We start from the raw sequence: 52,964 nt of genomic DNA, 5'->3' as shown, positions 1-52,964 counted from the left end.
AAAGCCACAAATCTACTCAGGTTGGGCTGCTGTTTCTGAACAGCCCAATATCATGAGCGCCAAGCACAGCGCGCGTTTTCACCGGTGGGGTGGCCACCAAAAAGCAAAAGATGGATCGGTATGACAGGAAATATTATCTGCACAAAGGTCGCAGGAAAAGAACCACGTAAACGCACCCAGCAGCAGTGACGCACTCAGGATACCCCTTCAGAACGTTCACCGTTAGAGCGCTGGGGATTTCTGAGCAAGCACGTACTGGAAACATAAAATGTGCCTATCACTCGCTATGGGCAAGGTCTCAAATAGAAGGGCTGCATATACGGCCAGTCGTGGTTATGGTTCTGAGATTCCGGTCATTGTTTCGTCTCGGTTTAGTTGTGCTGATGTTTTTAGGCTCTAGTTATAAGGTCCCCTTTATGTCTAATGCTACAATGGAGCTTGGTCCACCACCCCCAGACCCTTCTACCCTCCAGCCTTTACCCCCCACCTACGCCGATATACTTTTCCACTACCGTCAGTCCCGCCGCTACTACCCACCACCTCACCCCTCCCTTCCCACCGCGGACGCTCGAATCTGGTGGCGCCTACAGACCAACACTTTCTATAACCACCAACATCTACACCACATATCTCCAACCACCTACTCCCTAAACTGCACACACTGTAACTCCCCATTGACAACACTCCACTTGGTGTGGCAGTGCCCTACTATCCCTTCACCCCCCACCCACCCAACCTACGAGCAGTGGGAGTGCCTGCTGCGCAGCGGCCAGCTCAAGGACCAGGCTGCACTGGTCGAACGGGTTAGGTCAGCGGCCGTGGCACGTGGGCTACCGGACTAGGATAGCCGCCCTTGCCCGTCTTCTTTTAACACCCTTTTTACCCTCACCCAATTTTCAGAAATAAGTGTTTACTCTCTCTCTCTCTCTCTCTCTTTCTAGTTATAAGGCCTTGCAAGCTAGCCGCGCATCCACCCTTGGCGCTATGCTCTAAATTAGTGATATACTGATTCAACGTTAGGCCGAGACGTCTTGTGGACGGGAGTAGACGCTCTACGCAGGGTCTGTTCTGTCCCGCACTAAATTCTGCATACTATCAAGACTGGTTCAGGGTGAACATAACCATGCTGTGTGGTGCAGCTGAAGTGACACACACGCACACGATTGACTACTTCCTGGGGAGAGTATCAGCATAATCTTCTTATAAGATCAAATGTTATCAGAATTGTAATATTATCGGCATTCAAGTGTGTTTTTTGTATTTGGCCTGTCATTTTTTCTATGTAGCCATCCTCATCTGTCGGCATCGGTGTAACCATTTGGGATACCATCTGAGTGCTTCCTACGACGCGGCGTTAATTCGTCGTTTAAACCAAACAGGGTAGGGAGAATTGAGAGGTAGGTGCGAAGGAATGCATCAATCGAAATGGGAAGGGAGGAGGGCCGTGGTTCTTCAACACAAATATCTGGCGATGGTAACAACGCCATCCTGCTGATAATGTTTCCAACACAAATATCTGGCGATGGTAACAACGCCAAACTGCTGATAATGATAATAGAATCAAATCTATAGCTGTAAGTGAAGCTCCTGCCTGATTACTTTTCTCACCCAGGTACCACTCAGCAAAGCAGCAAGACGGTACCTGAAATGTAAATTGAATCTCCTGAGAAGATTTTGAGAGTTTCCAATTCGGGCGGGTGGACCCCACCACGCCCTTCAACCTTGACAAATATCAGCCAAAATCGAATGTTCAAATCGGATCGACCGCCACTCCAAGCACGCTGTCTGGCACAGCAAGCCTCTAAGGTTCCGCCAGCCTCACAGCCATCCCTCCTCACATATCCAGAACTCACCCAGTATTAAAGACTACAAGCAAACACTCGCAAGCTTGCACTCATACTGAGCACAAGTAAATAAATTACCTTAAGGTAAGTTTGTACACCTTGTAAGAAAGCATGTATCCGAAATGGTACTTGCCTGAGTGTATATACTGTAGTCATTAGGCACACACACACACATCATTTGGCCTCCCGGCAACGTTGTATGTGCTGCGGGGCATACAGTTGACCCGTTTTGATCTAGAAAATGAAACATTCCCGGTAACCCGGACTACCGTTGCGCGTCCGACACATGGGTGCCTGGAATAAGTCCCACCCAGACATTTTAAACTTCACAACTGTTCTCTTTCGTTCTCTCTCTCCCTCTCATTTGCTACAACGACACATATTTCAGGGAAGCTTGCACTTACGTGCGAGAGTTCAATGGTTAAGCTCTTAAAGGCGAGCATTGCCGCTCACATAGTTAAAGGGACACTGAAGTGAATTTGTCAAGCTCCCGTTTTTGCTTGCACTGTGTAGACTGGCTCAAATTAACACACTATTCATCGTTTATCCGGTTGACAAATCGGTAATTATTTTACAAAGCGCGAAAGAAGAAAAACTACTATGCGCGGTTTGCGGCGGCCGCACCAACTAAAGGCTGTGACGTCAGGAAGGGGGGGGGGCACCGTGATTGGACGATGCCCAAGGTTAGCAATCAAAAGTTTCGGTTTCGGTTTCGGTTCTGTAAAACAACATGCTTGACATCTGATGGCGTTGTTGGATGGGCATTCTCGATTTCTCAATTATCGCCGTACCGCGCTTCTGCCATGTTGTCGGCTGTCAAATGTCTAAGATAAACCTCCCAGGGCGGCTTGTAATCGTAGAAATCACTAGACGAGGCCTACGCAGTGGATGAACGCCCTCCGCGTCACCGCAGACTCTCAAATGCCACGTGCTTTTCCCGCATATTCGGAGCTTGCCTCACTCATGTCTGTTCGTAAAAAGCTAGTTCGCACCAGGCCAAGGGTGTGCTGATTCAGGCCTGGGCCCACTGCCCGCAAGCAGTCGGTGCTTGTGGCAACAGCACGCCAACGAGAACTCGCTAGCGCGTCATTGTCAGTATGCGCGCGTTCTGCGATCTCGCTCGTGTCAGCAGTGAACGTTACGGCCCAAAAATGGTGAACTCAGTTCAGAAAACATCGGCCGCATACGAAAAAATCAACTTACAAAAAAAAAATACATGTACCCTCGGGGATTAGAACTTGCGACTTTCCAAACAAATCCCAGCGCCTCAGACCGCTAGGCCACGAGCCGGCGCTGGCCGGTCTGGATATATAAGGTTTATAATGTATGACCAGTTTACACTTTTATTTATTTTAAGCATTTTAAGCACTTTATGTGACTATTTGTTGTATATCACTCCTGCAGTAAGTGTCCCCCAAACTTCCACAATATCTCACGTCTAGCAATTGTATTTCTTTGACTGAAAAGCGTTCGCAGATGTGCGGTCGTGCTGCTGACCGCTGTGCTTGTTTACCCAGCGCAAAAAGTGCTTCCTGCTCCCTAGTTTTGCGCTGTACGGTAAAAGTTTCAGGTGATTTTATTTTCTTAGTACCTATATTGACTTCGCTGACTCTTCTCCCGCCTTCAATTGGCCTTAGATTTTCCTACTAGCGTAAAGTCAGCCAAGCGTCGCATGCGCACTTGTGCAGCGCTTGTGTGGAGCGACCCGGACTCTGAGTTTGACACAGTGTACAAACTAACAAAGTAAGGAAAGGCACATTCTTTCATTCACAAAGGTGTTGTGGCTTAGTTTAAATTGAGCGAGCGAATAGCGACGACCCGTCGGCGGCCGGCGGACGAAACGCTGGGCCGACTGACTCGATCGGTAGGTCGGCTGGTCGGCAAACCGTGCAGTAGCGCAGCCATTTTCCAGCTCATCTCCTGCTGACGTCACACGAAAACGCCACAGAAAATGGGAGAGCGTAAAGAGAGGAGGACAGCATTTTCGAATTGATTTTTCTACTAAATAAATTCGCGTAAACGCGGCCAGAGTGGTCGAAACAATGCCTACGGACTCCGAACTACAATTTGCGCTAGTAATCCCGCAATGTTTACAAATCACTTCAGTGTCCCTTTAAGTTTCAGTATCATTGTTTATTTGCCTAGCTGTGGAGCTAGTAATAATCGTCACATGCATCGAAGATGTCGCAGTCTTCGTGGCGAGTGGTAAATGAAAAGTAATAGACCTTCTGCGAAATGGCTTGGTGATCTAGCAACATTGATGTAAACAAGACCGTCCGCCATATTGGTACGGGCGACGATCGAAAAGTTTCGTATTATTTACTGTGGAATTGAAGGTGACTGTAACGCGGTATGGCCCAAACTAGACGGCGTTTTCCGGGTCCCGACCAGGGATTATGGACGAAAGACTTGCCTGCGCTGCCGACTGTGTCTGAGGACTCGTACCACTCGGGGTGCCTCGCCAAAGACCCATCCGAGCGGCAGCGGAGCAGGGCATACCGCCTAGCCACCGAGGCCTATTGCTCGCCTTCATCGGTGTGGACAAACACCTGCGACTCGCAGTAAGTAAATCCTTGTTTGTTTTTCCATTGACACGAGTTAACCGGTATGAGCATTTGTATAGCACTGTGTTCACCGTTGTTTACCATGCAAATGCGTCGCGGGGACCCTGTTGCAGTAACCCTGAAAGAGGAAAGCAACAATCGCCAGACCGTGCCGCTAGTGGGTGGATTAGTTATTTTCAAATGCTGTACATCGAATTTACTGGATGATTTTTGGTAAAGATATTTACGGAAAGGTTTCGGCCGTTTTCCGTGACGGTCTCCGTCCGCGCGTTTCCCGCAAAGCATTCGCGCTTTGCGGCGAAGTCAACTGCAAAATGTATCTACGCTTTGAATTTTCTTTTTTTGTGTGTTTTCATTATTTATTGCGCATGTTCTGCCGCAAAAATCTGTTTGTGTTTCTGGCTTCTTGGCAGTGGGGTGGTTGTGTATGTTTCTAAAGCGCATGTTTTCAGTGTGCCCGAACAGATAATACAGTAAAACCTCGTTAGCTCGGTCTCACTGAACTAAAATATTTTTTTAAATTCGATGGGTCAGCGGTATAGCCCGAATATTTACCTGTTTATCTCGAAAGGTTTTAGAAGTGAGTTCCACATAATCGTAATATTGCTTCGTTAAGTTATGATGAACGCGATTATGCGGGTACTGGTATCAACCCACAGTGAGGTTTGTAAATGTTAAACTTCCTTTTCTTGAAAATACATTAACAAAGCATGCAGCGATACTTGCACGCACGAACTTGAAAGACAATTTTGACATCATTGCTGTTTGAGGTGCAAATTATTGCCCTTGCAACAGTGGTAAACAAGACACAAAACCTGGTCATTTTGAGTCTGTTCCTTGCGGCCAGTTTTCTGCTCTGTCCCTTTACCCATAAACTGTAGCGGACTAGTCCTATTCTTCCCCGAGTGCTCGTTGCTGTTACTCGGTCTGTTCTTGCAGGTTAGGCCTCATCCATGTGCTCAGCAGCTGCTTTCACTCCCAGAAGAAAAGTGGCCGGCCCAATGTTGTGTGCCTCACGTTTGAGACTGAGAGTGGGCTGATTGTGGAGGCAGCATGCGAGTGCCCGGCGGGCTGCAGTGGAGCACCTACAGTGGTACAATGGTGCAATGGAGCACCTACAGTGGTGCACCTACTCGTCCTCTTGCAAGCCCAAGGTTTTAAAGAGGTGCCACCGGTGTTTGCGTGCACTGAGCTGCCACAACAGTGGGGACGTCCGAAACAGCAGGGCTCAAGCCAGCGAGTGTCCAGGACATTTACTGGAGAAGCCCGCGAGAAAATGGCCCCTCCCTTCCCTTTCCAAAGCGTCTGTTCGATGCACGTCGAGTGCAGGATCAATGCCAGCAGCAACAAAGTGCTGTGGAGGCACTTGGTAGAAAACTTGCTAGCCATGACAATGGGTTCTTTTTTTCCTCAGTTTTGCTGGCCTCACTCCAACATCGACAGAAACAAGGACTAGCATGGCACCTGAAGGGTCACCTATAAGCTACCAGGAAGCATTCAAGCCACATGGCTTCGAAACACTGCTGTCTGAGACAATAATTCCTGGTCGCGGAGTTACATATGCTGCTCCTGACTTGGAACTTTTTGGCAATGCTGTGGCGCACACGTGTCCGGATGGGTTGGCTGCTGACCAGCAGCAAATTGTGGTGGTATGGTATTACAGATCTGTATCTTTTCTTGAACTGCATGATTTAGGCTTTCGCCAGCAGAAAAAATTCGCGAGTTGCCTTCTGCTCTAAAACTGCATTGAGGAGGAACACTGGAGTCGTGTTAGTGGAAAGCGCGAACTATCAACAGGGGTAGAAGAAACGAAGAAGACAATGACACAAACCACTTTGCGTAGTAGTTTTTCTTTTATCTCTTGTCTCTGTTAATAGGTAGTGCTTTCCACAACCATGATGAGATAGCAACCCGCCCAAGCAGCCACTATTGCAACAGTGGAGTAATACAGAAGTCAACACTTCCGCCCCCCGCCCACTATATTTTTTCTTCACTAGGGGTGCGTCTTCTAGGGTCTAATGGGAGTACTACAATGTTTTTTTGGTCATAATACTCTTAGGAAGTTTTCTTTGGGGACACAGGCTACCATGAAGAGTGCCTCCAAAGATCAGAGAGCACCCAAAGGCTACCGTTCGTTTGTTTCTGTATGCAGTCGAGGGGCAGAACCTGTCAACCGCACCCGCTTTCGGTGGCATTTTCTCCACAGAAGCACGTTAGTACTTACGCTCTATATATTGCTAGAAAATGGACCCGGCAAAAAGTTCTTATAATTCAAGACCGACGAGGTATCCTTACCAGGGAGAACACATTCTCAAAACTATCGGCTAATATCGGGGTTTGATTATAAGAAACAGCTCAAAAGTGCGGAAGATTTTAGGGTGTGCCAGGTTTCGTGATTGTTTAAATTCTTGCGTGAACCTTGACCACTGTGCTTCTCGTAGCCTTGCCTAGATGCGGCTCCTGAACCTTGAGAATCTATTTTGTAGTACGGCCATGGAAGCTTTGGAGCTGTTCCGTTCCAAGGAAAATTCACAGCGAACACATGACATTCACAGCGAACTCAGCCACCTGTTCAGAATGAGCTGCATAGAGAAAGCAGGAAAGACGTTTCTATGCTATGCGAAAAGGAAACTCTGCACAGCTGTGCAGTTATGTTTTCATGCTTTCTTGGACAGTGCTTCTTCAATGCCTTCCTTCATCCCCAACTTGAGGTGTAGTGTGGTGTCGTGCTTTTGCAAAGCAGCGTCAGACTTCGAACACACTTCTTCCATGGTACGTCACAATGCGGTTGTGTCTTCATGGCCACTCCACCTGTTAGCTGTGGTTCAGCAGGTTGTTGGGAAAGAAATATGTTGACCGGCCTGCAGCGAAGATGCAGTGGCATCGTGTATTCCCACACTTCAGGTATAGGGCCATGATTTTAAGCTACTATTAGTGTGGTCCTTAGGTACAAGAAGAGAGCGGAGTGGGTCAGGGAACAAAGACGTGTTAAGGACATATTAGTAGAGATTAAGAAGAAGAAAGGGACGTGGGCAGGGCATGTAATGCGAAGGCAAGATAACCGCTGGTCATTGAGGGTTACAGAGTGGATCCCTAGAGAAGGCAAACGTTGCAGGGTGCGGCAGAAAGTTAGATGGGCAGATGAGATTAAGAAGTTTACGGGGATAAATTGATCACAGTTGGCACAGGACCGAGGTAATTGGAGAATAATGGGAGAGGCCTTTGCCCTGCAGTGGGTGTAGATAGGCTGATGATGATGGGTGTGGTCCTCACTATTGTAAATTACTATCGGTCAAGTTTTTGCTAGTTATATGGCTTTTTAAATGTTAAGGTAATCCCTCACACTGCCTTTATTGGGCAGGGATAATATGCTTGGGTTTCATGTATTTTTCATATCTACGAACAAAAACTCCGAATGATTTATGTCCCCTAGAAACGCGAGGCATTCTATAATGCAGGACACTGGAAAGCAAATCCTGTATGCGATTACTACATGGTCATCACAACAGTGTCCCCCATTCAAACCATTGATTTGGATCTCAAGCTTATGCGTCTCATTGCTTGGATAGCTTCTTGAGTGGGTTAGTCAGTAGTGGGCAGCATAGGCAAGATCCATAAAGTCGAAATGAAAGAGTGTGCAAGTGCGCATCTTTTTTAAGGATGTCTGCACACAGGCTTCTAAAGAAATAAAAGGGTTCCTTTTTCATAAATTCCGTGGCATCTTGTGCTGAAACGCTTTGCTGGTGATCCACTTTCACAACGTGAAATGGGTTAAGCAGGGAACGTGGTGCTTTTTTACAGTCTGTGCATAATATAAAAGAGTGGCAGGTTGAAGCAGTACGTTTTAGTGATGTTGTTTTTCCTTTTTATAGGACCTCGGTCTCACTGCAGATGAAGCAAGGGAGCTGGAGGCAAACACAAGACAGCAGTCCAAGAGTCAGGCATGGAATGCTGCTCGAAAGCACCATCTGACGTCATCAACCTTCGGTGCCATTTTGCAGAGACAACACTGGATGGAAAAAGGTTTAAGGAATCTTTTGGATCCCAAGTACCTCTCGCGTGTTTGGCCTGTGCAGCATGGCATAAGAACGAGTCGTGTGCAGCGGACCGTTACCTAGCTGTAATGCACAGTATGTCACACCATGTTTCCTTGAGGCACTGTGGACTTGTGAACCCAAGCTGCCCATGGTTTGGAGCGAGCCCTGATAGACTAGTCTTTGACCCCGAGGAGGGTGTTGTAAAAGAAGTAGATATTCCTCTCTCATGGCCCATAATCATCATCAGGAGTTCACAGGAATAAAGGAATCATCAGGAGGGGTCTTGGCGGCTCGTCCCTTTGTCTACATATTTTTGGTGCCGTTAAACCCGGGACAAGGGACCTCGAGAGGTGAGCCACACTTAGCGGATTTTGCTTCTGTTCGGCCGCCCTCTCACCTCTCTTGAGCCAGAATGAGGCCGCAGATGGCAGACGCGATTCGAGGAACATCGGAGCAGCCTAAGAAGAAGATGGAACAAGCCGAGCTTTAGGAGATATCTGCACGATGCAAGGCATGATGATCCTATGCGGGGCCGATACTGACGCAGAGACGATGCCGACTAGTGCCCTCTGAGCCCGGTCGCCAGCCCTTACGGAATTTGCGACGCGCGACCGGACTATGGAGCGCATCGTCCGTCAAGGTATCACGTCCATCATCGGCAAGATTGAAGACCTCCTTCCAATCGAAAGACCATCAATAAGTGAGTTGAAGGAACTTCTTCTTAGTTTGGTTGAACATCGCGACAAACTGAAAGTGATTAACCGAGAAGTTCAAGACACCGTGGACATCGAGGAATTAGAGGCTGAGGTTGAGGAGGCGCTAAAGTTCGAAGAATTAGTTTGTATGGCATAGAGAAGGGCTGACTTTAAGATGTTCGACGCACAGAGAGCCCGACAAAACCTAATTGCTTCCTACAGAGGTCGAACCTACAAATTACTGAAGGACGTCCGACAAAATACGGAAGAATACTTTAGAAAGAGCGATACTTCGGACATGAATCAGAGTACTGGAGCAGTGAATTGCAAGGCCCAAGTTACGACAAAAAATTCCCCCGCATTTCCCCGAGGGGGAGAATGTGAAAGTGCGAATGCACGGTTGTCGGCCCGCTTGCGGCGCTTGCGCTCGGCCCCCGCAGCCCACCGCCTCGCCGCCTTCTCTTCCATCTCTTCCATCGGGTTTGTAGTATCACGTGTACACCACGCAGTTATCAAGCCGCTATAACGCCGCTGAGTCGCCAACGCACGCCGCTGACGACGTAGTTTGAATGCGTTAAAGATATAAGGCGCGCCACTAACACTGATATCCCCGTCGCGTCCGTGGCTTGGTCGGCAGAGCGTCGCGCTGCGGCCGCAAAGTCCTCGGATCGAAACCTGGCGCCGGATGCTGTTTCTTTTTTAAATATAGAGGAGCACTGCGGACGCCGCCGCCGCCGCCGCCGCCGGCGGTGGATGGTTTGGGGTCGCTTATAAAGTGCATTCGCCCTTAAAACAAACGTGAATTGGCAAGGTGCTGCAACACTGATAACCGCCCATTTCGTGGCTAATGGAGGAGAGACTAAATCCAATGAGGTTACCGCTGGCAATAAGGTATCAGATCAAGGGGCACTGATTTCTTCCACGGTTGGACAAGCGCAAGCGAATGACACAAGCAACGACTGGACCATAGACAACCTGCTGTCACATTCAACACCCAACGAGCATTATAGTCTTCCAGCACCTCAAGTGACCACAAAAGAAATGTGCAAGAGTAGAGACCACAAGGTGATTTCGAACAATTCGCCGGTCGAAGACGGAAAGAAATGTTTATGGCGCGACCTTCATTGTCCTCCAGATTTAACATGTATGGTTCCGAAGAAAAAGGTGCGGAAGTCTAGCAAAGCAAAAACTGCCAAGAGGAAACGTGCGAAGATGGAGGAGCAGGAAGCTGCTTTAAATCGCAACTCAACCCCACTGCGAAAGTATGGGCGCCTCAAGCTAAAGGTTGCGAATGGGAAGAATACCCGTGGGCACCGGCAGTTTTTAGAGAAAACGCGTAGAGTGCGCCGCATGTCAGGGCACAGGGCTGAATTAGCCCCCGGGACTTCAACTCGCATAATCTCCTGGACAGGGAAGCCTTCTTCGAATATTTCCCACATGTACCCGGGTGCCACTACGAAAAATCGTATGAGGCGGAAACAGCAAGCTGCCAAGAAGGACAAAAGTTCAGCTAGTCTCCTCACAAGACTGCCTCTAGTGGCCGCAGGTGCTCGGATCGTGGGTCCACCAACGCCAAGACATCGGTACCACCGGTGTAGATGGAAGGCGCGAGGTGTCGGACTCTTTTGGCTTATAAGGACTTAAAAGGAATTCTCCATGAACTAAACAAGTTTCGGCTGCAGACTCCGCTGATTCATTGTCGCGCGGGGGGAGGATGTTGTAAAAGAAGTAGATCTGCGTCTCTCGTGGCCCATAATCATCATCAGGAGTTCACAGGAATAAAGGAATCATCAGGAGGGGTCTCGGCGGCTCGTCCCTTTGTCTACAGAGGGCACATACGGTGTGGTTGAAATTAGGTGCCCCTATAAGTTGAAGGACAGTGACCTCAGCACTGCAGCTGAGGAAACATTTTCTTTAACACTGGAAGATGGCATTCCTCACCTCAAGAGAGATAACGTGTACTACTTCCAGGTTCTGGGACAGATGGTTCTCACTGGGTGCCACTGGGCAGACTTTGTTGTTTGCACAGAGAAGTTGGTGGCAGTGGAGCGAATTCGCTTGGGCCAAGAGGAATGGGCCAGGGTTAAGGAAAGACTGGACACATTTTTTTGCTGTGGCTCTTCAATACTTCACAAGTAGGGACATTAAGCTGTACGCCATGCACAGGGTGTGAGCTGCAACATGCGTAGCAAAAGTTTTGCTTTGGCAGCTCACCATGTTTTCCTACTGTATTATCATTGTTTCGGTTCTCTTCTACATTGCAGAGTGCTAAGTTGTACTTTATAATATATTCCTTGAAGTGTGTTATTTGAACAGCATATTCAAGTAAAAAATGCTGTAGAAAAACATGGGTGTAATGTAAATACCTGTTGCGCTAGTTACTTCCAGCTTGTGCAATTAGTTTTTTATTAACTAACCAGAGAACGGAGCTTCCGGTGTAGATGCACCGCGTGCCAGCTGCATGCACCCATACAACTTTGAGTGTTGCTCTGCTAAGGCAACAAAATATTCTTTTCAACTAGCAGGTTTGTTCATTTGCTTCAATAACGTTAGGGCATCATACTTTATGTGTTTAAGCACAATCTGATCTGGAGATGACAGGAAAGGAAGCTTGCTGCTCATATATGTTCACCCTTCAACGTAATTTCAGCGGTACTCAGATTGTGCAACTTGCAACTGCTTCACAGCTGAGGGATTGTCTAGAGCAGCTTCACACCAAGGCACATGCATATTTAAGAAAGCAAACGTTAGGATTTTGCCTGTCTTACCCGACACGCAACAAGGCTGCTGCTGAGGAAGTTTATGCAACAGATCTTTTCTTTATTGCATGAGGTCTTTTGTTGTACCCCCAATTACACATTTTTTGCCTTTGTAAACCTTTGCCTTGTTTTTTTATCTCGCCAGGAAGGGCTTACCTTGAATTGAAATATTCAGTTTGCTTTGTGTACAAGAAATTTTGTGTTCTTCCATAGTATCTCGTAGGTTGGTGCTTTTGTAAGTTGTTTAACCGCGATTTTACAGCACGATAATGCCTACTGAAACAACTATGCTCTTTACTTTGAGATTCTGGCATATGTAAAGCTACTCAGACATTAGTGTACGTGTGAAAATTTGAAGAGATTTGTTGAAGTGTGTGCGTTGCAGATGTAACTGGTGATTTTATTTGCTTGTGGCAACACGATTTAGATTCGCAAGTCTGCGTGCTTTTGTCCTCAGCTATGCAGTATGACAGCTGGGTGCCGATTTCGCCAATGTAATCTTGCCATTTTTGTTTGAATGTATTGAATGCACACATTTTTCTTGAATGCCTGTTCACGTGCCTTTAGAGAAGTGTTTTTATTGAGATGTCTTAAGACAAGTACAGATAACTAGCGAGGTGTATCTCGATACTCACTGGAGATAAATGGCGTGCAGATACCCTAAGTTCGTAATCACCAATTTCTAGGTATTACAATTGACCGTTCGTTGTCCTGGGCTCCCCATATCAGGCGGCTGAAGGAGCGACCCCTTTCGTTCGTTCACGTTTTGCGGATGATCACAGGAAGCACCTGGGCTGTTCAGTGTCAGCACTCTTGCGACTCTACAAAGCGGTTTTCGTAGGCCTCTTGCGATGTAGCCTTCCAGCTGTACGTGCTGTGTCCAGGACGAACTTGAAGGTTCTGGAAGGCTGGCAAGCTTGAGCACTGCGAACATGTCTGCGCCCTCCAAAATGGACCTTCACGATAGGAACCTTATGTGAGGCAAAGTGCTTTTCTGCGACCACTCTCCGTTCACAAGTATAGCTCCGTACTGGCCTTAGACATGTTCCTCGATGCTTTGCTCATCCACTGGCTGCCGCTTCTGCAACTCGCGGGGTGCACGTCCTGCCGTCTAATTACCTCCGACCCAAGCTGCCTGCCACTCCACCGTGGTTGTACGCGGCATGGGTTGTGTGCACCACTGTACCTGGTATAGGCAAAAAGTCGTCTATGCCCATATCTGCCTTGACATATTATGTCCCGGAGCATATCCAATCCCGTTATCCAGATAACATCCAAGTGTACACGGATGGATCCGTGACTTCGGCCTCTTCGGGAATCGACGTATGGATTCCGTCAGCGGGATGGTCCATTAAAGAAACGCACAGCCACAGAACATCCTCCACTGCCACTGAGCTAGCAGCTGTCAGAGCAGCTCTTCTTTACATAAGCGGAAGTCCTGCTCGGCGGTGGGTAATCCTTTCCGATTACCAGCCAACCTTGCAACTACTAAATAAACCGCCTGATTGTCGCAATCAACTTGTCTGCGATATGAATGAAATATTTTTAAGTGTCGTGCGCGAAGGACGTGAAAGTTTCCTTCAGTGGATACCAGGTCATTCTGGTATAACGGGCAACAAGATCTCCGATGCGGTCGCCAGAGAAGCCCACGACCTCAACTTCACCGTTGGAACCTCGTTTTCCAACGAGGACAGCAAAGCAGCTGCAACGGACCTATGATGGCAACTCCAGCTGCCGGCTTGGCAGGATCCTCTGAGAAGTTATGCGCCTCTTCATGCTATAGACCCGCAGTGCGATTTCCGGCATCCACGGGGTGTGCCAAAGCGCACTGAAGGCGTGCTACACCGGCTGCGACTTAACGTTGCATACACCCGAAGCTTCTTGTTTACGTTGGGCTGGGTGGAGTGGTCATTGTGTACAGTGCGCTCTACTACCGACAACATCAGGCACATTTTAAGCCACTGCCCGCGATCGACCAGTACGCGGGCAGCAGCATCGAAGGCACTTGTGCGACTCCGATGCGGAGGTCCTCTAGAACTCTCACACTTCCTTGGACCCTGGCGAAATCGTGATGAGGCAGTGCTGGGTACAAAAACTCTTTACTTTTCTTGCGGAAACAAGGGTAGAAGAGGTCCTGTGAACACTCTGAACAGATACATCTTATATATGTGCACATCTTTCCTCCCCCTTCTTTCTCTTTTCTTTTTCACTCTCTATTTTCCCCTGTGATCTCACTGTATTCACCCTCATCTGGAGTGGCAAGCACTGCCGCTTCTGGGGCTGATCTCTTGAGCTCTCATTAAAGGTTTTCTCTATCGCTCTCAATATATCCCTGATCAAAAAGAAACCAGGCCTTTTGCATGGGTGGTGAGGTCCCTGAGTCCTACCAATGAAAATAGATTATTATTTGTTTCCGAGCTCCTTTTCATTTTCCTGTCGATGGCTAACAGTCGCACTCCCAGCTTTACGGGAGCTTGAGCTTCGAGTGAAACACAGTCGCATACAGATTCATTTGTTTTATTCTGCACTATGAAAAGGCGGTTAATTACGGCCTTTCGTAGTGTGTCCCATATATGACAGATTCTCGTGTGTCATGATTATGTCCTCTTCATTAGCGGTGATTATTTTCGGAAAGGCCATGTACAAGGCGCCGAGTGTTCTTTGTCGCTGATTGAGGGTGTTTCTGATACGTTATTATAGTTTCAGGTTACCTGCTCCTTTCATCTTGCAGCGTTCTGTATTTTTTCACCAGAAGGGACCTCCCTGAACATATCCCCGCCATGCTTGCTTGAGTAACAAGGTCGTGTCTGAGTTGTTCGCTAGGTACACTTACTGAAGTGATCAACCTAGTTTGTACATTACAACTTAAAGAGGGCAGGATCGAAGACGGGCTCAAAATGCGCTTTGCAGTGGTCGGGGTGATGTTCGGTACTTAATGTGTACCTGCCAGTGTCAAAGCATTCGGCGTGGTCCCGTACCGTGCCCATCGTCTATGGTAAGATTGAATTTCTAGTGGACACTCAAGACACTGAGTCAGAAATTTATGTCTCGGGACTCTATAGATGTGCACGTGAATTCCGTCCAATGTAACGGAACGTTCTTTTTATTTCTTACATAAAAAATGGTTGCATAGTTTTCAGCACATTTACGTGAATGTTTTGTGGCTGCAGCGTCGTAGCCACCTAGAAGGTGTTTTTTGCACAGGACCTCGCGCACCCGTTCGTTCTCCAACTTCGCCGGATCGGGGAGAGTTCGACGGTTGCTGTCAGCAGCGCGGAAAAGCGTGCCTTTCTGGGCGGCCGCATCCGCCTGACGCGAGACGGATACATTCGACGAGTCCCGAGCACGCTGGCGTACCCTCCCCGTGGCGGCCCGTCATATTCCCGCCACAGTTCACAACGTCGCTCCTTGAACGCGCGCAGTTCCGGCTAAATACAGAGCACACATGGCCGTCTATGGTAATGTTGGAGCGAAAATGTGCCTCGATAGCCCTACTACACGCTCCGTCGTTCGTTGAACCAACGAGCGATCTGAAGCGAAAATGTAATATTTCCCTTTAAGGCTCACCAACACGTCCCCAACTTGTTGCTTGTTCTGAGATTAGCAGAAATACAAATAGGGACGCAGCGTACAGAGTATCTTGATCAAGAAATGATCCCAGCAAGGCAACTGGCTTCATTATCTCTCAGGATGATTTTTTTGCAAAATAACCCCTAACCTTCTCTTTTTTTTGTGTAAAATAGCCCGCAAATTTTATTTTACTTTTGGATGCCACAAATGAACGAAGACCGCAAATTTTTTATTTTTGCCGCCACAATGTCCCTTTCGCCTATCCAATTTTAAATCGAAGCTTTACTGCTTCCGTCCAGTGATTTCGGAGAGGATGCGCAAGGTAACCTTTTCACCGCAGACGAACCCCCGGCGACACACCACTAGAAGCACATCGAGTGATTCGCCGGGCGCACTGTCGGCGCTGCGCACAAGGCCACGTTTTCCGTCGTTCTGCGCAGCACGAGAGCGGCGGTCGCCGTCGCCGCTGCGCCGGCAGCCGACCACCCCCGCAGCCTCTCATGGATGCGGCGCTGAGTCGTTTCGGGCAACGTGACTCGTCTCGTTTCCGCTGAACAGGAAGGATGCATTCGTTATAAATGAACGCCGCGTTCACCCGGCCTCCTTCTGTGAGCGTTGCACGGAACCGGACGGCTTTGAGACGTGGTCGGCAATAAATGTAAACCAAAGGTTACCCAAGCGAAACCAGGACTCAACCAGGCTAGGCCAAGCTTTTTCTTTGCATATCCAAGGTTAGCGGGGCTAAGCCGCGGCCATTTTTTTATTTTCAACTCATTTATTGTAGAGCTGCAGTGTTCTTATGTGCAAGCGCTTTGTAAATTGATTGTCAAGATAAGCATTTAAAGGGATCCTGCGACACTTTCGATAAGCACTTTCACTCTTTCCGTCGCGTCTGGCACCCCTGCTAAAGCTCTAGTTAACGCCAGCACGGAGCGGCACTGCGTGATTTGCTGGTGGCACCGGATACGCCTTCGATTTCCGCTGCGTTTTTGTGACTTTTTTCTTAAAAATTGCTATCGAAAGATATTCATTACTGCAACTGAAGAAAAACCGGTGAACAGCCGCTATATGGCCTTAGTGACGTAATGCAAGCTGTCGAACAACGTAAAGACCGAGAAAGAGAGAGAAATCTTTTGAGCGAGTTAACAAGTTATCTGGTGGGAATAGAGCCGTAATTTTTGGGTGAGCTAGGTACCTTGCGAACCCGTAATCTAAGTAGTGGTTGTGTAGGGTGACTACGTTCTGCAAGCATTTAGGATTTCAAAAAAAGTTGAAAAAGGTGTGGCCAGGTTCCTTTAAACCACATAAAAAACGAACCACACTGTCATTCCACAGATGATATTCGTGGCAGAAATGTCTTTGCTAAGAAATTAGCATATTTCAACAATAAAACGTGGCAAGTATGCTGACCTTGACCTTTGCCCAAAATACGTGTATAATTTGGAAACGGTGAATGTTAATAATGTTTGCAGCATGTGAAAGACAATAATTGGAGGAAAAACAGTTACACAATATTCCTACACTGAAAATGCGACGTTCAAAGCAAAGTAGAAATACACGTTGATTGATGACGCGAAAGAGATTCGTGAAGCACAGAAAAATACCTAGTACTTTTCCTATATTATAATTATAAATTTATGCAGTTCTTTGAGGCAATGCTAACATTTTGGATTTGGTTTTCACCGTAATGAACGCCCGGAATAATTGATCACTTACTGGGGAAATGGTGATCCGGGTTTTACTTCTAGAGCGCAGAAATCCCGCTTTTTTTCTGCAATCACGTGCAGGAAGGGTTATTCAGAAGCAGGAATGTTTCAACACCGAATTACATAATCCCAGAAGCGCAATTCTGGAACCGGCGATTTCATTTTTTCACTAATGTCTACACCACGCTAAGAGATCACTGGTGAGGCCTCAGTTTTGCTGCTCAGCTTCTTTTGAACAAAATGACAGATGTAATGCACCAGGAGAACAGGTTTTATTCACTATGCCAACCTTGTGCAATCAAAAAGCTTTTAGAATGCAGATGAAGTGCAAACAAAGGTGGAATTATTCCACCATGTTGTTTTGAATACCGAAGTTTTTGTGGGGTCGCTTGTAATCGTCAGCATTTTTGCACCGGATTCTGGGACAGCAGCGGGGGTAGGGGCCTTTGTGTCTGACAATTCTGCAACCCCGACCTGCTTCGACAGTCCAACACCTGCGGATAAAAATGAGTTATGTTGAAGCGTTCACCACAAATTCCCTCGCTAAGAACATTTGAAATGTATTGAAAGCGAGCGCTGATAGTAGCAAGATCTGTATTCCATTTTTGGCTTAAAAACAAGCATTTTAAATGCAGTAGTTCGCATGGAGATGTAGTAATATTATTTTTTTGCCATTCTATTAATAAATAGAAGTACAACGAGCTTTGGGACAGCCTAAAGGACTCGATGATGGCACATGAATAAACAGTATAAAGTAAAGGCAGAAGAGGAAGCATAAAATGCAGAATGTGGACACTTGATACAGCGGAGATATTAAGAATTTTTTTAAAAATGCACTTCATCATAAAGGTCAATGTGAGCTGAGCATTCGCTTAACACGGAAAACATGTAAAGCGACAAAAATTATTTACGGTGACAACATGCGATGACAATTGGAAAATAAACGGTAGGCTACCAGTGGGTTTATAGACTTAATGTGATTTCAAAACGGTGGATCTTTGCGCAGGCGGATGATGTCAGGGCCCTATTATGCGGGAGACGTCCTTCATCCAGAATGCATGTGTGCTGACTGCCTGTTCTGGCTTTCTGGTCAGCGGCTCTACCCACAACTCATATGAAGGGACTGGGATGAGAGTGGCAATTTTCTGGCGCTGCTTGAAGAAATGTTACACGGTTTCAGGAGGGGGACACGGTTTTTAAACAGCGTCTTATTGAGTGGAATGCATAGTATGCAACAGAGTGTTATGGGGATATGAAGTACAAATAGGGGAATAGCGCAAACTCAGACAAAACACAAGAAGAAGAAGGTGACAAACACGACCGCTGTGTTTTGTCTGAGTTTGCGCTGTTCCCCTATTTGTAATCATGCACCAACTCGCCCAAGCCTTAACCCTTGCAAGATATGAAGTAGTTTCTGGGCAGGTGAAGCTGACTGAATCGTCTGGGGAGAGGTGTGAATCTGGCGGTGAGAAGCTACGGCGTTCAATTCAGTTGTGAGCGTGTATTTGTTTATTTCTGTTGCCATGCGGCGTTGAAAAAATGTGGCGTTGGTTGGTCCCTGTCCCTTTGAGAAACAGCTGGTGTAAATGTTTGCAACAAGCGGTATGAGCCGCTTTGATCCCATAGGAGACTCGTGGCATACAGACCAAGTGATACCTATGTCGCGTAGGTCTCTATACTTTGGTCGAACATAAAAAGGATAGCTCTACATATTCTGTTCTTGCGATGGCTGCGACAGGCTGCTTTTGGTCAAATATTGTTCGCCGTAGGCCGTGGTGGCTGATATAGCTATATTAGTGCCGAAGCATTCTAAGCTTACCTCTGGGGGTTTGACTGGAATATATTTCAAACCTTTAGGAATTTTTTAGAAAAATCACAGACCAAACTGACACAATGTCAAAATGTTAGATGGTCGTCGTGCAGTAATTCATCTATTGAAATTTTTTCAAGCAGAAAAAATGCATGTACTGGAATAAACATTTGGTGCCAAATGGTTTACATACACTAGGAAATGTTCAAAGCCAAGAAGGTGGCCGTGCGGCCAACCATAAGTTTATTTAGACGGAATGAAGCAGTAAAGTTGTCTTTTGTGAACAGCTCAGGATTCGAAAAAAATGACAAAACAATAACAAGACAAATGAATCATTTTGAATTGCAGTTCTTTATGGGACAGGGCCGCGTTGCTCTACTCCAAAGGTAGGCAACCTGCGGCCTTCGAGGCTGTATGCGGGGCCACAGGCAAGGCGTCAGAGCCCCCACCTTGTAACTTCCTATCTGAAGGCCGGCGCGGCAGTTTTGAATCGAAATGGGGTTAGGCAGGAAAAAAGAAAGGTCCCTTCAAGTTAGTATTGCCTCCTTTTCAGACTCGGCCAGATAACGTCTTCAGTTCGTTTATTGCACAGGTCGATAAAAGGGCAATAAACATGAAACATCGAATTTCCAACGCAAAAAATAAGAAAGGTTTCTGCGGCCCGGCCTCGCCCTCTCGGCTTCATGCAACTCAACCCACTCCCTGAAAACGTTTCGGACCCCTGGTCTACTCCATGAAAAATTTTCCGTGGGTTAAACGGAAGTGCAGTGGGTGTGCTGGTTTTAAGTTAAACTGCAGGTCGTGTGTGTAAAGTGTCTCACACGGCAACAATTTTCTGAAACCAGGTCGATTATAAAAAAGGAGTGCAGAAATTACGGGTGTCTATCAACGTAGAATCAATAATATGTCCAACCAGCTTACTGCAATGCGCGCGACAGAAACTCGGAGCAAATCACCGAGGTTTTCTTATTTCATTGACAAATGGGAACGTTTTACCAATTCCCAGTCGCTGGGCAGCTGTCCCGACTCTATAGATTGCTTGAATAGAAACTAGAGATTTTTTCTGTGTGCACAAATAATATTGGCAATGTTTTGTAACATTTTGGCCCAAAGGCATACAGAGTGGCTTCGGGGTGGTTAACTCAAGAACCTCCTAGTCTCATGCGAATGCGAACCCTGTGTCTTAGTTGAGCAGGTCACATAAATATTGTCCTACACAAAGCTCACAAACAAATGCCTTTCTATAAGCTTCCAGGGGTATTCTAGGGGAAAGGCATTTGTGTGTGAGATAGGTGTACCTTTCAGGCTCAGGTAATAAAAAAGAAGACAACGCTAGCTCCAAGATTAATTTCTGATTTCCGAATAGGTCTCCAATGCCGTGCTCTTTCTTACCTCCAGAATAATTTGTAAATTCATTAATGCACTTCCAATGTGTTGCATTTTTTTCTTCGTTCATTAAAACCAAACGTATTAGAGAACCTTTTTGGGCAAGCTGTTGACTAAAAATTACGACGTGTACTCACCCAGTAATTTCCAGTGTATGGCCATCAGCATCGCAGCTCCACATTTCGCAAGGGTAAGTTAGATGCAGCTCGGAGGCGTCTGGTATCCTTGTGTGGTTGTACACGCACATTCCTTCAGTGACAAAAATATACATAAATATTTTTCAACCTCCGTATGCAATATGATAAGGACGTGCTCCTTGTGTGCACATTCGAACGCAAGTGTTAGAGGAGGGACTAGTTCTACAGTAAAGGATGCCGCTGTATTATAACTTGTCATTTTCATTGGAGGAAAAAGATTCGAATTCCTAATGAGTGTTCTATAGTAGGTTTTTATTTGTGTTGAATTACAGCCCCTCCATAATATATCAACATAGGGTTAAGAAGGGAGCCCACGCTCTATTGTAAGCACCGTAGGCCCGTTCCCTTTCCAGCGTCCTAGGCGCACCAGCTGAACACTGAAAGGACGTTTCTTAAGCTCCAGGTCTTTTTTTCAGGCTCTGTTCAATTTTAAATGTTGTTTCTGTACTGCCTGTTGAGATATTGTTCGTTTAATGCGAACATTTTTCGAAATTATGGCACTAGCAGGCTTAACAAAAATTACAAATTGAATTTGACAAAGTCGCTGTGGCTAGCATATTTTTTTAGATGTAGAATATTTTTTCTGCAAAAAAATTCAAGAGACATTTTTAATTGTGCAGGTAAGGCTAATAATCAACCACTTGCTGAAGAGCAAATGGAGGGGGGAGGGTCAACGTAAAGTAGGTTTAAATTGCAAAAGGTCAGCATATTGTTACGAAGGAAATGTTACTACGAAATATATTACGACGGATAGTGTATCCTGCTCCTCGGAATGATTTCAACAAAGGCCAATTGTTAAAAGGCAGCAACAAGCGCATAAGGCAATCAAAAGCTACAAAGTAATTCATGCTAAAATGTTTGCAAAAAAGAAGCTGAAAATAAACTGGTTATAAATAAACGAGATATGCGTTTTCGTTTATCATTACGAAGATAAACTATATGCATTTTTACGTGGTACAATTCACTTTCGTATAACATGTGGCCAATTGTGCTTATAATTGCAGGACTGCAAATGAGGCTTGCTAATAATGGCTTGTACCGTCCACTTGATTGCAGTAACTGGGAATGAGTAGACATGAGGGCAGCAAGACAGTGATGGCAGAATATATTCATCGACAAGTGTGCTATCATGGCTTGTGTCGGCAGGCTTTAAAACTCATGTACAGCGCTAAAAAGTAAAAAAAAAGAAGACTTCTGAAACTTTTCACAGCCCGAAATTTCTGCTTTCATATATCACTCTTCTGCATGTTTTCATATATTATCATTCAAGATGTACAAATTCAGTGAGTTTTAGAAGAAAACATGGAGCATACCACGTTTCACACGCACTCTTGCCACTGCAGTGTATCCTTCAGAGCTGCCCAAGAAGAAAAGCAAAATGATTGGTGAAATCACCAGCAAGTAGACGAAACTTAATGGCATGGCCCCGTCTTGTAAATCCAACTGCAAGGTGCAACCTAAAGGTCTTGAGAGCCTTCTCGATTCCTCCGCGAATGGTCAGAAAGATGCCGCAGTGCAAGCTATGAAGCACGTTTTCCAAAAGCTCGCCTCTTGGCCAGCACTCCTGTTAACTCTCAAGATGCAGGTGGCAAAATGAGGCAATGAAAAAAACTGACATGTGTATCTTCATTGTTCACTTTGTCTATTCGCTGGAAACACACCGAAGTACATGTTTCCTCTTTTCATCAACAAAAAATAAATGAAATCCACGACAACCTCTGTATGACATTGCTATCACCCGATGAAATATTTGTTCCGAGAACGCATAAACAAAGTAACCTTGACGATAAGCCCCCACGCCTCAACAAGATTTGGTGTTGCTGAACTTCGCTTGCCAGCTAAGGTTCACCTTGTTTACGCTTGCAGCAGGGACGGCAGTGAGCCACTTTACAAACACGAATGGTTTTTGTATAGGAATAAAAACAAGTGTCTGAGGATAAAAAATTAAGCCAAAAATTTCCCGTTTTCACTGCAGTTTGTTGCTTCCACAACCATGTTTTCCTGACTGCTATTAGGAGATGAGCTCGCATGTAAAGTCATTATTTTTTTGTTTCGTGTTTGTTCATTGTCTTTATATACACACAAAATCATTTGTGTAGGCGATGTCGAACGTGATCTGAAGGACCTGCTGCATACAAAAAATTCTGGAGCCATTCACAACAGCCACCCTCAAGAAAAAGTAAACCTAAGGGACGTGAAAGGCTAAAGAGTACATTATAGAATTGTTTTTCCTCAATGTATAGAACATGCACTTTGAGTGTTGACAGACAAAATAAAGGGCTGTAAAGTAAAATAAAAGCCCAACCCGTACCACATACGTATCACAAGTGACGCCTATTAAAAATAGATTAACTGGACCGAAGTCAGAAACAGTTTTTAAGAGACAGGAAAAAAAGTAAGAAGGAAAGAACAGAGATCTATCACACGAAACCAAGCCAAGGGAGGGGAGGCAATCACCGGTATTTTTTTAGACGATTATGTGAAAGCCAGTTATGAATCAACATGTCGTTCTTCTAAATGTGATCTTGATATGCAAATATATATGCAGTTTAAGTGCTTCCTCGATGGTGAAATCTCGTGCTCAATGTTGACTCCTCTTGATCAGATTATCCTTTTTCTTCATTGTTGCCGTGATAGTGATATGCGCCTTCCCCTGTCCTGCTGTCCCTTGTTTCCTGGAAGACCGTCTGTAAAACTAAGAAACTGATTACTTCCCCCAACCCCCTTCCCCGTGGTTTTCCTCCCCTTTACTTCATATTAGTCCTTGCTGTTACTGATGTTCCAACCTGAACTATTTTGATTTTTGTCTGACCTTGTTTCTGTTACTGATATTCCTACCTGAGCTATCTTGATTGTGGTTGCAACTCGTTTTTTACGGAAATTTGTTGGACCTCCGCTACTCCCCACTCCTCCAACTTATACTCCCTTTATAATTTGTACTTCCTACTTTTACGTACTTTTACACTATTGCTCTTATGTCGTGTTATCGCTCATTATGAGTAATATATGATCTCGTGCACCCCGTTACGCGATTATATCTACGCGATTATATAACTAACCTCCGATATTTTCAAGCGGGTGTGGCCACTCTCACCTCTTCCTCGCTTCCTTAAACCCTACCGTACATATTGTTACACAAAATGTCAGGACTGCTTCACTGTACGGGCCAATCCTCCCCGCCAGCTGCACGGCCGATGAAGAAGGGAACGAAGCGCTTCTTTTGGGCGGAATCGTTTTTTTGCTGCACGCTCTCCGGTGAACCACCGCCATGACTGTGAATAAACCCCACTTCGCCTCTTCCTCGCCTGCTTAACCCCGTAACAGTTTTGGTGAAGGAGCGGGGTAGTCCCAGCGGACAACGGCGTCACTGGATCTTCGTCGAAGCCGTCGCGTAGCTGGTCTCTCGCCCATCCGAGAAGACATGGCCCCTCCGACTCAAGGCAACTCTTCGGTGACACCTCCCAACTGCTGGCAGCAGCCACGAGAGCCGCGGAAGTTTGAAGGGAAACCGGAAGAAGATGTCGACGAATGGCTCACCCATTACGAACTAGTGAGCAAGTACAACCGCTGGAACGCTGTGGACCGGCTTGCGAACGTCGTTTTCTCCTTGGACAAGACAGCGTTGACGTGTTTTGAAAACCACGAGGAAAAGTTGACCACATGGGACGGATGCGTCGAGGAAATCAGGAAGGCCTTTGGTGATTCGGAAGCGAAAAAGAAGAAGGCCGAGCAGACACTCCTTCAGAGAGCGCAAGTTCCCGGGGAAACATGCACGACCTACATCGAGGAGATACTGAAGTTGTGCCGGGTCGTCGACGCTAGGACGCCGGAGGACGACAGAGTTGGGCATATACTTAAGGGCATCGCGGAAGACGTTTTTAATTTTCTCATCAGTAAGGACAACCTGAACACCATCTCTGACGTAATCCAACACTGTCGCAGGTTTGAAGCGCTCAAGATGCGTCGGATAATGCCAAAGTTTGGTCGACTACCCAACGTCACAACGGTCGCCAGCGTGGACGTCAACTCGTCTGTCGACCTTGCGTCGACCATAGGGCAAATAGTCCGTGAAGAGCTGCTCCGACACAGTGGCGTTGCCCGTCCCTGGACCCCATCTCACAACAGCGACTCACGGCACGAGGCACCTCCGAATTCCTAATTTTCTACAACGCACGTGGAATCGTTACGACCATCGGTCAACGTAGCCGACTTCGTTGACGACCGGCGAGGTGAAATGTATACCATCCCGACACGAGATCGCTACTATCAATCACGAGGCCGTTTCCATTGTCCACAGGACGCCTACCACCCGGACGAGTATCGGCGTGCAAGCCCTTCCAGTCGCCAATTCCCATCCGGGCGGTTCGACTCTCCTCGCGAGCCACCTGTTTGTTACCGATGTGGGGTCGCCGGTCACATCTCGCGGTTTTGCCGGCGTCGCAGCCCTGGATCAAGCGCGGGTCCGCGGTTTACCTGGCCTAGGGGTAGTAATTATAACCCTAACCGTTGGTCGTCATCATTTCCACCCACTGGCAACAACCAGCATCTTAATGGTCCCCGCAACGGCTCTCCCGCCTCCGACAGGAGTTTGACGCCACCGCCCCTACGCCAACGCCAATCTCCGTCGCCTCGGCGGCGCCCCTTGTCACTGCCGCCGGGAAACTAGCCGGTGCGGCCGATGGGGGTGAGGTCGCCGGACAGTCTCTAGGAAACATACCTCTGCCCGTCTTTATGGTCAAGAACAAAGTGGAAGTGTTTATTGATGGTGTACAGACGATGGCTTTAGTTGACACTGGAGCAACAGTTTCCGTTATGAGTAGGGTTTTTAAGGAGCGTATTGGGCCTAAAGTGATGTTCAGCTGGCACCGTGGTGCCATATTTCGAGGTGTTGGGGGCGAGTCATTATGCCCCATCGGTGTTTGTGCGGTTGACGTTTTCCTAGCCGGCAAACACTTACAGGCTGAATTTGCAGTGCTTCCGAGGTCCACACATGATGTTATTCTCGGTATCGACTTCCTCCGTGAATGTGGCGCTATGGTGGACTGTGCGACGGGCGAGCTCTCCATAAACAGCATGTTCCATTCAGTACTCGCGGAGGAGCCTTCTATTTGCGAAGAACGCGTTCTGGTTGTATCCGAAGACACGCTTCTGCCCGCCCGCTCAGCGTCTCTTGTTCCCGTGTTGGCCCGCGGTGCTGGTGAGCCTACCTTTTGCGCTATAGCTGAGCCCATTGCATCAAACTGCATCAAGAAAGATGTTTTGTTACCGCATCGTTTGATTTCGGTAAACGGTAGGTGAGAGTATCCCTGGCAGCAGTGACAGAAGAAAATTGTGATTCTCGTGGGAGCTCGGCTACCCTCGACGGACCATTCCTGCAAATGATAAGCAAGGGTCTTTCTTCTACCGAGAGGGAGGCACTAGCTCGTGTCCTCTGCAGACATGCATCGGTGTTTGACTTCTCGCAAAGAGACGCCAAGATCGACATTCCGTCGTGCCGCTCGCGACACACCATCGATACCGGAACCTCCCGGCCAGTGCGACAGAAACCTTACCGGGTTTCTCCGAGCGAGAGAAAGATTATTGCGGACCAGGTCAACGAAATGCTGCAAAAGGGGGTTGTGCAGGAATCAGCTAGTCCGTGGGCAGCACCAGTGATTCTCGTAAAGAAGAAGGATGGCTCTTGGTGATTTTGTGTTGATTACAGGCGCCTGAACGCAGTCACAAAGAAGGACGTCTACCCACTACCACGAATAGACGACGTCATCGACTGCCTGCACTCTGCTTCGTATTTTTCGTCAGTCGACCTAAGATCTGGTTACTGGCAAATTCCGATGGATCCAGCCCACAAAGAGAAAACTGCTTTTGTTACCCCCGACGGACTCTTCGAACTCAACGTCATGCCGTTCCGCCTCTGTAATGCTCCTGCTACATTTGAGAGGTTCATGGACACAATTCTGCGAGGCTTGAAGTGGGAGATTTGCTTGTGCTACCTCGACGATGTGGTAATTTTCGGCCGTACTTTTGAAGAGCATAACACACGCCTTGACACTGTCCTGAACTGCCTAGGAAAGGCTGTTCTTGTGTTGAATTCTGAAAAGTGCCACTTCGGTGAGCGCCAAGCACTAGTTTTGGGCCACCTAGTTGACAAAAATGGCGTTAGACCTGACCCGGAGAAGATCGCAGCCGTCAGCCATTTCAAGCCGCCCCAGTCTGTGCGTGACCTTCGAATTTTCTTGGGGCTATGCTCCTATTTCCGCCGGTTCATGCCTAAATTTGCAGAGCTGGCTGCTCCTCCGTCGTATCTTTTGCGCAAGAATGTGCCTTTCAACTGGACGCCAGAGTGCGAGGACTCACTTTCCCAACTTAAGTTTTTGCTCACTTCTGGCCCAATACTTCGCCACTTCGACCCATCGGCTTCGACCGAAGTGCATACGGATGCCAGCAGCATCGGCCTCGGAGCAGTACTCGTGCAGAGGCATCACGGGGCCCAACATGTCATCGCCTATGCCAGCCGCACACTCAGCAAGTCAGAAAGAAACTATACTGTGACCGAGCAGGAATGTTTGGCGGTTATCTTCGCTGTGCAGAAGTTTCGCCCTTACATTTACGGACGTCATTTTACGATTGTCATGGATCATCATTATCTGTGTTGGTTGGTTGGACTACGTGATCCATCCGGGCGACTCGCCCGCTGGTCTCTCAGACTCCAAGAACACGACTTCGTTATATCCTACAAAAGCGGCCGCCGTCACACCGACGCTGATTGCCTTTCCCGGCTACCACTTTCAACGACTGCGTGCGACGCGGACAATTTCGACGACTACCTCGCGCCAGTATCTGAGGAATTTCCCAACGTTGAAACCTTTCGACGAGAGCAACAGAACGATCCCAAGCTGGCCCCATTCTTCGCCAGTGCTCGTGCATCCGCCCCTTCTAATCGCTTTTCTCTTCGGGACGGCCTGCTTTACAAGGCAAACTACGGAGCATCTGGTGCGCGGTTTCTTTTGGTTGTACCAGAGAGTCTGCGCTCTTGCGTACTGCGCGCTATGCACGATGATTTGATGTCTGGACACCTTGGTTACGCTAGGACATTACACCGCGCCCAAGAGCGCTTTTACTGCCCCAACATGCGGCGCACGACTGAAAAATACGTCGCCACCTGTACAGAATGCCAGCATCACAAGCGTCCTGCCGCCATACCTGCCGGTCTGCTTCATCTTGTGCAACCACCCACTGCTACTTTCGAGCAGGTTGGGGTTGACCTTGTAGGCCCACTTCCACGAACGCCTGGCGGCAACCGCTGGATTATCGTCTGTGTTGACCATCTGACGCGTTATGCGGAAACCGCAGCTGTTCCAACTGCTTCAGCAACCTCTGTGTCTGTATTCCTGCTGCATGCCCTTATTCTTCGCCACGGCGCCCCTCGTGTGCTTATCAGTGATCGTGGCCGCCAATTTATTGCGGATGTTGTGGAGGAGTTACTTCGGCTTTGTACTTCGCAGTTCCGGCATGCTACCCCGTACCATCAACAGACGAATGGATTGGTTGAACGCACGAATCGCACACTCATCAACATGATCTTGATGTACATCTCCTCCGACCATAGAAACTGGGATGAAATACTACCATTCGTTACCTACGCTTACAACACCGCCCAGCACGAAACCACCGGCTACAGTCCCTTCTACCTCGTCTACGCCCGCTCAGCTAGGACGCCTATCGACACCATTCTACCATTTTCCTTGCACAACGAGGCATCCATTGCCAAAACCCTTTGCCTGGCTGAAGAATCCCGCCAATTAGCCTGTCTACGTATACTGTCCTCGCAGCGCCGTTCTAAGGACCGATACGACGCTCGCCACCGCAGTATTGCATTTTGATAATGTGATCTGGTGCTGTTATGGACACCTTTAAGGAAACGCGGTTTGTGTACCAAGTTTTGTCGCGTTACACTGGCCCATTTGTTGTTGTGGATCGTGTCAGCGATGTCACCTACGTCATTTGACGTCTCATTGCGACCGGACGCCGGGCAAGCAAGACTCAGCTTGTACACGTTGCACGCCTTAAAACATATAACCCGCGCGCTGCTGAATGACTCTCCCTGGGGGTTTCGTCTGCGAAGGGGGAAATGTTACACAAAATGTCAGGACTGCTTCACTGTACGGGCCAATCCTCCCCGCCAGCTGCACGACCGATGAAGAAGGGAACGAAGCGCTCCTTTTGGGCGGAATCGTTTTTTTGCTGCACGCTCTCCGGTGAACCACCGCCATTACTGTGAATAAACCCCACTTCGCCTCTTACTCGCCTGCTTATCCCCGTAACAATATATATTTCTACCCTTTTACAATAGTTCTTTTTCCCACCCCCTTTTTTGACCGTGCTAATTTTCGGTGTATACCTCTTTACATTGCATTGTCTTTGTGTTAAAAGAGCACTAAAACACACCAATAGGTCCACAATTGTTATTGTGCCCTCCTGAGTGACCAGCACTGGTTGATATTCCCTTTTTATTCCCTGCCCGCCCTGTTTATATTTTCCACTACTCTAATAGAATTCCGTGCTCTTCTTGAACATACTTCTCACGGAGGAGGGTATGTGTCCACTTCTTGCCATGAAATGCACCTTTCCGCCTAGGTATGCCAAAGGGTCACCACCTCAGACCAACTCTGTGCTTTTGCAGTTACTTTTTTTCCGAGTTATCCCCAGGGTCTCCGGGAATTGTTGCGCGCACTCGAATTGGAGCATTTGTTGTACCCTGTGCAGCATTGACAGCCTAAAGCTGTGCTACTGCGAAAGTCCACCTCCACCTTGAGAATAAATAATCAAACATCCACCGCCCCACCTCTATCGTGTTGGTGGCCACGTACTTGGTCGAAGTCCTGAGGGTGATGACCCTGCGATAGAGGCTTATTCCTGTTTGCTCCTTGTCTTTTTTCTCCCGCTTCCTGACCCCGTATGAGACCACCACTGGAAAAATGATTGCCAGCCGCCTCGGGAGTCTGTGGTTTCAATATTTTGATATCATTTTTTTTTCAAGTGTGGATTGGCCTTCTTTCGGTGATCCTTCCATTTTTATACGTAAGTACCTTGGTTGATGGATATAAGTTTGCCATGCTGAGCCCCTGGATGGTCTGGTGGTCTTGTGCGGCAGTAAACCGTTTCTCGTTGATTGATTGATTGTAGGGTTTAACGCGCGGACGCAACGCAGGCGATGAGGCGCGCCGTAGTGGAGGGCTCCGGATTAATTTTGACCACCTGGGGATCTTTAACGTGCGCCGAAATCTCGTACACACGGGCGTTTTTGCTTTTCGCCTCCATTAGAAAAGCGGCCGCCGCTGCCGGGAATCGAACCCGCGACCTCGTGCGCAGCAGCGCAACGCCTTAGCCACTGAGCCACCGCGGCGGGTCAGTAAACCGTTTCTCCCCCTTAGGGGGTGAAATCAATATTGAGCACGGTGGAATACTTATTAACCTATTCCTCTTTAGTTATATTATTTTATTCACTTCTTCTACCATTTGTGCTAGGAACTCCGTTAGCTTTTCGTCTCATATTATTTTTTGTTCTTGTTTGCATAACTGATGCCTTAGTTTCTTCTTGAATTTAACTCTAAGGAATTTCGTCCTTGGACAGTCGTCTAAGTAATGGTCAAAACTGGTGGCCTCTTTTTTTACAACTGCATATTTTATCATCTCTGAGCCCAAACCTATACAAATAGTGGGGGACCCTGCCATGGCCCATCACTGCTTGTAATACAAAATGATTTCTTGAGAAGTGACTTGGGATATTTTTAACGTTGGGCACCCATTGCTACGCCTGAGTGCTTGAACCCTCCTTAACCCATTCTTTTTGCCACCTGTCTAAAGCGTCTGCAAATAATTGTCTTTTAATGAAATGCTTTGTCATCGGGATGGTAAGATTTTCTCCTTGCTCTGCTGCTGTTTTTGCGAAATCGTCAGCTAATTCTTTTCCGGATTGCCTGAACGACCCTCTATATGTGCCGGTTGCATTATTCCCTAAACCTTATTGCTTTCTATTAGTCTTTAACTTCCAAAATCATGGGAGTTTTATTATAAGGATTGCTAATGGCCTGTAATGCTGAAAGACTGTCTGTTATTATTTGTACCTTTTTACATTCCTTAGACTGATGTACTCTAGCGCCTCGGTTAGTGCTACCACTTCAGCCTGAAAGTTGTCGCAAAATTTCGGTAAACTATACTGACAAAAATCTACCATACTCAAATTTTTATTCGTAACCACAAAAGCCGCACCTACTTTGTCATTTGATTTCGACCCATCCTTGAAAATGTGAAATTGATGGTCCTCTCCCTCGGAAAGCTTCCTATTGTAGGGGAAAGCTAATAACTTTGCTGGGTGCCTTTCCCACTTGTCTATCTTATTTATTATATTATTTCTATGGAATGCGACACCTTCCCATGTAAAAGGTTTATCTCCTTTCATTACCTTGTACGTTTCTACCGCTTTCTGAATCATAAGATGGATTGACAAGATATTACTTACTATATTCAAAGCTATATTAGGCGCTGTTCTATAGGCTTTGGCTACTTTTAGTAGAGCTATCCTTTGTATCGACCTCAATTTCCGCTTAATGTGAGTTTTAGCTGAATACCAGACGGGTGCTGCAAATACAATTATCCTTTCAATAGCTTCTAAGTATATTGTCACGAAGCCAAGGACGACGCAGTTGTCTTGCAGGAGAAACAAGTTTATTGGAGCGAACTTGTGCTCCCCTAACAACTCAAAAGAATACAGAGGCGGCGAAGCAGCGGTCAACAAAGTGACTTGCGTCAGCGAGCGTCGCAGAATCGAATGCCCCGGCGTCCGCACTGCAGGCTTTTTATCTTTCGGTGCGCGTGGTTCTCGAAACGTCGATTCACATCGAGAACATAGTAGATCCAAGAAGATTATTCTGGGCTGTTCACGTTAGATCGGAATGCTCTCCCTATCACGACAGATAACAGATGCGGCACAGAAAGAAAGAATGGAACACGCGCTTCCCTTGGCGCAGAGATAACACAGACCGGCGCAGCCGGGCGGTAAAAGCAAAACACAAATAAACAAACCCAATGTATGGTTCGCGGCATTACCCCCCCTCTAAGAGTGCATCGACCCGATGCTAACATAAGCGACAGTCCGAAAATAAAAATAAAATTCGTTATCGTCCGTAGAAAGGTTTTAAGCGAACCACGTGGACGACTTCGGGCCGCGTGCGTCGTCGTGATGTTCCGGAATCACCATCGGGGATCACCTCGTAGGTAAGTTGGCCGACACGTCGTAGAATCTGGTAGGGTCCGAAATACCGTCGCAGGAGCTTCTCACTGAGTCCGCGTCGTCGGATGGGAGTCCAAACCCACACACGATCCCCTGGTTGGTACTCGGCGTCTCGGCGTCGGAGGTTGTAGCGGCCCGCATCCACCAGCTGCTGGTCCGTTATACGAACTCGAGCGAGCTGGCGGGCCTCCTCCGCACGTTGAAGATATCCGTGGACGTCGGCGTTGAGGTCGTCGTCTTCTACGTGCGGAAGCATGGCGTCGAGCATCGTAGTCGGCCTTCTACCGTAGACAAGCTCGAACGGCGTCAGCTGCGTCGTCTCCTGGATAGCCGTGTTGTACGCAAACGTGACATACGGGAGCACTTCGTCCCAAGTCTTATGTTCAACGTCAACGTACATTGACAGCATATCTGCGATTGTCTTGTTCAGACGTTCTGTTAGTCCGTTCGTTTGGGGGTGGTACGCCGTCGTTCTTCGGTGATCCGTGTTGCTGTAGCGTAATACTCCTTGCATCAGCTCCGCAGTAAATGCCGTTCCGCGGTCTGTGATTAGGACTTCCGGGGCTCCATGTCGCAGCACAACTTGGCTTATAAAGAACTTTGCCACTTCTTGTGCAGTCCCTCTCGGAAGAGCGGCGGTCTCTGCGTAGCGCGTCATGTAGTCTGTCGCTACGACAATCCACTTGTTCTGTGATCGTGACGTAGGGAACGGGCCTAAAAGGTCCATTCCAATCTGTTGAAATGGTCTCGATGGGACGGCGATCGGTTGTAGAAGTCCGGCGGGTCTTGACGGCGGCGTTTTTCGTCGCTGGCAGTCACGGCAGCTCCGGACGTAGTGGGTGACGTCAGCGGTAAGGCCGGGCCAGTAGTACCTCGCCTTGATTTTTCCAATAGTGCGGGCTGTGCCGAGATGTCCGGAAGACGGGTCGTCGTGGCACGCTTCCAAAATTTCGTCACGAAGGTCCGCGGGGATGACGAGAAGGTAATTCGCTCTTGTTCCGGGGCTGAAATTCTTCTTCACGAGGACGGAGTTTCTCAGGCTGAATGCTGGTAAGGTGCGTTTGAAGGTCCTAGGAACGGCAACGTTGCATCCCTCGAGGTACTCGATTATGGCGCGTAAGTCGGGGTCGGCACGCTGCTGGGCGGCTAGGTCGCTCTCCGTCACGATCCCGAAGAACGCGCTGTCTTCATCAGAGTCTTGTGGTGGTGGGTCGACGGGGGCGCGGGGCAGGCAGTCGGCGTCGGAGTGTTTCCTGCCGGATTTATAAACGACTGTAACGTCGAACTCCTGCAGGCGCAAGCTCCACCGCCCAAGACGGCCAGAGGGGTCCTTCAAATTGGCGAGCCAACACAGCGCATGGTGGTCTGTTACAACCTTGAATGGCCTTCCATACACGTATGGGCGAAATTTTGAAATCGCCCATATAATAGCCAGGCACTCTTTCTCAGAGGCAGAATAGTTTTTCTCCTCCTTCGACAGACCACGGCTGGCATAGGCGATTACCCTTTCGCAGCCGCTTTGCTTTTGGACAAGGACGGCACCCAAGCCTATATCACTGGCGTCCGTGTGCATTTCCGTTTCGGCATTTTCGTCGAAATGAGCGAGCACGGGCGGGCTTTGCAGGCGTTTTTGCAGCTCGCAGAATGCTTTTTCTTGGTCGTTTTCCCAGCTGAAATGGGTGCTGTCTTTTGTCAAGCGCGTGAGTGGCTCTGCAATGCGTGCGAAGTTTGCGACGAAGCGTCGGTAGTATGCGCACAGCCCGAGAAATCTTCGCACGCCCTTCTTGTCTTTCGGCCTAGGGAAGTTCGCGATAGCTGAAGTTTTTGCCGGGTCAGGTAGGACTCCCGCGGCGTTGACGACGTGGCCCAAGAACTTGAGTTCCTCGTATGCGAAACGGCACTTTTCAGGCTTCAGCGTCAACCCCGACGTACGAATGGCCTCGAGTACAGACTCCAACCTTGCAAGGTGTTCGTCGAAAGTCCGGGCGAATACCACTACGTCGTCGAGGTATACGAGGCAGGTGTGCCACTTAAGGCCAGCTAGCACAGTGTCCATGACTCTTTGAAACGTCGCTGGTGCTGTGCACAGCCCAAACGGCATCACCTTGAACTCGTATAGGCCGTCTGGGGTTATAAATGCAGTCTTCTCTCGGTCTCTCTCGTCCACTTCAATTTGCCAGTAGCCGGTCTTCAGGTCCATCGATGCGAAGTACTTCGCGTGGCAGAGGTGGTCGAGGGCGTCGTCGATTCGGGGGAGGGGGTACACGTCCTTTTTCGTGATTTTGTTCAGTCGCCGGTAGTCAACACAAAACCTTAATGTGCCATCTTTTTTCTTTACGAGTACGACGGGCGCAGCCCAGGGGCTTTTCGATGGCTGTATAATGTCGTCGCTGAGCATGTCGTCGACTTGAGTCCGGATGGCTTCCCGTTCGTGTGAAGAGACGCGGTACGGTGACTGTCGGGTAGGTCGGGCTCCATCTTCGGTTATTATTCGGTGCTTCGCTAGAGGGGTCTGACGTAGTTTTGCGCTCGACGAAAAACATTCGCTATAGCGACGCAGCAAAGCCAATAATTTGTTCCGTTGTTCTTGCGGTAGCGCCGGATTCACGTCGAAGGGCTGCGGGAGCTTGAAGGTTTCTACGGGGGTGCGTTCAAAGTCGGCGACCGCGATCACGTCACTTGCTTCTTGCGTTTCTTCGAGGAATGCAATTGCCGCGCCCTTGTTTAAATGCTGGTACTCCTCGGTGAAATTAGTAACCAAAATGTGGGATTGGTGTTCCTTGAAGCGCGCAATGCCTCTTGCGACAGACACACCGCGGTCAAGAAGCAACCTTTGGTCACTCTCCACGATAGCGTCAACGTCAGGAGCAGCACCTTCACAGTAGACGGTGATCATCAAACTTGCGCGGGGTGGCAGGGTGACATGATCATCGGCTATCCTTACAGCTGCACGGATTTCGGGGTTCGATTCCGGCGTCATGGAGTGGTCGGAGGAAAACGTTATCGACTTCGTCTGCAGATCGATTATTGCGCCGTTGTCCGTCAAAAAGTCCATTCCGAGAATTACGTCGCGGGAGCAGTTGGGCAAAACGACGAACACCGCAGGGTACGTCGTGCCGTCTATGGTGACGCGCGATGTGCACGTTCCACTTGGCGTCACGAGGTGGCCTCCTGCTGTGCGTATGTGCGGACCGTCCCATCTGGTCATAACCTTCTTCAGCTTAGACGCAAATGGTCCGCTGAACACGGAGTAGTCGGCTCCCGTGTCTACGAGGGCGACTACATCAAAGCCGTCGATGGACACCTTGACGTCGGATGCCGCCTTCCTCGAGTTCCGGGTGCGTCGGGGCGTCGCATCTCGGCTTGTGCGTGTTGACGGTCGGGCACTGTGCGTCGTCGTTGTCATCGTCTTCTCAGCGGACGTCTCGGTCCGGTCGGGTGCGCGTCGCGGCGTATAGCTGTCGTCGTGTACGGAAGTCTCGTCAGGTCTGGGTCGGATCGTCGGGATGAGGGCATGTTGTGAGTCACTGTTTTCCGCGAGTCGTTGCGTCGTTGGAGGGTTTTCATTTTTCCGCGATCGTGCAACTTTACCTCCAGAAGTTGCTGCTTTTAGTTTCCCCCGCGTGGGCTGGGGGACCTTCCACGTGAGAACTCAGCATTGCTACGGCGGTTCGGCGACTGGTATGGGTAGGGTGACGGCGAACGGTTGAAACGGGCTGGTCGACGGCTGGTGTTGGACAGGTACTCTTCGATCTCCGATGGGCGCTGGCCAGTTCGGGGGCGGGGTGCGTCGACGGAGAACCCTCGCAAACCGAGCCTCCTGTAGGGGCAGCGACGGTAGACGTGGTCGGCCTCTCCGCAGTGGTAGCACAGCGGACGATTGTCGGACGTTCGCCACACGTCGGTCTTCCTTGGGGCAGGGGGTTGCGCCGCAGGTGGTCGGGCCGGCGAGAGGGGACGACGGTACGGAGCCTCGTGACGATAGGGTGCAGGTGGGCGAGGGCGATGTACAGCAGCCGCGTAGGTCATGGCTTGCGGCTCGCGAGGTGCTACTGGCGTCGTTGAAGTTCCCAGCGCTTGCTGCACTTCTTCTCTAATGACGTCGGTAAGAGAAGCGACTTGTGGTTGCGGCGGCGTCGGGAGCAGTTTCCGCAGCTCCTCCCTCACTATTTCGCGGATAGTGTCGCGTAGTGAGTCGGAGTTGATAGCGCTGGCACCAAGCGTCTCCGAAACCAGCGCATTGATTGGGCGGTCGTACTGCCTCGTTCTGATTTCGAGCGTCTTCTCCATCGCGGCGGCCTCAGACGCGAATTCGGACACGGTCTTGGGGGGGTTGCGAACAAGGCACGCGAAGAGCTCTTGCTTCACACCTCGCATCAGAAACCGTAGTTTCTTTTCTTCCGTCATTCCTGGGTCCGCACGGCGGAAAAGTCGCTTCATTTCCTCGACGAAGATTACGACTCCTTCGTTCGGGTGTTGCGTTCGAGTTTCCAGTAAAATCGCAGCTCGTTCTTTTCTCACCACGGTCGTGAAGGTCTTAAGGAACTCGCTTTTGAATTGCGTCCAGTCGGTCAAGGCGCTCTCGTGGTTTTCAAACCAAGTTCGGGCTGCATCCTCCAAGTAAAAGAAAACATGCCGGAAGGTTTCTTCATCGTCCCACCTGTTGAAGATCCGCACGCGCTCCAGCTTCTCCAACCATTCCTCTGGATCTTCAGCGGGGGCTCCCCGGAACGATGGCGGTTCCCGGGGCTGCTGCAGCATGATTGGCGACGTTGTTTCTTGTACCATGGTGTTGGTTGCAGCGTTCCTTCTCTTGGGCCCTTCTGGCATCAAACCGAACTCGGGTGGTAAACCTTGCAGGCGGAGGCTGGCTCTTGTTGGACTGGCTTGGCGGCTTCCCGAGGTTGCAGTGGGCATGAAGGGTGCGTACCCCGCACCTCCACCAGATGTCACGAAGCCAAGGACGACGCAGTTGTCTTGCAGGAGAAACAAGTTTATTGGAGCGAACTTGTGCTCCCCTAACAACTCAAAAGAATACAGAGGCGGCGAAGCAGCGGTCAACAAAGTGACTTGCGTCAGCGAGCGTCGCAGAATCGAATGCCCCGGCGTCCGCACTGCAGGCTTTTTATCTTTCGGTGCGCGTGGTTCTCGAAACGTCGATTCACATCGAGAACATAGTAGATCCAAGAAGATTATTCTGGGCTGTTCACGTTAGATCGGAATGCTCTCCCTATCACGACAGATAACAGATGCGGCACAGAAAGAAAGAATGGAACACGCGCTTCCCTTGGCGCAGAGATAACACAGACCGGCGCAGCCGGGCGGTAAAAGCAAAACACAAATAAACAAACCCAATGTATGGTTCGCGGCAATATTATTCTTAAACGTTGACTTCTCATTCCTTTTTTTCTAGATGTGAATTTCGATAAATTTACCACCAGCAGAGTACCTTTGTCTTTGATATAATTTAAATGGCTCATAAAGCTTAGGCGACTATCTATGATGACTCGTAATGTCTTTATCTCTTTCTCTACCTTAATATTTTAAGGTAGAGGTTATTAAGGTATTGACTGTCAAGACACCGATAACCCTTGAATGTCAAGACGCCGAGGACTTCTTTTTGTTACAATAACTCCGAACAGAAGGAAGTATTCATTGAAACACAACTACGGGCTTTATTCACCATGCCAACGAGTACCTCGTTTGAGGAAGCAGCTTTCAGCACATACACGCACGTTGTGCTCGGGTGGCGTTATCCAAAGTGGTTATTCACAATGTTGCAATCCAACATTATTTTTAATATTCTTATTGTCATTTAGGTTATTCCTCCACCTCGTGGGTCATTTCTTGCTTGTTGTGTCCAAAACCTTTATTGCACCGGATCCTTGGACAGCAGCGAGGGTAGGGGCCTTTCCGGTGGACAACTTTACAGCCCTTTCCGGCCTTGGCTACCCCGCACCTGTGGATAAGAATAGATGATATTGAAGTATTGGAAAAAATTGTTCACGACCAGACGGGTAATATGTCAAACATTTCTGCAATGCCATATACAAGGCATGCACGAGCAGAATAACACGTCACAAGCAAAGCTATACATTCCCGATCCGAAAGAGAGTACCGCATGGACCCACCACTTCGGCCAAACTGTTCGCAGCATGCCTAGAGGGGGTATTCAGAAAGCTTTACTAGGAAAACTCAGGATTAAAACACAGGGGAATACTTTAGTCATTTGAGGTTTGTAGACGACGTAGTATCGCTGAGCTAGACTGCAAAACACCTGCAAAAAATGCCTGAGGAACCAAAATCCTAAAGCAGGGCATTGGAGCTAACAATAAATAAGAATAAATTGAAAGTAATGAGGAATACGCATGCCGAAAGCGCTATCTTCAGCTTAGGAAACAAAACGCCAGAGGTAAAAAAATATAACAGCCTCGACTGGATTGTTTGTGTTTACTGCAGCCACGCAATCCGGAGCAGAATAGGTATGGGCTGGGGAGCTTTCGGCAAGCACTCCCAAACAAAAAATTCCCCGCATTTCCCCGAGGGGAAGAATGTGAAAGTGCGAATGCACGAGTTGAATTTGCGCGGTTCGGTAATGTTTGCGAAAGAGAGATCACACACACACACACAACTACAAAGAAAGAAAGATGCATTTATTCACAGACACCTATTTGTGTTGTCGTTGTACTTGATTGCTAGAGCGGATCTCAGCTTTCAAATTTCGTGTCAGTACTCATTTAAGCGGGTGCATTAGCCCTTCTCACGCCCGATTCTTGGCCAATCCCCCACGTGGGTATGTGCCATGTCAGCGGCCAGGCAGCGCGCACCCATCTACCCCCGTTGCCAAGGAAGACGAGGAGATTCCTGGCCAATCCCCCACGTGGGTATGTGCCATGTCAGCGGCCAGGCAGCGCGCGCCCATCTCCCCCCGTTGCCAAGGAAGACGAGGAGTGAAATGGAATGGATGACTTTATTACAGGAGGAGGCCAATAGGCCCTGGTGTGGGGCACGGGGAAAAGGGGAGGGGAAGATTGTTCATATAAAGTCTGCACTGCACTGTGACCGTTCACGTAGCACGATATGCACAGGTGAAGTTGTGACGAGGGCACTCTACTACGACCATGATTGGGGTATCCAAAAGGAGCCGTTCAGGAGCCACAAGGGGTGTGTTTGGGGGTACATCTAGAGAGAGGGTGAACGATCCGCCATCATACTACTTTATAGAGACCTGTTTTGAGACCGAATTCTGTAATCTTCTGTAAAATTTGGGGGTTGTTTCTGACGTGTTGGACATGTTCTTCAGAAGTCGTCGGGCGTACGTGCGTCGTAAGGAACTGGTCGCGGTCAGTCGAGTAAGCTGAACAAGCCCAGATGAGGTGGAAAAGATTCGGTGTATTGTTGCTGCCACAGTAGGGGCACCGCGCACTAGCAAGGTGCCTATGCGTTGTCCATTTGGAGATGACGTCCGGAGTGTAGGCCGAGTCAGCGTAGACTTTATTAGCGAAAATTTCTCCTGTTCTTGGCAGGGACTGCAGAGGAGCAAGAAAACCAGGTGGTGAGGCGTCGGCAAGCCGTTGCCGGCTGAGCTTCTTAATTCGACGGTATTTTTGCTGCCAGTCCATTTCGCATGCCTGTTGGGGCTCAGGTCTTCCTTGGATGGACACGGGAACCATGGGAGGATTGCGTAAACACTCCCGGGCAGCATTATGCGCCGAATGGTTTCCGTCCGCTCCATATGTGTGACCAGGAGTCCAGACCAGGCGTATCTTGAACCCTTCGTGAGTGAGGTCACGAATTTTGTAAAGAATGTTGGTGGCCGTAGAATTGGACGAGAAGGACCTGTTCAGTTCCCGTATAGCGACATGGGAGTCAGTGATGACACGGAACTTGTTGGTGGTGATAAATGAGGTCGCACTTTGTATGGCCTGAATGGCGCCGAGGATTCCTAAAAGTTCGGCTTCATCAGTGAGACCGTATGTGTTTGTTATATTGCGAGAGCCATTAAGCTGGGGGATGTCAGGGCAGGTCCAGGCCACCGCTGCTGTTGTTCCGTTGATGGATGCGTCGGTAAAAATGTCTATTTCATCGGGAGCTTTGTCGTTGGCGAGAGTGCGGACATATTGTTCCCGCACGGCGCGGTTACGGCGAGAAATGGGTCGGCGCCTGAGGTGGCCCAGGGCGGGTCGCTCCCAGGGTGGAATAGCAGGTGGAAAAGTGTCAGCATTAAAAGTACTGTTTAATGTGTCCCACTTCAAAATAGATTGTCCTTGAGGCACGTGTTCAAGGTGCTTCTGAAAGCGGAGTGTCGTCTCCTCTACCAAGTTAGCGATGGGGGGAAGCGAAACTGCTTCCGACAGTATGTCTGTTTTGGTATGGAGTGGAAGCCCCGAGACTGCGCGCACCCGCAGCTGTTGCTATGCGGACGGCGGCGGACGCTTCAGGCTCGCTTAATAAGTGCATTCGCACTTAATAAAAAGTAACCTACCTCTGCCACTCAAACTAAAAATATGCAACCAGTGCATACTGCCACTCATGATATACGGAGCTGAAACTTAGCCCTTTACTAAACTACTGGAAAGCGAACATAGACAGGCTTAACGGCCATTGAGAATGAATGTTCGGAGTAACACTAAGGGACAGAAAACGTGATTCCTGGACAAGGGTACAAACTCATGCAGATGAAATCATAGTTCAAGTAAAGAAAAAAAGAGACTTCGGCTGGTCGTGTACTGAGACGAACCGACAACCGATAGACAATTAGAGTAACATTGATGGTTACCAAGCAGTCATGGGCACGTTACCGAAAAAAAGTAACAGTGTTACAGTTACAGTTACCTAACCCAAAAAAGTAACTCTGTTACAGTTACAGTTACGAATTTTCCTAAAGTAACTAGTTACAGTTACAGTTACTGGAAAAAAGTAACGTCGTTACTTTTCCGTTACTGTATAAAACTGAGTAATAGCTAAAAAAATTGGCTTATTTAATAGAAACGTACGAAGGCATGCAGACAGTAAAAATTACACGTAGTAAAGCCTACACGAGGGGAACCTAAAATGATGCACACATGCCCTAACCAACAATCGTTGTGTACGCCTCATTTTTTTTTTCATTACGGAAGTTTTCTATCCATCATGAGGAACTTTATTTTTTTGTTGCTGCACTCTCGCTGTAAGAAAGTTATTTGCACACATCATTGTAGCATAGAATTAGTTGTTTTTCAAAATTGGAATCAGAGACGCCGAACTTACACTATACAGAGCTGGAGGATGACACAGCCGAAACAATCTTTCAATGTCAACTTATTTATTTTCGCCTAGAATGCCGTCGCTTGACCGCCCCGCGTAGTGAGAGAGAATGGGAAAAAGGGGGCGGAGGTGGCGGGAAACGGGCGTGGGAGTACATCGATTGTCGAGGTGTTTTGAAAGCTCGCACCCAACATTCAGGAGCACATATAGCTACTGTTTTCGTTTCGGCCACACCCTTCGAAACGAAGTCGCGAGGCTTTCCAAGAACATTTCTTCGTGCAGTGGCAGTGTGGTCAGACGTCTTCGGGCCAAGATGCTGGCTGGTGTGAGGGCAGCCGGGGGCCACCATTGTTGGGGTCGTCGTGTGTGTGGAGGGGCGTGAAATATACTACTTCCTCGACCTCGTTCGAGCACTGTTGACAGCTCGATGAAGCCTCTAGACCAGGGGTCCCAAACGCGTGGTCCCAAATACGGCCATCGGTCTCGCACAATGGTCGCAAGTAACTGCGACTTGTGAATCGAACACTCTAGAGTGCGCTTAGGGCTAGACGAGCGCGAGGCCGCCGAGAGACTCCCCGCGGCGTTTTATGACCCGGCAAGCGGGGCTGCACGTCGCTAATGAGAAAGAGACGCCCTGACCGGAGTTTTCCAGGCTTCCGCGAAAGTGCAAAGGTTTCAGAGCGTTGTGCGGCGTTTGTGGGTGTTTGTTTTCCTGTTCGCCTTTGTGTCAAACACTTTTACTGCGCCCCAGATGTGGCGAAAATGGTGCAGCCGCGCGTCGGACTATAGGTTCTGGCCCGTCAACATGCATCCACGTGCGCTTAGGCGCGTGTCGCAGCGTATGGGTGAGAGCGATGTCGCGCTGATGGCTAAAATACTGCAGCTTAGACTTATAAACTTCGAGCCCTTAGTGAACCGCGTGGGACAACACGCACACGTGCACGCCTAAACATTTCTAGACCAGATCTTTTTCACCCATGCAAAGGGAGTGAGCTGGTATAGATGAAGTAGACGAATGTTCTGCGGAAGAAAGCCCGAAAAAGTGAAACGCGCAAACGGTACATGGGTCGTAATGAGTGTTGCTGTTGGATAATTTTTTTATAGAAATAAAGTAACTGTAACGATATTTATCGTTACAGTTACTCCACAAAAAAGTAACAGTGTTACAGTTACAAGTTACTCTAACTTAAAAGTAACTAGTTACAGTTACAAGTTACTGAAAAAAGTAACTGGTTACCGGTAACGCGTTACTAGTAACTAGTTACTGCCCAAGACTGGTACCAAGAGATCGGTCTGGAAGAAGGGGAAGACCGCAAAACCGATGGAGGGATGAATTAGGAAAATTCGGTGGCCAACAGTGGACTATAGCGGCGCAGGACAGGAGCGGTTGGAAGCCATTGGAAGAAGTCTTCGCCCTGCAGTGGGCCTGAGTATGCTGATGATGATAATGATGGCTTTGACATCTTAATGAGGGCATCAACCAAACCCTCAATGATGTTTATTTTTAAACACAAGGTTGGGGTCACATAAAAAAAAAGCAGTTAAGGACTGCTTGCACGGTGCCTGAGGACCCTTACAGATGGAAGCGCGTTAAAAATGATGACCTTCAAAATGACCTATTTACCGCCTAAAGTGTTTGCGTAAATATAAAAAAAGTTAGTCTGAACTTTTTATATAAGCGCATATACAGAAACAGACAGCCAAACAGCAGGAAAAATCCCGTACAGCAGATTGTCCCAAAAGAGTCAATTGCCTAAAAAACTTTGCACCAACTGTTTCCGGGTAACACATTCAATATTATCACGTTTTTGTTCGCACGTATTAATCAGGACAGTTAAAGGGTATACTAGAGATTGCAGTAAGCAGTAAGTGCTTACTGCAATATCAGTAATCAGTAATATTTTTGGATATTCCGTATACGGTGAGGTATTTAAAGATTTTAGGTTCTTGTTAGAAAACAAAAAAGATAAAACAAGCGAAACTCGCATATTCGCATAGGAGGTATTTCCTGATAATATTGAAATTTTTGTATCGTTGTATGCGGAAACTAGACACTGAGAATATTACGCAGCGCTTTCTTTTGAAAAAGGTGGATTGCGTTTCCATTTTCAGCTGCAGTCTGAAACTAAACAAGTGGGCAAAAATCGACATGAGTAAGGAACGGGGTATTAGAAATTCGCAGCTTGGCTTTTGTTGGGAAAAAATATCGATACCTAGCCAGCGAACGCGGCGAGAGGGAGATGTGCACTCTCAAGGTAAACCGATCTTATTGATCGGTTTACCTTGAGAGTGCACACGTCATGTCCACGTCATATTATCACAAAAAATGCACCGAAAATCTTATATCTACTGATAATTTCTGTAAGAGCAGATGTAAGTGTCGGCTACTCATTTAACTATATGCTTGCTCCTGGTTTTGAACATAGGGCTTTTTTATCTGTGAATCTTTTTTTAACCATTTGAGTTAAACAATCTGGACTGTTCTGCTAGGATTTTTTACTCGCTGGTGATAATTTTGTTCGCACCTTGCGCTGAAATAAAGGCGCTGGTGACACATTCGTCAAGTGTGAAATTGGCATTGGTGTGAAATTTACAAAAGCATGGGCATGCACACTAAAAAACGTTGTTATCACACTCACCTAGGGTACACCAGAACTTATGTTGATCAGAGACAAACGCAATTATCATTGGCAACATACTCCATCTGATTACAAAGGTATGATTTGAACAGAGCATTTGCAGCACCAAGGGCACCATATCCATCTAATTTTATCCGCAGAGCGTCTAAGCTTATAGTTCCGCCATCCAGCGTTACGAGAAAAAATTACCAATAAAAAAATCGCCGGCCATCTACACTAATGTGAAACCTGGTAATGGGCGAAGCATCCAGTGTATAAGTGTACCCTTGGCGATTTGGCGTTTTTGCCAACGGAGAGGAAACCGTTGGGGGTACAGCCATACAGCTTGGCTGTAAAATTCTCTTGTTTTTGAGGCACGAAGCTTTCTAGCGCGCGGTGTAAACGAGTGTCCGGGTGTTTTTTTAGTTCGCGTTACATTCTTGCGCGAGGCGTAAACGAGTCTCCAGGTGTTTAACTGGCGTGACTACGTAAGACGAACGACAAATACGATGACGACGACGACAACCACGACAAAAGGCGCCAACAGCTAAGCCCCTAAGGGGCTTGGCCGCTTAAAATACGAAGAGCACACGAACGTGCCCCTCGCGAGGAAAGCCCGGCGTCGTTTAGACCTGCACGGGGGCTTGCGGCAGGTGAGGAATTCCCCAAAATTAGCAAAAAATACCGATGAACGTGAGTGTGCGCCTTGTGAGAAGCGGCGGGCGAACTCAACTTTTGTGAACCCTCTGCTCAGCATTCTTGGCGTGATCTCTCGCCTGCTGTATTCATCGCCAGCTCATGTGCGTTCGCGCCTAAACTTGGGAGAACAGACTCCTAGTTTGCGAAGACGGTCGCCGTGAGTTCAAGCGCGTGCGAATTCGGTAAACTTGGGAGAGATGTAAAAGGCTGCGGACAAAACGATCCGGGCCTGCCATTCATAGAGTCTTTACCGCGGCAAGCTGCGGCGAAATAAACCCTTTGTTGTTAGTCAGCGCCCAGTCTCGTGTCGCCTTCTCTGTGTCCTGTCCTAGCGCTGTTATCAAACTAGGAAATCCGTGTGAGCAGCAACAGCCGGGTCTCCGACGAAGGGAGCGGGGCCGCCGGCTGTGCTGCTTCTTTAGCCTTGCACAGCTAGTGCAAGCTGGGCCATGTTTTAACAATATGTTGCGATTTAGGTAGTCAAAAGGTTTGCTGTAGTCTATAAATATACCAAGAATATTTAGGATCTGTTCTTTTATTTTTGGAAGTGCTACTGTGTAGGTGGGCTTAATTTCTCCGATGGAATCTGTGTTGAATTTCAGTGAATATACGGTGTTTAGAAAAAATTCTTTATATAAAAAAATTCTTATTTAGTCGTTTGGAAAACAAAAAAAGTGTGGGTATTGGCTGGAAGTTATTTATGCTCTCTGTGTCTCCTGCTTTGTAAACTCTGGCAACATTCGATACTGGCTGCAACATTTGCGGAACAACTTTTTATTAAAGATCGAGCCCTCTAAACTGAGTAACTCTCGCAAAAACAGTGGGAAATTGTAACATTTTTAATCAATCACTCAAGCAACCAATGAAGAAACGAATCAACCAATGAATTGAACATGAACGAGTTTTGGGACGAATGAGAGGTTTTGTACTAGCGGAAGAATAAAACAAAAATCTTTGTTCAAGAGGGAATGCATTCATACAATAACCATGACCAAATGTGATTTGACCGGCCAAAATCGCAATTTTGCCATACAGATGAGGAAACCACGCATTAGCACAGGCGAGCTCCTAAAGTGAAAAAAGTCTTTTAAATGGAGAACCTTGACGCTTCGGCGTCTAGGTTGTTTAAAAAACGCACCAGGCTGCCACTACAAAAAAATAAATTTTGTTTGACAAAAGAACAAAATGGATGTACTCAAAAGAGTTGCATTCAAATCTGTTTTGTAATATTTTATTATTGTAATATATTAAATTTTACCGTGAGAAGTGACTACATGCTCTTGCAGCATGACGAAAACAGGTGTTATAAAAGTGGGCGGTAGCGTTCTGGGGTATTTTTTCTGTTTCTTTGATATAGGTGAGGTTTAAGCTATTTTACATTCTCTGGGCGGTTGTCCCGTTGAAATTCAGCCTGAATTTAAGATATCGAAGTTTACGGAATCTACAAATGGTACCTTGTAGTACTTTGGAATGGTTGACTTGATTGTATAATAGTTGGCGTCGCGGGAATTCTAAAAAATAACGTGAGAACATAAATGGGAGCTTGTGGTTTTTCACGGCGGTGAGGAAATTTGGTGGGATAGCTGCTACCAAAAAGAGATAGAATAGCTTATTTGTGTGTAGAAGATCAGACCCCAGAAGGTAAGGTGCTGAGAAAGAGATGAGAGAAGGTTGTTTTTATATTTTCCGGGAATGGTTCCCTCTTGTCGGTTCTGTTTTAACCCCATAAATATTTTGTAAATGCATCACTGTCAATTGAATATGCGACAATTTATACTTCATAGCTTTCAGCCAATTGTTTGAAGGATTACTTCTGAGCACATTTCCGGCTAATAATGTTGCGAAGGGTACTCACCCAGTGATTTCCAGCGTATGACCATCAGCATTGCAGCTCCACATTTCGCAAGGCTGACTTAGGTGGAGGTCAGAGTCGTCTGGTATTCTGACACGTTTGTACACGCACATTCCTTCAATGACAAAAATATTTATACTTATAAAACGCCGTGGCGCCAGATAGCAAAGTCATGCGCCCGCCGCCTACTTTCAAACATAGGTGCTAGAACGGGGGTTGTTCTATACAGGAAGAGGCCCAGAAGTATGATTTGTGACTTTATAAGAAATGGTATATAAGGCCAGGAAAAGCTTGATGTGGTCCAGTTTGTTCGACATCATGAACAAGGGTTTAAAAGAGTGAAATGCGGCGCCTTAACTCCTTTTCTTCTCCGTTGTGTTCTCGTTTCCCTGTTTTTTGCCCTTTAAACCCTTTCTACTCCCTTGCATAAGGCTTCTTTGGTTGCTTGGAAATCACGGGAGCACTATTTTACAAAAACACGGATGATGCCCATCTTCGCGCATGCTCGGCTTTTTTACGTTGTGCTTTGCAGACACCGCCTCCAATTTATCGCACTTCTTTGGTACTCGAAAATGACGCTTTTCTGTGTCAGGTTTCCTTGTTCATCTTTTTTTCCAACTTGACCTTGCACTTCTGGCATCAGATTTGTCCCAAACTAAGGCCCTGACTGGTTAATAAAACTTATAAATTCACTTCGAGGAAGTTTACTAATGTGTGCCTTGTTGATTTTATTGTGAAAATATTGCCGCTGTAGCAGATTGAGGATAAAATACGTAATTTCAGGCAGTGTAGAGGCGCATCAAACACTTGCGAAAGAATTATGCGGTTAAGTAGAGTTGGTAAGTTTAAGCATACGAAAGAAATAACGTGCCTAACACCTCATTCCTAGGACGATTAGTCGGTTAGGACTAATACTAAGAAGAATAAAGAGGAAAGGCAGAAAAGGGCTGACATGTAAGAGTGTTCGATGCATAGAAGCTTTAAAATATTTGTATTTCAAACAAGGTTTATGTGTTTTAGTTTATGGTATGCAACGTAAATGATAGACTTCTTTTTGTTATAGAATTGAAGTTCCAGGGATGCAGCACCCAATATACTCACGACAGCTCTTCAGGCCCTAACGAATTCTAACTATGGCTCTTACAGACCATTTTATCTGAAACGCTGCAAACAAATAGGCGCATAGACACACCAGACAGCGATGGCGAAAATTATTCCTAAACAGTTGTGTGATCGATTCAGTAGGCTCTAAATACTCTCGTCAATACTACACACCAATAAGGGAGAAAGAGAGAGACACGCTTTATCAAAGAGGAAAATGCACAGATGTTTGCCGACATCAGTTCGCCGACATGCTAATCTTCGGGGAAAGGAGGAGAGGGAAAAAGGTAGTCGGAGAAGGTAAGAAAAGTAGCAGTAGAGAAATAAAAATTAAAAATTAGATCCTTCTTCAGGGCATTGAGTTAAAAGTTTTTTTTTATTTGAAGGGACGGCTACAATTTTTTTGACACACCGATGTCCTGGAGAACTTCGAATAGCGTGGGCAGGGTTTTGCACTCAGTGGAGGGTAAGGCCATGGTCCAAGTACGAATCTCAGTGTGAATGGTCCAGGGTGGAGGAAATCAATTTTATGTTAACACAACTGTCATATTTAGAAACCTTGCAGACTACAAAATTCGCCTTGCATGTACAGAGAACATATGAATCCCCTTTTGGTAGCTGCAAAGTAGGTTTCAGAAGAAAATTTGAAACGTACCACGTCTCACCCGCACTCGAGCTACAGCAGTGTATCCTTCAGAGGTGTCCAAGAAGGACAGAAAAAGAATCGATGAAATCACCAGCAAAGGAACAGAACTTAATCGCATTGCCGCGTATTTTCAAACCGACTACAAAATGTAATCTAAAAGATTTCTTGAGAGTCTCCTGTTTTCCTCTGCAGAGTGTCAGAAGAATGCCGCAGTGCACACAATAACGCACAGCTATGGCAGAAACTTTCCTCTTTGCCAACACTCTTTTTAACTCCTAAGCAACACGCGGCAAAGATCAGACTGCGAAAAAGACCGACGTATGTATTTCCATTGTTCGTCCTGTCTATTCGTTGGGGACACTCCAAAAGAACGCGTTTCCTCCTTGTCTCGGATGAACATATAAAAAGGCAGGGAAACGTCCTTTGTTCTCTCTCGATGCAGTATATATCGTCCGAACAAATAAAGCATAAACCTTGACCGTCAGAATTCTCGCCTATTCTCGCCTGACCGGGTTTGCTTTCACTAAACGGCACTTTGCAAAACTCAGGCTCACTTTGTTTACGCTTCTGGCATCGGTGGCTGTTTACAAACGCCCAATCGCATTGCACAGGCAAATGATTTTGTGATTACAAAAACGAAACTCCATCCATGCAGCGGATTTAAACAAAGAAAATAAGTGTCTGAGGAAACAAAAACCAATTAAAAGCGACAAAATACGATGTTTCTACTACACTTTGTTGCTGGAGCAATCATATTGTCGCGATACCTTTTTGGAGTTCGGCCGGCATGTGAGGTCGTTCTCGTTCGTTTTGGAGTGTGTTGACTTACTTTTAAAATTTGACAAAAAATGCTATAAAAGACTTTGAAGCCGCGTTGAAGGACCTCCTGTATGCGATGCATGTTGGGACTGGTCAGTAGAGCACGCTCCAACAAAACGTAAATCATAGGAAAGAGAACAATCACCTAACACTGCATCTGGGTATAGAAGATACATCTTTAGTGTTGAAAAAATATGGGTTAGGTCGGTCTGTTTGTCAAGAGGGATGCAGCCGATGGGTTTATTTTTTTTTCAAGCAGACAGATTTACTCGACATTCGGCGCCCGCGCGAAAAGCCTTCCGATGACGTATAACTCTTTGTATGCCTCAGTATTAAATGCGCATAAATGATTGTGAAAGAGGACACCGGTAACAATCCCCGCTGGACCAACAAAGAAAAATAGAACGTTGATCGGCTCACATTGCATTTAATTTGGCGCTCATGAAAAGTAACTGCTCCAAAATAAACGTAAAGGAGCTTGCTCAAGAAAACAACAAAGACAGACATAAAAATATGGGGGAAAGACTGGAATTTAGAGTTATGAAAAGTCAGCCTTTAGAAAAAAATCCCGGGCCATCTTCACAAAAGTTAACCTGGGGAGGGACGAAGCATAAGTGTATTCTTGGGAGGCTTGGCATTTTTGCAACGGAGATGAAACCGTTTGAGCTAGAGGTAAACAGCTTCGCTGTAAAAGTCTCTTGTCTTTGAAGCACGAAGCTCTCTAGCGCGAGGCGTGAACGAGCGTCTCGGTGTTCTTTTAGTACGCGTTACGTACCAGCGCGAGGCGAATACGAGTTTCCCGGTGTTTCTGTGCCATGACTACATGAGAAGACGATTACGACGGTGGCAGGAGAGGCCAACAGCCCCATCCCCAAGGGTGTTTTGCCCCTAAAATGCCACGCAAGGGTCTAACAACATACGACGACCCAACGAGGGCTGCCACGTATGTCGGTAACGGGAACGGGCATTGCGGGTGATCTCTGCAATGCACTGCTTGACCTCAGGACTACGGCGCGAGGAGTCTCTGTTGTCAGGTGGAGGAGGCACTCGTCAGCGTGCGCCAGGAGACGCCGTTTTAGTCTCGCCAATCACGGTGGTCGGGCCTTCGTCAGCCTTTCAGTGCGTGGCACGGTTCCTGTATCACGTCTACGCCGGACGTCACTCTTGAAGGTCGGCTGGCCAGTGAACTCAGGAACAGCCCATACAGAAATACCAGGAACAACAGGTACTAGGCCACGGCAGGGGTGGTCATCTGGACTAAGAGTTCCTAAATACGGCACCCCGGTGACTATTTTTCGTGCTGCTTCCTCTTCAGGTGGCCACACACACTTGCAGGACTTCCCTGCGCTTCCTTCTCTTTCCCTGCAGGACCGGGAAAGAGAGAATTTCATTGAGCATGCTTTTAAGTTATCTGATGGGCATAGAGAAGTTATTTTTTGCTGAGGTACTTTGTGATCTGCTATTCTAAGTAGTGGTTGAGTTTTGGTTACAACGGTCTGAAAGCATTTATGATTAGAAAAAACGATAAAATAGGAGACGTATGTCACGTATCCGCCCTGGAGTGGGTCTAAGTAGGCCGTTGTTGATGATCACGATTAAAAAGTGTTACAGGTTCTCTTTAGATGATTTCTGTCTGTTTGTTAGGGTATACGTTAGGTTACGAAGCAGAGAGGAGAGTGATGCCATACACGGCATTTTTGTTAACAAAATGTCTGCGGACGTTGCTTTCCAAGACTCCTTATGCCATCGGACGGCACTGCAGACACGGTCTAAATCAAATGAACGATAAAGAGCAACATGCTCGCAGAAGCTGCAGCAACGCCAATAATGTATAGGAGACAAAATTGTGCGCAGTGCACCCGATGCGCCACGGTAGTAAGCACCAACCATCCAACCTGAAAATACTTTGAAGTATTACTTCCGTACTAGTATCACTGCCTCAAAAAGAGACTTAGAGAGCAGGAGCCAAAAAGCCGGTAACCCTATTGGTGCGCTGATCGGCCACAACTACCATAAGGCTGAGGAGCAAGGTAGATCGTGCATCAGTGCGTGTGCAGCCTTGACTGGTTTATTCATTATCATCTTCAACACACTCTCACAGCCGACAAGGTGAGCACACCCAGCACTACGAACCTAGGTGGGATGTTATAGGCTTTTCGAGTAAATTCACTCATGTTCTGTAGAAAAATAGGCTGTATGAGATAGCGTTTATACTATGAAGTCCAGGCGCAGTGGGACGATGAGTGGGCAGCAGACAAAATGTGTGAAAGTACTTCTGGAGCTGAAACCACCGTGAGTATCCCGTTGCCCACGCCAAGTTCGAACACGGAATTTAGGATATTCTAAGAAGTTTTCTCGAGCTACACCTCAGAGACGATCTTGAAGGTGACAGCAATTCCCGCCCTGGACGACAGCATCCCTTAGCTGAATTCGGAAGCCGCTGGCACCGATCCCTTCTCGATCGTATGGTGGATGAACGTTTGATAGCTTGCGCTTCAGAAGTCTTAGTAGGCTCCGAATGCCCCTTCTTGAACGATGCTCGCATCAGAATCACCCTGTCACTAAACGACAGAAAGCTTCCACCCATGCCGTGTTCAAAAACGGCTGCTTCAACAACACTCGAAGAGTGAGACGAGATGGCTATCCCCCTAAATATGGACATCTGGTAAACTTCGTTACACTACATGATGTGCTGCTTCAAATAGTGGAAATCCGATGGCAGTAGAGACGTTAGCATCCCCACGTAGTAGCCCACGGTGGGCTCGCTCGCCAGTAGTAGACCAGTGTAGTAACGCCTGCCGCGGATGGTGGGCTGCTGCACTAACTGCCCATAGCACTAGAAATAGAAGGAACGGGGAGGTAACCATTATATATTTCAGCGGCTTTTTCACCGACTGCCGAAGATTTTTTGCGGCAAGCTTCCTTGTAGGCGTCGGACTGCTCTTCCCCATCGCAATCGTGCATTCCAAGCTAGCAGATGGCGTAGTTGCGCTAATCCGTCAACCGGAAATCCTGTTTGTTGATTTGCATGAGTTCAATATCCAGAGGCTAAATAGCCCTCATGGTCACCCCCTGGTGACGCAGCCACCGGGATCATGTGGGAAGTAACTCTGGTAGGGCCACGGTCTTCACTTTTGGATCTCACTCCATGGTGTTGAATTCTCGAAATGAGTCGTTTGCTCCTCACTAAAATTCCCGTAGCTAGCGCAGGGCGCCATGGCTGGTAGCTGGTTACAGGTTACTACTTGTCGTTCTAGTGAGCTGCATGTATTGTAATCGTCAGCTGAGCTACCGTGCCTCCGGAACTACGATCGGGGCAGCAGGTAGTGGTCCCGGACCTTTCAGGGGGCCGCCCGGCGGAGCCATCGAAACTGCTCTATTCTTGTTAACGAGGCCATTGGTAACGGGTTTGCTTGGTGGCTGAAGCGATCCGAACACCCGGCTCAGTGCATCAATTGGAGGCGGAAACTACTAGAAGTGCAAATGCCAGCTCACGCTCCAGGGGAGAAGCAATTACCAGTTGTGGCATGGCACCGTTTTGAAAGGGGCTACGGTGCCCACTTACGACGTATCCTACGCACTCGGTCAGAAAGGAACGAACGAACGCCCACGATAGGCAGTGCAGTCCGAATAGTTTGCGCGTATCAAGTATAGCGAGTAATACCATTTTCGCTGTGGTCACGCTGTCCTAGGAGATCGCGGTGCCCAGGCCACCGCTCTCTGGGCAGCGTGGAGCACCCAGTTTTTCTTTGAATGGACCCGTCATCCACGTCTGTATTGGTCGGAACATGAGACACCTCATCAGCTGTGAGAACGTGCCGGTCACCGACGCACGATTAGCATGGAGCGGGCACATCCTCCACTATGTCGGCCTTCGTGGTTTATTTGCCATCACCCGAGAGCTTCGTGGTCTTGCGGTGCTATATGACGACAGAGTCGCCGCTTGACGGTCGGGGTTTCTTTGCAATGGAGTAGGGAAGACGCGCGGCGAAGTTGATGCAAGTGTGGATATCTACTACCTTAGCCTGATATACCTGGTGGTCCTGTCGGCGTCGAGATCGTCGTAGTCGATGTCCTCACACATGCACATGGCAAGAGATTTTATTCCGTTGTATTTACTTTTGA

At 47.7% G+C, this 52,964-nt stretch overlaps 2 long non-coding RNA genes across 2 annotated transcripts; both read right to left on the bottom strand.

Annotated features, from left to right (window-relative positions):
• Window positions 1-17,436: 17,436 nt before the first annotated feature.
• Window positions 17,437-22,168, bottom strand: LOC144139094 (uncharacterized). The gene is made up of 3 exons (XR_013316042.1): window positions 21,882-22,168; window positions 20,509-20,620; window positions 17,437-17,669 (listed from the first exon to the last, which is right to left on the bottom strand). It is a non-coding gene; the product is annotated as an uncharacterized LOC144139094 (long non-coding RNA).
• Window positions 22,169-37,507: 15,339 nt separating this feature from the next.
• Window positions 37,508-48,256, bottom strand: LOC144139093 (uncharacterized). Its single transcript, XR_013316041.1, has 3 exons — window positions 48,030-48,256; window positions 46,277-46,388; window positions 37,508-37,817 (listed from the first exon to the last, which is right to left on the bottom strand). It is a non-coding gene; the product is annotated as an uncharacterized LOC144139093 (long non-coding RNA).
• Between the last annotated feature and the right edge of the window lie 4,708 nt (window positions 48,257-52,964).

Source organism: Haemaphysalis longicornis, unplaced genomic scaffold (genome assembly GCF_048455015.1).
Source record: "Haemaphysalis longicornis isolate Haplotype H1 unplaced genomic scaffold, Haemaphysalis longicornis Haplotype H1 scaffold_5, whole genome shotgun sequence".
NCBI lineage: Eukaryota > Metazoa > Arthropoda > Arachnida > Ixodida > Ixodidae > Haemaphysalis > Haemaphysalis longicornis.
The sequence above is the reverse complement of the archived record's forward strand: the minus strand, read 5'-3'. Positions and strand labels throughout refer to the sequence as shown.